The sequence below is a fragment of the Drosophila miranda genome, chromosome XR (assembly GCF_003369915.1).
Source record: "Drosophila miranda strain MSH22 chromosome XR, D.miranda_PacBio2.1, whole genome shotgun sequence".
Lineage (NCBI taxonomy): Eukaryota > Metazoa > Arthropoda > Insecta > Diptera > Drosophilidae > Drosophila > Drosophila miranda.
Genome location: NC_046674.1, coordinates 51,617,933 through 51,690,021, shown reverse-complemented (window position 1 = coordinate 51,690,021; position 72,089 = coordinate 51,617,933). Strand labels below are relative to the sequence as shown.

Genomic DNA, 72,089 nt, shown 5'->3' with positions numbered 1-72,089 from the left:
GTGACGATGGCGGAAGAGGATCCAGAGGGTGTAGCTTATGTCCAAGAGATGTACGATGACTGCTACGCGGCCTACGCGCAATGCCTGGCCGAACTGAACGATCACCTCGAGCCCCCGACTGTCCCTCACACGCCGCAACTGGCCGTTCAAGTGCCGACTTCCGGCGGTTGCCGCCTCCCTCCATGTGACACTGAAGTTTTCAGTGGGGACTACCAGCAGTGGCCCACGTTCCGAGACCTGTTCACCGCCATCTACATAGAAAACCCAAGGTTGGCTCCAGTGGAAAAACTGTTCCACCTCAACAAAAAGACCAGCGGTGAAGCCCACGACATAGTGGCACAGGCTCCACTTACGAACGAGGGTTTCGCGTCCGCATGGAACGCCCTCCGTGAGCGTTTCCAAAACAAGAGGCTGATACTCAAGGCCCAGCTGAAGATCCTTTTCAGTCTGCCCCAAATCCGTACCGAGTCAGCAGCAGCGCTAAAAGACCTCCAGAGGGCCGTCCACAAGTGCCTCACGACACTCACCCATTCCGAGGTCTCCACAGACAGCGTTTTCGCTGACGGAGTTTTAGTGTACCTCATTTCCGCTAAGCTGCCAAAGACGACCTTAGACAATTCGAGAAGCAATCCGTTTCGGTCTCAAGGAAGTCCTTATCCTAGGAGTGCCCACTCGTTCGAGACCACAGTGAATCAAACGAGGAGCACGTGTGATCTCTGCTCCAAAGAGTATCATCCAATCCGGTTATGCCCTTACTTCCTTCAAATGCCCGCTGGCGTTCGCTCCGACTACATTAAGCAAAAGCAGCTTTGTTTGAACTGCTTTGCAAGGGGCCACCAGATACGAGCATGCCAAACCGTAGCAATCCAGCAAACTCCAGCGAGGCGATTTCCACAACGGCACAAAATTCCTCAGCGTGGCCCGAGCTACATCTACGAGTACCAAGCGTACAAAATCCAAGTTCGTCCGAAGCCCAGCCAAACGTTCAGTCATATTTCGCCTCCGGCACGAGTGCTGTCCTCCTAGGCACGGCCATTGTTAATATTTGCCACCTGGGAAAAACTTTCTACGCCCGCGCTCTGATCGACTCTGGCTCAGAGGCGACGTTCATTACAGAACGTCTTGTGGACATGATCAAATTGCCATTCCAACGTATCCAGGCACAGGTCTCCGGCCTAAATAATGCCGTATCCGCTCAGTCAAAGAAGCTCTGCAGTTTTTCCATCCATTCTCCGACTAAGCCGGGCTTACAACTAAATGCCACAGCCTACGTTATTCCGGAATTGGCCGCGAATATTCCATCGCATTCGATCTCGCAAGGGTTCTTGAGAGACCTGCCGAACCTCTCATGGGCGGATCCGACCTTCTATGAGAGTTCACAAATAGATATCCTGATTGGAGCGGATATCCTTCCGTCCATTCAGTTAAGTGGCTCACTGACCAACATCTGTGGCTCTCTCCTCGGGCAGGAGACCATTTTCGGCTGGGTACTCACAGGTCCAGTGCCTCAGGTGATGAATCAAATCTCATCGTTCTCGAGTCAAATTTCCAGACGACCTATCACACTGGTAGAAGACTCGGGGTCTTTTTACGACAGCAATTTCCTTCCAGCTCCCTCCGCAGAAGTTCTCGAACGGTCTCCTGACCGACGGAAATATTTCCAAAATATGCACTGTATGAAAGCTCTACGCTCCGGTCCGAATTCAAGCCTGAACTCGAAGGTGAATCCGTCCTTAGATCAACATAGCCTCACCAGACTATGTAACCGGGCGGCAATTTCCAATGTCTTAAATGTGCCTCTCACCCGTTCCAAGATCGTTACTAATGTTTTTTCGACGCCTTTATTTCAATTTAGTTCTCCGCACCCAGATATGGCCCCACGTCCCCGCGCCAACCGCACCAGGGAGAACCGACGTGCTCGGGAAATTGGCTCCTACCGTTACCGAATCTGCCAAGGAGTCCATCCGCTACGGACCTACCACCAATTTCTTCTCCGGAGCCCCGAAGAGAAACTCCGAGCTGTCCTTATCAACCAGTATTGCGGGAACTGCCTGGCTCACCAACACTCCGGCAAAAACAACCACACGCTACTCCACGTACCCACGTCTCGTCGTCCGGCCCGCTCAGCCTCGGGAGCATCGTCGCCATCTAAATCGAACCATGCAAAACGCCGCCCTCGTCGTCCAGCCCACTCAGCCGCGACTGTACCGTCGCCATCTACATCGGCTCACGACGAACGACACACTCGTCTCCCCGCGAGCCGCCCCGTCGTAGGAACCACGGCGCCATCCACAGATTCCTCAAGAGCAACCACCGTTTTGCGCATCCTCACGCCTATCCGACCGTGGAGCGACACTGAGTCGACGTCCTTGTCAAGTCCAGAGCGCCTTTTTTGGGATGAATCGGGTCCGGGGCGTACGCCCAGCCATAGGCCACCCCATTATACTTTGCAATCCTGCAAGGGGGGGGGGGGGAGGATGTTCAGGCCAGCCGTAAACAATTTCCGCGCACTGTGCCAACTCCGTGCGCCCCGGTCCCAACTCGCTCTCGCGCGCTCGGAGGGGCGCTCGGATCCACAATCCACGATCCACACGGCGCTCACGGCAGAAAAAGCACCATAAGGCATAGAGTTAGGCAGTTACGATTTCACCCCCGCTTCAGACGGCCGATCTACCGCGCGACCGTCCAACCAAATACACACACATAATTATATATATACCACTAAACATAACGGTTTTCATTTCTTATGACGGCTACAGCAATTGCGTTGTGGGAGAGTTGAGCTTCGATCCGCCCCACTACAAGCATTGGTCCTTCGAGCCGGATCTTCGCCTTCCCCATAAGGAGAAGCTCACCCCAGCCAGCATCGGCGGATCGCTCCAAGGTTAAGATAAGTACTCTTCGATTGTGCCTAACAACAGTGCAGTGATTTTGTGCGAGTTTTCCATCCCAGTCCGAGTTCCCGTGGCATATGTACATGCATGTGTATGTATTTATTTCTCGCTCTAGCTCCAAATTAAACCATATTTCGTTCTGCCAACGGTTGTGGCTTCCTACTTCTCCAATGGTTTAATTTGATCCGAGCTAACTCCTGCGTTCAGCTTCCGATCCAGTGTAAATAATATTCTTACCTCTCCAGCTACCAGCTGAGCTTTCGTTGCTAACATACATACATACATACATGTATGTACACATCGCAACGCAATCCAAGCGGCTGGCAACAAACATAAAGGCATATTCTTGCAATTATTTTTGTGGTTTATTCCGTGCATGCTCAACGTTCCATAGTTTGTCGGTTTTATAAGGAAATAAAATAACAAATCACTGCGCCTCCTTATTTAACTAATTATACTACCAACAAAATAACGATCCATACATACTGCACATACATATGTATGTATTTATCTTACATATCTATACGTACGCACTTTAAATAAGCATATTCTTGCACATCTATATAATATACATATTGTATATAAAACGGTTATCCACCGTTTTACCCGTTGTTTGACATCTCTTCAACCCAAGCCCGGTACATAGCACTTACAGCCATACATACACACATACAAGCAGCAGCAGCGGTGCATTCTTTTCGTTTTTCTTTTCGCTTTCGCTTCTCCACCGTTTGCCTGCGTTGTAGTTGTTGGGAGAATATTTTTCGGTGCCGCGCTTGACTCTGCATTTCGAGAGTATATTGTTTTCAACCGTAGTTCAATCGTAGTATTTATATCTATATATTCCGGCCACGGTGTACTATTTCCATAATTTAAATACTCGCAATAAATTCCACCAAAACCACATATCCACGGTTCGTAGTTCTGAAATTCCACGTCGCCTTTTCCGCTCACCTACCTTTGCGACTCTACTACGCGTTATCGCAGATCCATCAGCAAAACATGCCCACTGTTGAGAAGAAATCTCGCAAGAAGTTTAAGCGGGTGAGTTCGCTGAGTTTGACCCATCCACCCAGCTCCAACGGCTCAGCCACTACGCCCACATCTTCCCGTCCGGCCCCAGCTGAGCGAGGTCCGACCACGTCCAGGGCTCACGCACCACATGCCTTCGAGGATTTGTTGCTCCCCTCGGGAGTCCCTCGCACGGCTCCTAGCACTATGGCCGCCAGTTCCGCACAGTCTAAGTTTGCCTTGGCCGCAAGCAGACTGACCCGCTTCGACAAGAAGCTCAGCGCTCCAGATGCTAGCACACCAACCCGCTCGCTCTCCCAAGTCCATCGAGAACAACTCCGAAGCCTGTGGGCAAAGGTGGACGCGGAGTTCGCGGCCTGTTCGGTGACGATGGCGGAAGAGGATCCAGAGGGTGTAGCTTATGTCCAAGAGATGTACGATGACTGCTACGCGGCCTACGCGCAATGCCTGGCCGAACTGAACGATCACCTCGAGCCCCCGACTGTCCCTCACACGCCGCAACTGGCCGTTCAAGTGCCGACTTCCGGCGGTTGCCGCCTCCCTCCATGTGACACTGAAGTTTTCAGTGGGGACTACCAGCAGTGGCCCACGTTCCGAGACCTGTTCACCGCCATCTACATAGAAAACCCAAGGTTGGCTCCAGTGGAAAAACTGTTCCACCTCAACAAAAAGACCAGCGGTGAAGCCCACGACATAGTGGCACAGGCTCCACTTACGAACGAGGGTTTCGCGTCCGCATGGAACGCCCTCCGTGAGCGTTTCCAAAACAAGAGGCTGATACTCAAGGCCCAGCTGAAGATCCTTTTCAGTCTGCCCCAAATCCGTACCGAGTCAGCAGCAGCGCTAAAAGACCTCCAGAGGGCCGCTAACAAGTGCCTCACGACACTCACCCATTCCGAGGTCTCCACAGACAGCGTTTTCGCTGACGGAGTTTTAGTGTACCTCATTTCCGCTAAGCTGCCAAAGACGACCTTAGACAATTCGAGAAGCAATCCGTTTCGGTCTCAAGGAAGTCCTTATCCTAGGAGTGCCCACTCGTTCGAGACCACAGTGAATCAAACGAGGAGCACGTGTGATCTCTGCTCCAAAGAGTATCATCCAATCCGGTTATGCCCTTACTTCCTTCAAATGCCCGCTGGCGTTCGCTCCGACTACATTAAGCAAAAGCAGCTTTGTTTGAACTGCTTTGCAAGGGGCCACCAGATACGAGCATGCCAAACCGTAGCAATCCAGCAAACTCCAGCGAGGCGATTTCCACAACGGCACAAAATTCCTCAGCGTGGCCCGAGCTACATCTACGAGTACCAAGCGTACAAAATCCAAGTTCGTCCGAAGCCCAGCCAAACGTTCAGTCATATTTCGCCTCCGGCACGAGTGCTGTCCTCCTAGGCACGGCCATTGTTAATATTTGCCACCTGGGAAAAACTTTCTACGCCCGCGCTCTGATCGACTCTGGCTCAGAGGCGACGTTCATTACAGAACGTCTTGTGGACATGATCAAATTGCCATTCCAACGTATCCAGGCACAGGTCTCCGGCCTAAATAATGCCGTATCCGCTCAGTCAAAGAAGCTCTGCAGTTTTTCCATCCATTCTCCGACTAAGCCGGGCTTACAACTAAATGCCACAGCCTACGTTATTCCGGAATTGGCCGCGAATATTCCATCGCATTCGATCTCGCAAGGGTTCTTGAGAGACCTGCCGAACCTCTCATGGGCGGATCCGACCTTCTATGAGAGTTCACAAATAGATATCCTGATTGGAGCGGATATCCTTCCGTCCATTCAGTTAAGTGGCTCACTGACCAACATCTGTGGCTCTCTCCTCGGGCAGGAGACCATTTTCGGCTGGGTACTCACAGGTCCAGTGCCTCAGGTGATGAATCAAATCTCATCGTTCTCGAGTCAAATTTCCAGACGACCTATCACACTGGTAGAAGACTCGGGGTCTTTTTACGACAGCAATTTCCTTCCAGCTCCCTCCGCAGAAGTTCTCGAACGGTCTCCTGACCGACGGAAATATTTCCAAAATATGCACTGTATGAAAGCTCTACGCTCCGGTCCGAATTCAAGCCTGAACTCGAAGGTGAATCCGTCCTTAGATCAACATAGCCTCACCAGACTATGTAACCGGGCGGCAATTTCCAATGTCTTAAATGTGCCTCTCACCCGTTCCAAGATCGTTACTAATGTGTCTTCGACGCCTTTATTTCAATTTAGTTCTCCGCACCCAGATATGGCCCCACGTCCCCGCGCCAACCGCACCAGGGAGAACCGACGTGCTCGGGAAATTGGCTCCTACCGTTGCCGAATCTGCCAAGGAGTCCATCCGCTACGGACCTACCACCAATTTCTTCTCCTGAGCCCCGAAGAGAAACTCCGAGCTGTCCTTATCAACCAGTATTGCGGGAACTGCCTGGCTCACCAACACTCCGGCAAAAACAACCACACGCTACTCCACGTACCCACGTCTCGTCGTCCGGCCCGCTCAGCCTCGGGAGCATCGTCGCCATCTAAATCGAACCATGCAAAACGCCGCCCTCGTCGTCCAGCCCACTCAGCCGCGACTGTACCGTCGCCATCTACATCGGCTCACGACGAACGACACACTCGTCTCCCCGCGAGCCGCCCCGTCGTAGGAACCACGGCGCCATCCACAGATTCCTCAAGAGCAACCACCGTTTTGCGCATCCTCACGCCTATCCGACCGTGGAGCGACACTGAGTCGACGTCCTTGTCAAGTCCAGAGCGCCTTTTTTGGGATGAATCGGGTCCGGGGCGTACGCCCAGCCATAGGCCACCCCATTATACTTTGCAATCCTGCAAGGGGGGGGGGGGGGGAGGATGTTCAGGCCAGCCGTAAACAATTTCCGCGCACTGTGCCAACTCCGTGCGCCCCGGTCCCAACTCGCTCTCGCGCGCTCGGAGGGGCGCTCGGATCCACAATCCACGATCCACACGGCGCTCACGGCAGAAAAAGCACCATAAGGCATAGAGTTAGGCAGTTACGATTTCACCCCCGCTTCAGACGGCCGATCTACCGCGCGACCGTCCAACCAAATACACACACATAATTATATATATACCACTAAACATAACGGTTTTCATTTCTTATGACGGCTACAGCAATTGCGTTGTGGGAGAGTTGAGCTTCGATCCGCCCCACTACAAGCATTGGTCCTTCGAGCCGGATCTTCGCCTTCCCCATAAGGAGAAGCTCACCCCAGCCAGCATCGGCGGATCGCTCCAAGGTTAAGATAAGTACTCTTCGATTGTGCCTAACAACAGTGCAGTGATTTTGTGCGAGTTTTCCATCCCAGTCCGAGTTCCCGTGGCATATGTAAGTTAACACAATCGATCGAAAAAATATATAAAAACAAGATCAGCCGTTATACAGGGGATGTTGCCCAGCGACACCAGAGTTTTGGGTACGCAACAATGTTGCAGAACGAGCAGTGAGCGTCGGGAGTGCTGGGAACTTACTTGTAAGCAGTAGAGGAGTTCGGGGGGAGAAATCAACCGCGTCGGCCGTCGCCACGCCTATCTCAAACCGAATAAAATAAAATAAAAATTGAAAGAAATAAAATTAAAATTGGCGCCCAACTAATTCGAACCCACGGCAAAACCTGAACCAGCGGCAAAAATTAAAAACCAATACACGCAATTGAACATAAAAAAAAAAAAACAGATCCAGCAGCATCTGGAAGACAAAGAAGACACCATACTGCCATACACCATAAATTGTACACCATACACCATAAACCGTACACCATACACCACCATACACCTACCAACAAGAAGACATCAAGAAGCAGCTATACTAACATAGTATAAATCCAGCAGCATCTGGAAGACAAAGAAGACACCATACTACCATACACCATAAATTGTACACTATACACCATAAACCGTACACCATACACCACCATACACCTACCAACAAGAAGACATCAAGAAGCAGCTATACTAACATAGTTTATGACAAAGAACATGTGAGTAGAGTGTTCATTAAAAAAAAAAAAAAAAAAAACCCCCACATAAAACACAATTTAGTCTTGCAAGTTGATTGATAGTGAAATAAATAAAAACAGGTGCATTTTTTGTTTAGGTTATGAGTGATAAGGAAGTACAAGATTTGGTAAAAGAATTTCAGAAACTAAAAGGAACAAATTATCAGGAAGACGTAATTGAGAACATAAATTTAGAAATGAATATATCAAACGAGCAGCTCAGACTCATGATAGAGGCCGCGGTTTCAAGCGCACTAGCCGTACAGGAACAGAGCTTCACTTCAAAACTACAGGGTATTCAGGAGAGCTTAAATAGTGTACAAATTAACGCTCCTCAAGTGGTGGCGTTCAAGGATGCAGAGATAAGAACAGACGTTGTGTGTAATGAGACTCTTGATATTATGAAATCCCTGCCCGACTTTGAGGGAAAGAATGAAACCTATGTCTCATGGAGGAAGGCTGCGCATACCGCATACAAAGTTTATGAGAAATTTGACGGTAGCTCAAAACATTATCAAGCTTTAGGAATACTGAGAAACAAAGTTAAAAACTCAGCTGATATGGTACTCTCTTCTTTCGACACTCCCCTTAATTTTAAAGCCATTATAGATCGACTAGACTTTACGTACGCAGACAAACGACCAATATACTTCATTGAACAAGAGATGTCAACGCTCCGGCAGGGAAATTTGACATTATTACAGTACTATGACGAAGTAGAAAAGAAACTGACCCTCCTTATAAACAAAACAATTATGACTAACGAAACCACTGTAGCTTCTTCATTGAATGAGAAATACAAAGCGGACGCTCTACGAGTGTTCATCTCAGGAACCAAGAAGACTTTAAGTGATGTTCTATTCTCGGCAAGACCAAAAGATCTACCCTCTGCTTTGGCATTGGCTCAAGAAGTTGAGGCTAATCATGATCGATATATGTTCGCTTCAAACTACGCCCGTAGCATAGAAGAAAAAGCTCAGAGAACTGAACAAAGACAGCATGGCAGAGAGAATTTAATGACGGACACAAGGCAAAGACAACTAGGGAAACTCCCACAGTATAGGAAACAAGAATTTTTACCAAAATCAGAACAGGTCCAACCAATGGACGTGGACACATCCTCCCGTTTTAGGCAGACTACTCAGTATAAACAAAATAGCGCGCCTCAGAGACAAAACCAGTGGCAAAGTCAGCAACAAAACAACCAATCGGACTACAACAACCAGGGACAAACAAACAAGCGACCGAACAATAGTAGCGCACGTTTTACGGGACCGAAACAACAAAGAATTAACCACGTAGAAGCAGAAGATACCCTACTCGATCAGGAAGAACAGGATTACCAAACTATAGCAAACGCCGAAGTTGATGGCATAGAAAACGACCTTTCAGATTATGACCAGATTAATTTTTTAGACATAACTCCTTGCTTCCGTTCATAGAAAGGACAGTAGCAGGGAGAACAATCAAATTACTCATAGATACAGGAGCTTCCAAAAACTACATAAAACCATTAAAAGAACTAAAACATATTACCCTAGTAAATAAACCCTTCCGAGTGAAGTCAATCCATGGCTATAGTGGCATAGACAAAAAATGTATAATGCACCTTTTCAATACCAACTCAACATTTTTTTTACTACCAAACCTCACGACATTTGACGGTATAATTGGACTTGACCTATTAAAACAGAGTGACGTTCTACTGGACTTAGAGAATAAGAAATTAATAACAAACTTCGGTTCCGAAACAATCCAATTTTTAAAATGTGCAAACATAAATTTCACAAATGTCGAGGAAATACAGGTCCCTGAGACTATATCCCAAAAGTTTCAGCTGATGTTAGGAAACCGAACAGGGGTTTTCGCAGACCCAAATGAAGCACTCCCATATAATACAAATATCATTGGCACTATCCGAACAGAAAATGAAGATCCCATATATTCAAAATTGTACCCATATCCAATGGGCGTTTCAGAATTCGTAAATGCAGAAACTCAAGACTTGTTGAAAGGTGGTATAATACGACCGTCTCGGTCACCATACAACAACCCCGTTTGGGTTGTAGACAAAAAAGCTACCGATGAACAGGGAAATAAAAAAAAACGTTTGGTCATAGATTTCAGGAAACTAAATTTAAAAACAACAGATGACAAATATCCCATTCCCAATATAGTTTCTATATTATCCAACTTGGGTACAGCTAAATACTTTACAACCCTAGATCTTAAATCTGGATTCCATCAGATTTTACTTGCAGAAAAAGATAGAGAAAAAACAGCTTTCTCCGTAGCAAATGGGAAGTATGAGTTCTGTAGACTCCCCTTTGGCTTGAAAAATGCACCTAGTATTTTTCAGAGGGCCATTGACGACGTGCTCAGAGAGCAAATTGGGAAAACTTGCTATGTTTATGTCGATGATGTAATCATTTTTTCCGAAAACATGGAAAGCCATGTCAAGCATATCGCATGGGTCTTAGACAAACTGTACGATGCCAATATGAGAGTTTCGCGCGAAAAATCGCACTTTTTCAAGGAGAATGTCGAATACTTAGGATTTGTCGTCTCAAGTAATGGTATAAAAACATGCCCCAATAAAGTGGAAGCGATTCGTAACTACGAACAACCAACCACTTTGTTCAACGTCAGATCATTCCTTGGACTTGCAAGTTACTATAGATGTTTTATTAAAGACTTTGCATCCATAGCTAAACCCATAAGTGACATCCTTAAGGGCGAAAATGGCAAGGTAAGCGCCGGACAGTCAAAGAAAATACCAGTCAAATTAGACGAAAGTCAGTGCGCGGCATTCAATAAACTAAAAGAGATTCTGGCATCCGAAAGCGTAATGTTACTCTATCCTGACTATAAGAAAGCATTTGACCTAACAACAGATGCTTCGTCCTTCGGTCTGGGAGCCGTCTTATCACAAGACGGGAAGCCAATTACCATGATATCAAGGACACTAAATGATAGGGAACTTAACTTGGCAACAAACGAAAGAGAGCTGCTCGCTATAGTTTGGGCTTTGAAAAACCTCAGAAACTATCTATACGGAGTAAAAAATTTAAATATTTTTCATCAGCTTCTAACGTTTGCAGTTTCTGAGCGCAACCCAAACGCAAAAATAAGACGCTGGAAAGCTTTCATAGACGAGTACAATGCAAATATCTTCTACAAGCCAGGAAAAGAAAACTTCGTCGCTGACGCACTATCACGACACAACATCCATACCTTAGAAGATGATGCACAGTCAGACAGGGCCACAATACACAGCGAAATATCACTTACATACACTATAGAATCAACAGACAAACCAATCAACTGTTTTCGAAACCAAATTATAATAGAGGAACATGAAGTAGCTTCAAATCGCACAACCATTTTGTTCGGTGAAAAGATCCGACATACAATATATTTCTCAAGTAGGGACTCGTTAATTAAAAAAATAAGTGACGCTGTCAAAAAAGATGTCGTAAATGCAATCCACTGCGAATTACCCATATTAGCATTCATTCAACATAAATTAATAGAAACATTTCCAACAACAATATTCCGATACACAAAACATATAGTAAATGACATTTTGGACAAGAACGAACAAAAAGAAATAGTTATTACAGAACACAATAGAGCCCATAGGGCGGCACAGGAGAATGTAAAACAAATTTTACAAGACTATTTTTTCCCGAAAATGACCAAATTAGCAGTCGAGGTTGTTGCAAATTGCAAAATTTGTCAAACGGCCAAGTACAACCGACACCCACAAAAACAAATACTTGGGGAAACACCCATACCCTCGTATGTGGGCGAAATGCTACATATCGACGTATATTCAACCGATAAAAAATATTTCCTCACATGCATAGACAAGCTTTCAAAATTTGCAGTTGTCCAACCCATCGCTTCAAGAACAATAGTTGACATACAATCAGCAATTTTACAACTTATCAATTTTTACCGGAACACCAAGACGATCTATTGCGATAACGAACCTTCCATAAAGTCCGAGACAATAAAATCATTATTAAGTAACCAATATAACATTCAAATTATAAATGCTCCACCACTTCATAGTACTTCCAATGGACAAGTCGAAAGATTCCATAGCACCCTTAATGACATTGCGAGATGTTTAACAGCCCAAAGGAAGCTTACAAATACTGTGGAAACGATACTTCAAGCAACTATTGAATACAATAACACAGTTCACTCCGTAACGAAGAAACGTCCGGTCGATGTAATTCACTTGCCTCCCCTGAACTTGAGGTGGAAATCAGGAATAGAGTTCATAAAGCACAACAACTCCAAATGAAAAAACTGAATGAAGTAAGACATGATAGACAGTTTCAAGTAGGTGACACAGTCTTTGTAAAAGCAAACAAACGATTAGGAAACAAACTGACACCTTTGTACACCGAAAATAAAATCGAGGCAGACTTGGGGACAACGGTCCTAATAGAAGGAAGGGTGGTCCACAAGGACAATTTAAGATAGACATCAGTTCATAATGAGTTCATATTCCTCTTCACTATTCAATATACAACAATAATAGAGGATACAGAAGAGTTAAGAAACCAATTCCTACAATCGCAAATGAGACATTACTTTCAAGAAACAGAATAATTATTTCAGAATTAAAAGCATTAATGTTATCAGTTACACTTGCAAAGATACGAATTGTTAACCCTTCCGTATTAGACTCTCACGATTTGAGAAGAATAATTAATGAACACTCTACGAATTTAACTATTACTGATTTAATAGAGGAAGCTAAAATCAAAGTTTTATTTAATAATGAATTTTTTCCTAAGCCTTACCTAGATTGCAAAAAAAAAAAAAAAAAATATTCTGTAAGATTAATCTGTAATCACCCTGTTGGGCACAACGGCATCACAATTAACTTCGCCGAAGACGAAAAATTGCCGACGGTGGTAACCATGTTACAGCTATCGGAAACTGCGCTACCACTCTTACAACAACATTCTGTAAAAAACTTCCCTACACAACTTGTGCGCAGCAACTACACTCCGGTGTCATCGCGCACTGTCCAACTCGGCCCAGCCATCTCGAACCTGTAACACGCATCGATGATGGAATAATCAGCATAAACGACATAGTGGATACAATCGATAAACAGAACTACGCGAGGAAGTCTCCAGGATCAACAGTATCCACATTCCTCGACATAACAAACCATGAAGACGTACCGAGCTTGCCGTACTTATAAAGGTTAAGTATGGAAACTTACGACACATCGACCAACTGGAATCAGGACTCGTAAGAAGACCGATAATATCTGGATTGGCTCCGAGAAACAGACGCCAACGTGACCTCCAAGTGCTAATTGACGGCTTAAAGGAATCCGAGGACGTCTTCCACTTAAGTGAAGGAGGAGTTAACACAATCGATCGAAAAAATATATAAAAACAAGATCAGCCGTTATACAGGGGATGTTGCCCAGCGACACCAGAGTTTTGGGTACGCAACAATTTTGCAAAACGAGCAGTGAGCGTCGGGAGTGCTGGGAACTTACTTGTAAGCAGTAGAGGAGTTCGGGGGGAGAAATCAACCGCGTCGGCCGTCGCCACGCCTATCTCAAACCGAATAAAATAAAATAAAAATTGAAAGAAATAAAATTAAAATTTGTACATGCATGTGTATGTATTTATTTCTCGCTCTAGCTCCAAATTAAACCATATTTCGTTCTGCCAACGGTTGTGGCTTCCTACTTCTCCAAAGGTTTAATTTGATCCGAGCTAACTCCTGCGTTCAGCTTCCGATCCAGTGTAAATAATATTCTTACCTCTCCAGCTACCAGCTGAGCTTTCGTTGCTAACATACATACATACATACATGTATGTACACATCGCAACGCAATCCAAGCGGCTGGCAACAAACATAAAGGCATATTCTTGCAATTATTTTTGTGGTTTATTCCGTGCATGCTCAACGTTCCATAGTTTGTCGGTTTTATAAGGAAATAAAATAACAAATCACTGCGCCTCCTTATTTAACTAATTATACTACCAACAAAATAACGATCCATACATACTGCACATACATATGTATGTATTTATCTTACATATCTATACGTACGCACTTTAAATTAGCATATTCTTGCACATCTATATAATATACATATTGTATATAAAACGGTTATCCACCGTTTTACCCGTTGTTTGACATCTCTTCAACCCAAGCCGCGGTACATAGCACTTACAGCCATACATACACACATACAAGCAGCAGCAGCGGTGCATTCTTTTCGTTTTTCTTTTCGCTTTCGCTTCTCCACCGTTTGCCTGCGTTGTAGTTGTTGGGAGAATATTTTTCGGTGCCGCGCTTGACTGTAACGGAACGCCAAGTGACGCGCTACCCTGAACTTCGAGAGTATATTGTTTTCAACCGTAGTTCAATCGTAGTATTTATATCTATATATTCCGGCCACGGTGTACTATTTCCATAATTTAAATACTCGCAATAAATTCGCCAAAACCACATATCCACGGTTCGTAGTTCTGAAATTCCACGTGGCCTTTTCCGCTCACCTACCTTTGCGACTCTACTACGCGTTATCGCAGATCCATCAGCAAAACATGCCCACTGTTGAGAAGAAATCTCGCAAGAAGTTTAAGCGGGTGAGTTCGCTGAGTTTGACCCATCCACCCAGCTCCAACGGCTCAGCCACTACGCCCACATCTTCCCGTCCGGCCCCAGCTGAGCGAGGTCCGACCACGTCCAGGGCTCACGCACCACATGCCTTCGAGGATTTGTTGCTCCCCTCGGGAGTCCCTCGCACGGCTCCTAGCACTATGGCCGCCAGTTCCGCACAGTCTAAGTTTGCCTTGGCCGCAAGCAGACTGACCCGCTTCGACCAGAAGCTCAGCGCTCCAGATGCTAGCACACCAACCCGCTCGCTCTCCCAAGTCAATCGAGAACAACTCCGAAGCCTGTGGGCAAAGGTGGACGCGGAGTTCGCGGCCTGTTCGGTGACGATGGCGGAAGAGGATCCAGAGGGTGTAGCTTATGTCCAAGAGATGTACGATGACTGCTACGCGGCCTACGCGCAATGCCTGGCCGAAGTGAACGATCACCTCGAGCCCCCGACTGTCCCTCACACGCCGCAACTGGCCGTTCAAGTGCCGACTTCCGGCGGTTGCCGCCTCCCTCCATGTGACACTGAAGTTTTCAGTGGGGACTACCAGCAGTGGCCCACGTTCCGAGACCTGTTCACCGCCATCTACATAGAAAACCCAAGGTTGGCTCCAGTGGAAAAACTGTTCCACCTCAACAAAAAGACCAGCGGTGAAGCCCACGACATAGTGGCACAGGCTCCACTTACGAACGAGGGTTTCGCGTCCGCATGGAACGCCCTCCGTGAGCGTTTCCAAAACAAGAGGCTGATACTCAAGGCCCAGCTGAAGATCCTTTTCAGTCTGCCCCAAATCCGTACCGAGTCAGCAGCAGTGCTAAAAGAGCTCCAGAGGGCCGTCCACAAGTGCCTCACGACACTCACCCATTCCGAGGTCTCCACAGACAGCGTTTTCGCTGACGGAGTTTTAGTGTACCTCATTTCCGCTAAGCTGCCAAAGACGACCTTAGACAATTCGAGAAGCAATCCGTTTCGGTCTCAAGGAAGTCCTTATCCTAGGAGTGCCCACTCGTTCGAGACCACAGTGAATCAAACGAGGAGCACGTGTGATCTCTGCTCCAAAGAGTATCATCCAATCCGGTTATGCCCTTACTTCCTTCAAATGCCCGCTGGCGCTCGCTCCGACTACATTAAGCAAAAGCAGCTTTGTTTGAACTGCTTTGCAAGGGGCCACCAGATACGAGCATGCCAAAGCGCCCACAATTGCATAATTTGTGGAGACCGGCACCATACGCTTCTGCACCGTAGCAATCCAGCAAACTCCAGCGAGGCGATTTCCACAACGGCACAAAATTCCTCAGCGTGGCCCGAGCTACATCTACGAGTACCAAGCGTACAAAATCCAAGTTCGTCCGAAGCCCAGCCAAACGTTCAGTCATATTTCGCCTCCGGCACGAGTGCTGTCCTCCTAGGCACGGCCATTGTTAGTATTTGCCACCTGGGAAAAACTTTCTACGCCCGCGCTCTGATCGACTCTGGCTCAGAGGCGACGTTCATTACAGAACGTCTTGTGGACATGATCAAATTGCCATTCCAGCGTATCCAGGCACAGGTCTCCGGCCTAAATAATGCCGTATCCGCTCAGTCAAAGAAGCTCTGCAGTTTTTCCATCCGTTCTCCGACTAAGCCGGGCTTACAACTAAATGCCACAGCCTACGTTATTCCGGAATTGGCCGCGAATATTCCATCGCATCCGATCTCGCAAGGGTTCTTGAGAGACCTGCCGAACCTCTCATGGGCGGATCCGACCTTCTATGAGAGTTCACAAATAGATATCCTGATTGGAGCGGATATCCTTCCGTCCATTCAGTTAAGTGGCTCTCTCCTCGGGCAGGAGACCATTTTCGGCTGGGTACTCACAGGTCCAGTGCCTCAGGTGATGAATCAAATCTCATCGTTCTCGAGTCAAATTTCCAGACGACCTATCACACTGGTAGAAGACTCGGGGTCTTTTTACGACAGCAATTTCCTTCCAGCTCCCTCCGCAGAAGTTCTCGAACGGTCTCCTGACCGACGGAAATATTTCCAAAATATGCACTGTATGAAAGCTCTACGCTCCGGTCCGAATTCAAGCCTGAACTCGAAGGTGAATCCGTCCTTAGATCAACATAGCCTCACCAGACTATGTAACCGGGCGGCAATTTCCAATGTCTTAAATGTGCCTCTCACCCGTTCCAAGATCGTTACTAATGTGTCTTCGACGCCTTTATTTCAATTTAGTTCTCCGCACCCAGATATGGCCCCACGTCCCCGCGCCAACCGCACCAGGGAGAACCGACGTGCTCGGGAAATTGGCTCCTACCGTTGCCGAATCTGCCAAGGAGTCCATCCGCTACGGACCTACCACCAATTTCTTCTCCTGAGCCCCGAAGAGAAACTCCGAGCTGTCCTTATCAACCAGTATTGCGGGAACTGCCTGGCTCACCAACACTCCGGCAAAAACAACCACACGCTACTCCACGTACCCACGTCTCGTCGTCCGGCCCGCTCAGCCTCGGGAGCATCGTCGCCATCTAAATCGAACCATGCAAAACGCCGCCCTCGTCGTCCAGCCCACTCAGCCGCGACTGTACCGTCGCCATCTACATCGGCTCACGACGAACGACACACTCGTCTCCCCGCGAGCCGCCCCGTCGTAGGAACCACGGCGCCATCCACAGATTCCTCAAGAGCAACCCCCGTTTTGCGCATCCTCTCGCCTATCCGACCGTGGAGCGACACTGAGTCGACGTCCTTGTCAAGTCCAGAGCGCCTTTTTTGGGATGAATCGGGTCCGGGGCGTACGCCCAGCCATAGGCCACCCCATTATACTTTGCAATCCTGCAAGGGGGGGGGGGGGGGGGAGGATGTTCAGGCCAGCCGTAAACAATTTCCGCGCACTGTGCCAACTCCGTGCGCCCCGGTCCCAACTCGCTCTCGCGCGCTCGGAGGGGCGCTCGGATCCACAATCCACGATCCACACGGCGCTCACGGCAGAAAAAGCACCATAAGGCATAGAGTTAGCCAGTTACGATTTCAACCCCGCTTCAGACGGCCGATCTACCGCGCGACCGTCCAACCAAATACACACACATAATTATATATATACCACTAAACATAACGGTTTTCATTTCTTATGACGGCTACAGCAATTGCGTTGTGGGAGAGTTGAGCTTCGATCCGCCCCACTACAAACACCGACAAAAAATATCTTTAATTCAAAAATTATACAAAATATCGCTAATGAAACTATTGAAGAATAACAACAAATTGCCCGTGAAGAGCGCCGCGTTTGTGCTTCTCAATCACAAGAGCAAAGCGAGGTAGCATGTTAAACGGCTCAGTTCGCACTGCGAAATCGTCGAGCGAACAACAGAAATCAACAAGTAGATAATTTTCGACGCTTAAGAGGAGATTTATCGAGAGCTGATTTGAATGGAGCAGCGTTTCGATACAATTGCAGTACTGATTTCTGCTTGCATCGGTGCAGCGTTTGGTCCGTTTCAATGTATTTTGCAAATATTGTGGCGCATTGAAGTTTTACGGAGATAAGGTCGGATTGTGCTGCCTTTGTGCAAAAGTACAAATTTCATTATTGACTCCGCCACCTGAGCCATTGCATTCATTGCTTCGTAGCGAAAAGCCCGAAACGCGTAACGTTGCAACCTCTCAAAGATGCACAACATAATTTTTTACAAATTTACTTAATGAGAAACATGGAAGAACAACTTGATCGACAGCTGAGCTAAGCTTTAGCACGTGCTGTGCAGCGCATCGCAGAAGAGCTTTCGCAGTAGCAGCAGTCCAAAAGCACAAGTTCGTTCTCTTTTGAATATTCAAATCGGTGCAGCATTTTATTGTCTCCGCCTTCGGTAACAAATATATATTTTTGAAAACGACCACGTGCAAGAAACGGTCCCACAAACGGGAAAAAAAACTTCGAGATATCCGAGCAGTGCATGCTTCTAGCAGTAATAGTGCGAAATTAATAGCCGTGCGGCGAGAAACTGGCAAATAAACTACCCTGGTTTAAATTGCATATCTGTCACGCCTCCCCACCAAGTGTCTGGAAAACCGTGCGTCAATCATCTCTTCCAGAAGAGAACAGCACTCTTGTCTTAGTGGTAAAGTCAGAATAAACGGTATGTTCAAGTGCCCTGTAGGAAAAAAATACGTTTTTCTTAGCCCTCGTGGTTTTGTTTCTGCGTAGGCCCCATGCACCTTGCAGTTGCTGTGCATAGAGGTTAATAGCCGATCACTACGGGTGCTCCGCTTACTCACGTTCTGCAACAGCCTAGAAGAAGCCGCTAGGGATCCGTACTAAAATTTTGTAGCATAGTTTAGTTTGAATTGTATTAATTTTATTTTTTTTTTGCTCCTTCTGAACCTTGCTATTTGTATGTAAATTCCTTTCACCTCCGCGTCACAGTCATGCCTCGATAGCACCGCTACCAGTAAAAGTTCCCAAAACTTAATTTATTTTGCATGTTGGAACAAAACAACAAAATAATTATAGTATAAAAAGAAAACCTTCCTAACATTCTCCCCTTGACCAATCACCCACCGGTATGGTCCCTCATTGACATTGTTTCCACAGCTTCACAGCGAGGTACTGCACTGATGCTGTGAGTGACCAATTTCCATTTTCTCCTTTTCGCCGGTATTCGCATAATTCTAAAAGGCATGCTTAACGGCGGGCGGCTGCTGCTAAGAGAGCGCAGCGCTTGCGTTCAAAACATTCGAAGCTTTTCGTTCTTGTAGTTGCCAATTCCGCTTTAAGCTTGTATTGCTCGCATTCCATGTATTTCGCTAATGCATTGGAGCTTAACTAACAAGAACACAGACTACCATTAAAAAAAAAAATAAAAATAAAATATATATATATAAATTTAATTTCGTTTTGGATCTTCATTGCGGATCGCTGGTCTGACGTTTTGATCATTTTTTTCTGATATTTATTTTTCTTTATATATATAATAATTTCATTTTTTCTTATATCCTATATCATATTTATATACCCCTTCTTTTATATACACATACATATATCTATCAATTTTCTCTATATTCTTTAGTGATTAAGCCACATTTTTTTCAATTCAATTAATATTTTTCTCTCATTGATTTGCCTACTAGTCGAAATTAAATACTTGTGTTATTTTCGGCAAGGAAACTTGTGTTTGCTAGTTTTTTCCTTATTATGTGAAAAAATACCTAGTTTAAAGTACCGAAAAATATAATGAAGTTATACTCGCAATGAATATGGAATAGACTCCTAATTTCTTAGTGACATGGTGACGTAATGAGGTTGGGTAAGAAATTTAGGGATTTCCAGAACCTTCTCACAACTGGAAATCATGGAAGGGTGGGTACAGAATCGTGTGGGTCGACTATCATCTCAAGACCTCACGCCGGCGATATTTTTGGAACTGACAGGCGAAAGCCCCTAGTACATTCGGGTACGCCCTAGGTATGAGTGTGCCGTTTAGTTTTCGTGTATGCTAGGGAGGAGTCTAGACGCGGTCAAACGAACCCCCCCAAGTTACCGAATAAGCACGGAACCAGAGAATCCCAACCGGCAGTGACCTCGACATGCCCTCCAATCCATCCCCTACTGACGTATATATATAACGTGATATTTACAAGACAGTTGTTAGTTGAAATAGAGTTACAATGAAAATACACTGAATATTGGTCGATATAAAATTGGAGTAGAGTAACTATAATGGGGTATTGGGAGGGGAAACATATAGGGGATGATGTCTATGAAAGTTGTCTAGTTTGTGGAACGCGTTACAGCAACTACCACACCAGAACACCAGGACCCGTTACAAAAGCGGCGTCGAACGTAGGGCACGATACAATAAGAAGCGTAACAAAACTTGTGTCTCACTTAGTCAGCATGTAGAAATTTGTTGCTTTTGTTTCCTGTCAGGCGAAAATCCTCTAGCTGAACCCTCCACGAGGGTGCCGGCTGGGCAATGGACACTGCATTACCCGGGACAAGGGTAATGCACTGTCGCTTGCTCTGTCCGGGGTAATGCAGTGTCTAGCTAAGGCTATGGTCCGGCGTCTTCCCGATTCAAAGTCGGGGGAACCGAACCAGGGCCATGGCTAGAGGTGCCTGGCGGTCAGGCCTAAAACGCTAGGGGGTGGTCCCCCCGAAAAATATTAACCAGTATGGACCCTCGGGCCAAATATGGAGGCGAAGAAGGAGAAAGCACGGGTTGGGATGTCAACCCAAACGTCGGTGGGAAGCGTGACTGCTACCACCGGCGGGCACGGGGAGGAGCAATCCTCTCTGCGTGTCGCCAGCGGTCACACCTCAGACTTGGCGGGAGCAGGCCAAGTCAGTTGTAAAGCTACTGCCACAACAACAATAACAAAAACAACTCACTCCGCAGCCTGCAAGTTGAGCCGCACAGATGCCGTAGTCGACACAGACACGGATCTGGAGAGCGTGCTCTCTATGAGCAGGACGGAGGAAGAGAGCCTTCTCCGCTCACCGGAACCAGGCACCAGCTCCCTGCGTAGGGAAGGGCCGAAGCGTTCCAAGGAGGGGATGAAGGCCAAAGCACAATACAAAGCGGCCCTCAATATCAAAAGCCGGCTGCAAGGTAAAGTAGACATCTCCCAGGAGGAGAAGGTCAAGCTAGCCTCGGCCGAGCAGCGAGTAGAGGAGGGCCGACTACATTACGCCCAGATGCCACAGATGAGGGCGTCGAATGGCGAATATGCCAATAAGGTGGAGGAGATGATGGCCACCAAGAGGCAACGCTCGACTGAGAGTGCCATTAAAGACACTCCGGCGAGCAAGCGGCAACGCGGGCCCAAGAGTGCAGCCCCTCCACTGAAAGTGGCCAAGAAGCCATCGAAATCGAACGCGAAGGTCAGCGATGTGACCAAACGACATTTGATCGTGGCACTCATCGACCGGAGCGAGGAAAACGGCAAGATGTCAGCGGCACAGTGGAAGCTTGTGCACGCGCGTCTCGTCGACGCACTGTTTGCACACATGGAAGAAGACCCCGCGGCCCCTATGCCCACGTTCGATGGTGCTGGGTGGCTAAATGGGGTTAAGATCCTAAAGTGCAACGACGATCCAACCCTAAGGTGGCTGACGCGTACGGTCTGCCAACTGGAGGCGATGTGGGAGGGGGCCAAGCTGGAGGTTGTGGACCGGGAGCTTATCCCGTCCAAGCCTAAGGCGAAGGTACTCTTCCCCATCACAATCCAGGGAGACCGAGCGCTGAAGCTCCTTCAGCGGCAAAACGCGGACGTGCCAACGACCGATTGGAGGATCCTACACATTGGTAGCCCACTACCCAACGAGGGGGGCCAATGTGTGATCCTCCAAATAAACAAGGAAGCAGAGGATCTGCTGTATCCCAAGTTCGGGAAGATGGCGTGGGGCATGGGTAGCGTCTACCTGCGCCTCAAAAAGCGCCACCCTGAGGACAAGGACGCGCATACCCTGCAGGTAGGCGAGGTGGAAAAGGACTTAGGTCTCGAGTCCACCGTGGAGGCCGCCCAGGGTCTTGCGCTTGAGGACGAAGACGAGGAAGACGGTGACCTGACGTTAGTAGTCAACCCGTCGGATGCAAGTGAGCCAGCCACCCATGCTGAGTGTGCTGCAGCTAAACTTGCATAAAAGCAAGGTAGCGTCGGCGGAGCTCCTCATCGCCATGGAGCAAGGGCTCGCCGACATAGCTCTAGTCCAAGAGCCCTGGATTGCGACAGGCAATTCAGTGGCCGGACTAAAGTCCTCAAATCACAAACTGTTCTACGCAACATCGGTAAGCAGGAACAGAACCGTCGTACTCGTACGAAAGGGAATCCATGCTTACCTTATGTCTCATTACAGCACGGATGACCTGACGGTTGTGATGCTGGAAAGCGAGGAAAAGCGCCTTCTGGTGGCTTCCTGCTACATGGCTCACGACAGACCCGCACCACCCGACGAACTCAGGAGCCTGGTGACAGAAGCCGGCACCAAAAACTATCAACTCGTCATCGGGACGGATGCCAATGCCCACCACAATGTGTGGGGAAGCACCGAAATCAATGATAGAGGTGAGTCACTCTTAGACTTTATACTTTATACTAATCTATATATAGCAAACGTCGGGGAGGAGCACACCTTCGTGGGTCCGACTTCATCCAACGTGCTAGACCTAACACTAGCAACGGGAAACAGTACTACGGTATCTAGCTGGAGGGTCCTTGAAAGACCCTCCTTCTCAGATCACAAGTACATTCAGTTTAAGTGCGACTTCAAACATTCTTCGAAGGTAATAGTCTATAGAAACCCCCGGAATACAAACTGGGAAAAGTTTAATAAGACAGTTACTTCGAAGCTCGCGAGTCCGGGCACAGTGAAATCCGCGGAGGACATAGAGAAGTCTCTAGAGACCCTATCCAACGCGTTGCTGGACGCCTACCACACATCGTGCAAACCCTCGAGGACGAAGAAGAGGTCCAAGCCACTCTGGTGGAGCCGGGATCTCTCTCTTCAAAGGGACAACCTCAAGGAATTCTTTAAGATCGCCAAACAAGCGAACGAAGGGATCGTCTATGAGGAATACAGACTCCTACTCAGGAGCTACAAGAAGGAAATACGTAAAGCACAACGGAACTCGTGGAGGACCTTCTGCTCCAACATCGAGAAAGTACCAGAAACCGCACGGCTACGGAAGCTGCTCTCTAAGCAGCCTACCATACAAAGCCAATTAAAGCTAGATGACGGACAGTGGACAGAGGGCAGTGACGAAGCCCTAACAGCACTAATGGAGGAACATTTCCCTGGTTGCACCGAGGTCGCTGATGCCAAAGAGCACCAGGACCTAGCAACCGAGGAACAACACCCCCAACAGATTTGTTAACCACCAAGCGAATCCACTGGGCAATAGACTCCTTTGCGGGCACAAAAGCACCAGGACTTGACGGGATATTCCCAGCCATGATGCAGGTGACCAAAGAGGCGATTACCCCATGGCTCTCCGCAATATTCACAGCTTGTATAAGTACTGGCTATATCCCTATCCAATGGAGAACCTCGAGAGTTGTCTTCCTCCCAAAGGCAGGAAAGTGCAGCCATGCGAGTCCCAAGGACTATAGACCGATAAGCCTTACCTCCTTTATATTAAAAACGCTAGAAAAGCTGCTGGACTTACACATCAGAAATGAGGTAGGGGGACTGATGTCAACCAACCAGCATGCCTATACTAAAGGGAAATCGGTGGAGACTGCACTACATTCGGTAGTAGCTACCATTGAGAAAGCCCTTCACAATAAAAAGTATGCACTGGGAGTATTCGTGGACATCTCCGGAGCATTCAACAACGTGGCTACGGAAGCAATAACAAATTGCCTGGTAGCAACTAATACACACCCAGCAATCAACCTGTGGATAAGGAACCTCCTAGGTTGCAGACGGGTGCAATCGGAGTGGGGCACCGCTTCCATGGTGAAAGAGGCACACAGAGGCACACCCTAGGGTGGAGTCCTGTCGCCCCTCCTGTGGAATCTGGTGGTCGACGACCTCATCAAGAGATACGAAAGGAAGGCCCCAATAATAACAGCTTATGCGGACGACATAAGCATACTTATTACGGGTGTTTGCCCATCGACCCTCAGCTCACTAATGCAACGAACACTCAGGGAGATACGCGAGTGGGCGGAAGAAGTAGGACTCAGTATCAACGCGGACAAGACGGACCTCATCCTCTTTACCAAGAGGTACAAGGTACCGATATGGACCCCCCGAAGATCAATCAAACTAGGCTAACCCCAAAAACACAAGTCAAATACCTGGGCACAGTACTGGATAGTAAACTGGCATGGAAACCCAATGTATTGGAAAGGGTGAAGAAGGCCACCATTGCGCTTTATGCATCCAAGAAGATGCTCAGCAGCACATGGGGCCTATCTCCGGCTCTGATGCATTGGATTTACATCTCGGTGGTGCGACCAACTCTGCTGTATGGAGTCTTAGTGTGGTGGCAAGCTACTGGAAAGAAAACGTATCATAAGCTTATGGAAAGGACTCAGCGACAGGCTTTGCTCTGTATTACAGGGGCGCTGAGGTCAACCCCAACAAAAGCACTCGAAACCCTACTTGGAATCGAACCCCTAGACATCCACGCCCGTCTGACTGCAGGAAAGGCAGCACAACGCCTCATCGCTTCAGGAAATATGTCGCCACAAGAATACGGGCATAGTTCAATTGGAAGGGAAATGACAGATCAACTGATTACATGACCCCCCAAACATGCCTCGACGTAAAAACAACTGCATCCTTGGGACCTGAAGACTGGAAAATCGGAAGAGACCAAACGGAGCACCTCAATATATATACGGACGGCTCCAAGATGGACGGAGGAGTAGGAGCGGGCCTATACTGTACAGACCCTGAGATAAGGCTGTCATATAAGCTACCGGACCATTGTAGCATATTCCAGGCAGAGGTTTTTGCCATCAGGAAAGCAGCGGAAGTCGCTCTTCTCACTGAAAGAGCACACGATGCGGTCAACCTATTCGTCGACAGCCAAGCGGCGATAAGATCCATGCAGTCGTCCGCAGTCAGTTCCAGAAATGTCTTGGCGAGCAGGGAGGCACTAGATACCCTAAGCACGACAAAGTCAGTGCGGATCTACTGGATTCCCAGCCACCAGGGCATCGAAGGGAACGAGACGGCGGACGTACTAGCTAAGGAAGGCGTCGGGCTGGCGAATACGAGAACCGAGAACGTGCCTGTCTCCCTCAGAACGCTGCAAAGCGATCTAGAACAGCAGGCCGGATCACAAACCGAATGTAGGTGGAGGAGTACCACCGCCTGCAGAACCTCGAAAATCATGTGCAAGGAACGCAATGACAAACTCAGCCACTACCTGCTGCACCTACCACGGAAGGACTGCAGATTATTAGTGGGAATATTAACGGGCCATTGCCTGGCTGCGGCGCATGCAACAAAGCTAGGCATCACAAACAGAGACAGTTGTAGGAAATGTGACGAACCTGGGGCAACCGAAACCCTGGAACATCTCATCTGCAACTGTCCTGCTCTCTTAAGGGCAAGGAGGAAGTACCTGGGCGCCCCAGTGCTGGCATCACTGGAAGATGCCTCCAAGAGGACGCCACAGCAACTACTGGCCTATGCGAAAAATACCTCGATACTCGAGGACTTCAAAACCCACTAAACACTGCCGCGACGGTTCATACCCCCCCCCCCCCCCCCCCCCCTATCCGGACAACTAAGGGCCATACTGGCCTATGTGGGGCCCCCTCTGAGGGCCGTCCGGGTCAACCTAACCTAACCTAACCTGTCAGGAAAATTGCAAAGGTTGTTGTAAATTTCTGGGTAAATCTTTAAGATTTTGAATGCTTACTGCCCGGAACAATTCGTATATTTCTTCTGAAGCTTCAGCTCCTATCAAAGACAATATTTTTTTTAATAGTATATTTTCGAAACAAGTTATAGTGTGATATGTATTGCCGTAATCCTTTTTATGTTTCAAATCTCAATACCCTTATTCCGTATAGATTATTTTTGGAGTGAATTTGATATTTTCGAGCATTTATTCGTTAAAATTCTTAAAGATTTACTAGTGTGTGCGCCATGGCCGCAAGACGTAACTTGGATATATGACCACATCAACAAATAATGAACAGGTTTGCAGAGTCTGTTGAAACCCAATGAAAAACCCTCGAAAATGTTGCCGACCACAATCTGAATATGGAAACAAATATTTTGGAGAGGATTCTGTTGACGGGTAGTAAAAAGAAGAAGAAAAAAACAGTCGCAGGAATCAAATGAGGTGGTAGATCTCGAGGATAACAGTAACGTATTGTCTAATTCTGCTTCTGCGGGTAACCCAAACCAAGATGTAGGTTTCTTAGAGCAGAGAATATTATCGCAGGTAGATCATCGAATAACTTCGCAAATTAGTCAAATGAAGTCCATGATCTCGAAACTTTCTCGTCAAATTTCTAAGTTATCAACAAAAATAAATTGAAGTACTGACGCAATACCTCATTTCCATACCAATACAGATGAGAATGGAAATAACAACGAACCTTATTGGGGAAGAAGAACTACTAGAGCTTTCGTCACTTAATCTAGAAAGAGATGTACCTACCTTCATACCCAATGAATATAGAAATAATAACAATTTACCGGAGAGAAATAGTAGTTTCAATCTATGTCGCTATGTTGAAAAGTAGCAAATTTAATTACCAGCTGGAAAGTGCAGTATGATGGCTCACCCAATGGCATGCCAGTAGGGAAGTTCATATACATGATTTGACTAATGATAGCTTACCAGGAAACTTTAGTGGCCAAGCATGGTTCTGGAGATACAGACGCTGTAAATCGCTGAATTTATATTTTCTTGAACCGCTATCTGACGATGACGTGAGAGAGTTGATAAGAGATCGCAAGCAGGAAATCAACTAAAGCATTGTCGAATTTCATAACTGAGTTATGCATTTAGTAGATCCCTTACAATACCTTATTAGCGAGAGTCAACTAACGTCAATTCTAAAACGAAATCTAAAACCGTTTGTGAAAAAAGAGTTGTTCTATATAAAAATCAATTCGGTTAGCAAGTTAAAAAAAAGTGTAGACATTTGCGAGTTGAGTTATAAATTTAAACTAAATTTTGTTTTTAAGATCAGAGCCTTATATGTGATTTGACAATAAGGTAGAAGGTACAATTTTGTATTTTATAATTATCATTAGACCTACGCAAAGGATACATTTTTCTGCGGGTGTCTATTTGAGTGCATGCTTTGTAAGGTAGCGTTCCTGGCTGGTACATATCTCAATCTACTTCAGGGTCGAAATTACAGCAATTGGGCAATTGCCGGATAGCACTTTCAGGATCCTATCGGACTATGAGTTACTATGGAGCTTTTTGCTACGCAGGTATACCGACAAGTATCACCGAGAGGGCTTAGGCAATCGCCGGACGGCACCTTCGGGACCCTGGGGGAACTACTGGAATCATGCGGGACAAAACAGGCTTCACCGGTAGCGCTTAGGCAATTGCCGGATAGCAGCTTCGTGATCCTGTTGGACTACGAGCTACTGCGGGAATCATACGAGAGCGCCGATAGGCATCACCGAGAGCGCTTAGGCAATCGCCGGATAGCGGCCTCGGGATCCTATCCAGGATACAAATCACAATGGGGACGGGGGACGAGGGGTACTCAGGCAAGTAGGTTAAGAATGGGGAGAAGCGACGGATCCCCTGATACCCGGATTCCCCAGTAAATGGATACGGACCTGTTGCTGCGGCAGAGGCCTGGCGCTCTCGTTCTTACGCTCTTTCGGCGTCTGCTGCTGCGCCGGTAGCTTTCGTCTCTCTTTTCTGCCGCTGACGCGTAGTTGCTGTTGGCTTGCCTTATCGCTTAAGTTTCTCGGTTTTTCGTCGTCTCTCTTCTGCTGCTGTGTTCTGCTCTTTCTTACTTCGCTGCTGGCGTGTCGTTGCTGTTGGCTTGCCTTATCGCTTACGGTTCTCGATGCTTCGTTGTGCCTGGGCTTCATCTTCCTCTCTTTCGCTGATTCGTTGTTGTTGCTGGGTTGGCTGCTTTTTCTGGGATAACCAATCCCGAAAATTCAGTGGCGTCTGCCGTGTTCACGGCTTCTCCGCAGGCCCCTCAGGCCGTATAATACGGAAATTAAAGAAGTTGGGCCTTCGTGACTGTGGGTGGAGCGTACGCTCCCTCGCAGCTTACATTACTGTTATTTTAGGACTGCATTGATTAGGTGTGTTTTCCACTTGTGTTTTGTTGTAGTATCTTTTAATGGGTTACAGATCTTTTTTTACACACGAACAGTCATTACTTGTCTACTTTATGTGATTTCTTAAGAGATCAGTTTCAGATCAATAATATGTTTATGTTTGAACATTCTGCAAGGGGCCGAAAGTGGCATGGTTTTGACGATAATATGTTCAAGTTTGAGCATTCTGCAAAGGGCCAAAAGTGGCATGGTTTTGTATTTTGATTCTTGTGAACCTTCTTGAGTACATTTTCTTTGTAGCTATACTTACAAGTACAGATAACCATTTACAGTCAATTACAGTGGTGGCAGTCTTCGTGCTATTTTAATTCTTCTTATGGCATAGATTATTAATATTATTATTATTATGATTCCGATAATCAAGGCCGCATGTCCATACATAATGGAACTTAAGTCGTTTTAAATAATGATAACCTTCTTTTAAAAATTTTAATTCGTTTCTTAACTTATCCATTTCTTCTGTATGGTTAATTAATGGTACTGTTAATGGATTTAAAAAAATGGATTTAATATATAAAATTCTCGTTCACTAATTTTGTAGCTTAACTCCTCCGAAATGGCTTGACCGATTTTCGTGAAATTTGTTGTGCTTGTCGGTGAGGTCTGCGCATCGACCAACATTTTTCATCACGATCAGACCACTCCTTCGGGTACGTCCCAAACATTTTTGTCCTTTTATTTTTGGGACGTACCCGAAGGAGTGGTCTGATCTATTCAAGATTTTGTACGCATAATTTTTTTACACGCCCTTATGTTTTGAAAAATTTTGATTCAGTTTGATTAGTTTTAAGGTATAGCATCGTTGTGAAAGTGAAGGAAGTGATATGGCTGTATTTAGAATTGAAAATACTAATGTAAATCTGGATCTGCAGAAAATTGTTACTACGATTACCAAGGTAATATCGCCAATCTGAGCCAATAGCAAATATTGTAAATGTGGCCTCATGAAATACAAAGAAAATGTTATACAAATTTTAAATTGAAAAAAACTTTTTCGTTCTCATATGAAATCCCAGTAGGCAAAAAAAAAAATTCGATCCTGTGGTTTGAATATTGTGTATGAAATTATTATTCGTTTCATCTCGAAACCGAAAACATCTAAAAAAATAACTTATATTCGAAAGCACATAAAATTTCATGAAATTCGGGGAAGTTCAATAACAAACATTGCAATCCGAGAATTTAATATATTTGAGCAATGCCAATAAGAAGCAGAGGGGCCAATTTGAGTCGTCAAATGATCAAGTCTAGAACCATACGAGATATAAGAGTACTGAAATTCGTACTCGTGAAATTCGTGAACAAATTCAAAAAACAATGCAGATGAGCGTGGCGCGGTTACGTGAATCACAATTGCAAGAGGCCCGAGATTAACGAAATCAACAAAGGCAACTAGAACTGAGAGTAACGCGCAGATACATAGTCAACAGACGTAGAGGAATTGAACAACAACGCAACAAACTTAGAGGATTTTGTCAGCGAAAAATTGGGACGTCAATGGCTTAAATTTAAAGGTACAACAGTTGTTGCCTGGGCACTTGGTGTCGTACAAATCTATCGATGCAGTTTGCGTGAATTATCCAATTGAGTTTTTAAATTCATTGGATTTGCCAGGCATGCCACCACACCATTTTCTATTGAAGGTTAGATCTCCGATGATTCTGCTTCGTAACTTGAGCCCACCACGGCTGTGTAATGGCACATTTTTATACCCGATACTCAAAATGAGTATTAGGGTATATTAGATTTGTGGTAAAAGTGAATGTGTGTAACGTCCAGAAGGAATCGTTTCCGACCCCATAAAGTATATATATTCCTGATCAGCATCAATAGCCGAATGAGCCCAGTCTGTCTGTCCGTCTGTCCGTCAGTCCGTCTGTCCGTCTGTCCGTCTGTCTGTCCGTCTTTCAGTCCCTATCATCGCCTAGTGCTCAAAGGCTATAAGAGTTAGAGCAACGACATTTTATATCCGGACTTCTGTGATATGTCACTGTTACAAGAATGTTTCAAAACTACGCCCCGCCCACTTTCGCAAAGGGCGAAAATCGGTGGCATTCACAATTTCAAAGATACGAGAAAACTGAAATGCAGAATCGTAGAGAATGACTATATCTTCTAGAGTGCAAAACCTGAACCAGATCGTATAATTATTATAGCCAGAATCAAGAAAACAATTTCATTCTTTCTCGCTCTGTCTCTCTCAAACACACAGGTTTCATGGTCGGTTTTGCCAATTGCAAAATGTGAGTTCAAGGATCTCAGAACCTATAAGAGCCAGAGCAACCAAATTTGGTATCCACACTCCTGTGATATCGGACCTTGACCGTTTCGTATCAAAATTTCGCCACACCCCTGTTAGATCTCACTATAAAACGTATATCTCAAAATTTCGCCCCACCCCTTTCCGACCCCACAAAGGACGAAAATCTATTGCATCCACAACATTGCAGATTCGAAAAAACTAAAAACGCACAATCATAGAGAATGTGCATATCTATCCGGTTGCTGAATCTGGATTAAATCGGATCATTTTTATAGCCAAAAGGAAAAAATCAATTTGCAGTGGCTACGCAGCGCCCAGCGTCTCTTTCGCACGCACTCTTTGTCGTGTCGTTCAATATTAGCGGCGTCTGCCGGAGGAGAGCCATACCGAATAAGTATCGGGTATAAATGTAGAGTTGCGGTCTCCGAAGCAACTCACAACGTTCCTCCTCGTTTTTTTTTTATACGGAGATTGACATGCAATGACTGCATCTTAAAAGAGGCGATGCTATTACTGCACCGTCAAGTGGCCCGTGTGACACCAGAAGAAGGCTGTTACGCGCGTATCTGGACGTTGACATGCAAAGACTGCATCTTGCAAGAGGCGATGCAATTACTGCGCCGTCACCGTATCCCAGGCAAAACGCAGCCCTCCTCCCGCCCAACCGACCAAGGGGCTGCCGCATGACGCGCGGTGCGTAGCCGAACCAAACGCGTACATGCAGGAAAGATAGTTGTAGGACTAATATTCGAGGAAAATTAGCACTACACTAACTAAGAAACTAAGCATGCATTCAAAGTACAAATACAAATACCACTACCATTACTAATTACTAGAAAGGTGTGTGAGGATTAGTAATTTAATAAGAGGAAGAGAATTAGTGGTGGATATAATATGGTAGAGGGAATTATAATCCGAGCATAAGACCCTAAACGGTTTATGCAAGGAATAATTCGATCTACAAAGTGGAAGAACCAACGGTATAAAATTTCTAGTGAGTCTGCTAGCCAATGTTTATGACAACAATTTTCCGACCTTCCCCAGCCTGAGGGGACATACATCGTGGCTAAGGTAGATAATACTATTCTCTTGTTATTTTTCTTAATTGGTTCATAATGGAAATTGAACCTAAACTCGTTCTAACCGGTTCCCATTGGAGTCCTAATGTTTTGACGGATTCATTCTCCTCAATGGTTAATACTTTATTTTCTTGGTCATCCCTAACGCCTTTTTTAATTTCTGGGATATTTTTTATCCAATTTCTTAAGTTAAACCCAACCACATTAAGCTCCCTGGTAACTGCCCTTACATGCTTCACGAGGTCGTCCATGTAAAAATCATAATTTATGATTTCCCTAATTGCTTGATTTTTGCAATTATGTGCTATTGCAACAAGCACCCTGGTTGCTAAGTAGGGTGCTGAAGCTGTACCGTACGTAACGGTTGTAAGTTTGGATTATCTGTCCAAATTATATGCAAATATTGTTGATCGTCTTTATCAACATTAATTTGCCGGTACATTTTTTCAATGTCCGCAGTTATTAAAAATGGCCATCTATGCCATTTCACCATAAAATCGACTCTTAAATAAATTAGACTCTTGTTCCAACCCACATGATATCATTTAAACTTTTATTGTTTGTGGTTTTTGCTTATGCATCGAAAACCGCCCTCACCTTTGTTGTTAGTATGGAATCTCTTATGACTCCTTGATGGGGCAAATTATATTTCCCATCTTCTTTGAACTCTACCATATGCCCTAAGTTTTAATATTCATGCATAAAGTTTAGGTAATGTAAACTTTAGATAGCACGTTTTTATTATTTGTTCTTTCTACTTGATCGTCGTCTTCGAATGTGTATTGGCAAATCGATCCTTGTCGAGGACAAGTATCGATATATCTATGTTTATGCGCATACATCTTCTCATTTCTTATCTGCGACAACCGTATGTTCTCATTTGCTGCTTTTCTTATTGTTTCCAACTCTATAAGGTCTGACGCTAACTTCTCCTCTAGGTATTCGGTTAATTCATCTACAACAGGTCCTTTCTGGGTTATTCCAAATAACAAAATATGCTAGGTGTCTTTTTCTAACTGGTGTTAACGGAGTTATTAATGGCATGCTCTACCTTGCTCATCAGCCTATACCAATCGGCTTGCTCAAGGGGCTCTGGCAATTTTTTTACAATGGAAGAAGAACACGATTCACCCGCTCTACTTGGTCATTCGCCTGCGGTGCACCTGTAGCCACCTTAATGGGCTCTATCCCTCTCTCCTGCAAAAAACTAAAGAACTTTAACGAGGTGAAACAGGTCCCACGATCTGATATTATCGACTATAGAAATCAAAATATCTACTTAAGGCATCCTTTGCTTTCCGCGTGCTGGTACTATTAACCGGGAACAATTTGACAATCTTAGTGAATGCATCTATTACCGCAAGGAGGTGTTTTTTTGCTTAGATCTAATACTCGGCAACGGACCCAAATGATCAATATGTAGGGCATGAAAAGGAAGACACGACTCTGGTATACTATGGAGCGTTCTACTATGGATTGTTTTAGGCATCGAGTGTAATATACACGGTAGACAGTTTTTGATGAACGCTGTCAATTTACTTCTCATTGACGGAAACCAGTAGGTCCTCAAAAGGTCACTCCCGCACGTCTCTACGGCCAGATGTCCTAGTTTTTCGTGTTACCACCTTATCAAATGCTCGTCCATACATATTGCTACATAGAAACATAGTTTGTTTTCACAACTCCTCTTGTAAACAATACCATCTACCACTTCAAAATCTACTTTAATTCCATCCTCTGGCATTTTCCGAATCCTAACTACTTCCTTCCTTCCTTCTGGCGTTGCACCTACTACCCCAACTATCAATGATTTTAGTAATCTTTCTTCCTGAAACTCTAACTTGTCCCTCTCTATCCTTAACACATTTATTCTCTTTATCTGATTTTATACTACTAATGTACTTTACTCCCCCCACCACATCGTTAACGCTTCCTCTACCTTGGCTCAAAACTCTAAATTCAATCTTCGATCCACCCTCTGCCTTATTTATTAATTTTAATTTTTATTTCTTTCTTTCGGTTTGAGATTAGCGTGGCGACGGCCGACGCGATTGATTTCTCCAAAAGAACTGCCCTTCTTCTTACAAGTATGTTAGCCCTCAGCACACCAGACGCTCACTGCTCGTTCTGCAACATTGTTGCGCACCCAAAACTCTGGCATCGCTGGGCAACATCCCCTGCATGACGGCCGATCCTGCGCTCTCTATGCTTCTTCGATCGATTGTGTTAACTCCTCCTTCACTTAAGTGGAAGACGTCCTCGGATTTCTTTAAGCCGTCAATTAGCACTTGGAGGTCTGTTTGCGTTGGCGTCTGTTTCTCGGAGCCGTTTGGTAGAGTTTCGATGAGGCATAACAGAGAAGCATAAAACGATTGCTGACAATCAAGATATCGGTCTTCTTACGAGTCCTGTTTCCAATTGGTCGATGTGTCGTAAGTTTTCCATACTTAACCTTTGTAAGTACGGCAAGCTCGGATCGTCTTCATGGCTTGTTATGTCGAGGAGTGTGGATACTGCTGATCCTGGAGACTTCCTCACGTAGTTCTTGAGATTTGTATTATTGTTTACCTTTATCTCGTCGTCAAAGGTAAGGAGGTCACCACCTGTTTATCGATTGTAGCCATTATGTCGTTAATGATGATTATGCCATCATTGATGCGTGTTACAGGTTCGAGATGGCTGGGCCGAGTTGAACAGTGCGCGATGACACCGGAGTGTAGTTGCTGCGCACAAGTTGTGCAGGTAGGTTTTTTACAGAATGTTTTTGTAAGAGTGGTAGCGCAGTTTCCGATAGCTATAACATGGTTACCACCGTCGGCTATTTTTCCGTCTTCGGCGAAGTTAATTATGATGCCTTTGTGCTGAACAGGGTGATTACAGATTAATCTTACAGAATATTTTTTTTTACAAACTAAGTAAGGCTTAGGAAAGAATTCATTATTTAATAAAACTTTGATTTAAGCTACGTCTATTAAATCAGTAATAGTTAGATTCGTAGAGTGTTCATTAATTATTCTTCTCAAATCGTGAGAGTCTAATATGGAAGGGTTAACAATTCCTATCTTTTCAAGTGTAACTGATAACATTAATGCTTTTAATTCTGAAATAATTATTCTGTTTCTTGAAAGTAATGTCTCATTTGCGATTGTGGGAATTGGTTTCTTAACTCTTCTGTATCCTTTACTATTGTTGTATATTGAAAAGTGAAGAGTAATATGAACTCATTATGAACTGATGTCTATTTTAAATTGTCCTTAAAGACCACCCTTCCTTTTATTAGGACCGGTGTCCCCAAGTCTGCCTCGATTTTATTTTCGGTGTACAAAGGTGTCAGTTTGTTTCCTAATCGTTTGTTTGCTTTTACAAGGACTGTGTCACCTACTTGAAACTGTCTATCATGTCTTATGAACTGTTTGCTTTATGAACTCTATTCCTGATTTCTACCTCAAGTTCAGGGGAGGTCGAGTGAATCGACCGGACGTTTCTTCGGTACGGAGTGAACTGTGTTATTGTATTCAATAGTTGCTTGAAGTATTCCACAGTATTTGTAAGTTTCCTTTGTGCTGTTAAACATTTCGCAATGTCATTAAGGGTGCTATGGAATCTTTCGACTTGTCCATTGGAATTACTATGAAGTGGTGGAGCATTTATAATTTGAATGTTATATTGGTTACTTAATAATGATTTTATTGTCTCGGACTTTATGGAAGGTTCGTTATCGCAATAGATCGTCTTGGTGTTCCGGTAAAAATTGATAAGTTGTAAAATTGCTGATTGTATGTAAACTATTGTTCTTGAAGCGATGGGTTGGACAACTGCAAATTTTGAAAGCTTGTCTATGCATGTGAGGAAGTATTTTTTATCGTTTGAATATACGTCGATATGTAGCATTCCGCCCACATACGAGGGTATGGGTGTTTCCCCAAGTATTTGTTTTTGCGGGTGTCGGTTGTACTTGGCCGTTTGACAAATTTTGCAATTTGCAACAACCTCGACGGCTAATTTGGTAATTTTCGGGAAAAAATAGTCTTGTAAAATTTATTTTACATTCTCCTGTGCCGCCCTATGGGCTCTATTGTGTTCTGTAATAACTATTTCTTTTTGTTCGTTCTTGTCCAAAATGTAATTTACTATGTGTTTTGTGTATCGGAACATTGTTGTTGGAAATGTTTCTATTAATTTGTGTTGTATGAATGCTAATATGGGTAATTCGCAGTGGATTGCATTTACGACATCTTTTTTGACAGCGTCACTTATTTTTTCAATTTACGAGTCCCTACTTGAGAAATATATTGAATGTCGGATCTTTTCACCGAACAAAATGGTTGTGCGATTTGAAGCTACTTCATGTTCCTCTATTATAATTTGGTTTCGAAAGCAGTTGATTGGTTTGTCTGTTGATTCTATAGTGTATGTAAGTGATACTTCTCTGTGTATTGTGGCCCTGTCTGACTGTACATCATCTTCTAGGGTATGGATGTTGTGTCGTGATAGTGCGTCAGCGACGAAGTTTTCTTTTCCTGGCTTGTAGAAGATATTTGCATTGTACTCGTCTATGAAAGCTTTCCAGCGTCTTATTTTTGCGTTTGGGTTGCGCTCAGAAACTGCAAACGTTATGTAGCAAGGTAATAATTAGTGAGGCATTCAACTAGTATTTAAAATAGCATACAGCGCGCATTGGTATTTACCGCACCATCGATACACTCGGAGGGAAATACCAATAGTGAGATATCGGATAAGAAACATCGAGAAGAGAGTGAGTGCACTTTGTAAATGGCGATTGTGAGAGACGGACGCGCAGCTAATAAAAAAGAGTTACATTAAATCACCGGGTTTGTGTTTTTATACCTATGCAGTTCACTCACGCACCGATATTGGTCACTACGATTCCCGGGTTAGACGGCCTACAATTTCAGAAGTGGGATACGATCAATCGCCGCCAGTGAAAAATAGCGAAAATTTTTATTATCTCGTCCGTCGAAGACGCCATCGCTGAAAAAAAACATGTCGGACTTGGTCGGCACGGAGGAGTTCTCGGCCGCCCAGCTGCGCGAATGGCTGGAGTCCCTCAATCTACCAAAAGGTGGAAGCAAAGCTGCCATGGCAGCGAGACTTAACGAAATACCAGTAGAGCTGCGGGGACAGGGACCACCGGCAGCCGAAACATGCGAGAACGAGAGGGAAGATGAGGCGGCCGCAGATCAAGACTCGACGAAGAGCGAACGCAAAGAGAAGAACGAAAAAGCACCGCAAGCGCCTGGGCACAACAACAACCATGGCGAATATCGAGCAGAGGTTGAAATGTTAAAACTGCAAATCGAGCTGCTGAAGCTGCAGAGCGAGAGGGAGAAGGAAGGGAGAGGAGAGAACACAACACCAGCCGCCAGCAATGACGCTGGCGTCATGTTGCTAAATGCCGCCAAAGACATGTTGCCAACATATCATGGCAACATTTCTGGAAACAACGATGACGTCACAACTTGGATCGCGCAGTTTAAGGCCGTCGCAAAAGTGAACAAACTGAAGGATGAGAAGCTACTAATGCTGCTAATGTCGAAGCTTAAGGACAAAGCATTGGTGTGGCTGCATTCGAGTCCGGAGCACATGTCGCTGCCAATCGATCAATTGTTGAACGTCATGGAAGACACTTTCCATCCCAAGGAAAGCAAACTGTTGCTCCGTCGCAAGTTCGAGTCCCGTTCATGGGCACGTGGCGAGGAGTTCTCGATGTACTTCAACGCCAAAGTGTCGCTGGCATCCCGCATAGTCATTGACGACGAGGAGTTTATTGACGGAGTCATCGAAGGTATCCCAGATGTAGGCCTGCGTAGGCAAGCCCACATGCAGTGCTTTGGCGCTCCATATCAACTACTCAAGGCGTTCGAGAAGATCATGCTGCCAAAGAAGTACGGTTCAACTGAAGGGGCAAACACTGGAGCCTCGCCAACACCCATTCGCTGCTACAACTGCAACTCTTTGGGCCACGTGGCAGGGGAGTGCCGCAAGCCCAAGCGCGAAAGAGGAGCGTGCTACGGATGCGGCAGCATGAGTCACCAGGTGTCACACTGTGACGAAAAGAAGTACAAGGTACATAACGATTATATATACAAATTTAATATATACATTAGCAATTACAATAACAAATGCTTGTCCTTAGAGTGCCTCATCGACTCAGGGAGCCCAATAAGTTTTATGAAGTTATCGTGTCTAGAGCACCAGTCGGAAAATAACCTAAATAAAGTGGAAGAGCGCTCACGATTAAGTTCGAACGAAATCAAAGAAGATGATTTAAGTTTATATAAGTTTAACAAAGACAAGAAAAACAGAGAAATTGAATTTATTTTGAATAAAAATGCGGATTACGCTTATGTTGGACTAAATAATAGCAAACTTAACATCTTTGGTAAAATACCCAGTTTTGTAATTATTAACAAAAATCGAATCAACTTTGAATTACTAGTAGTGGCAGACGAGTCGATGGGCTATGAGGCTGTGTTAGGTAGGGATTTTATGAATTTATGCAAATTTAAAATTGTAAGTGACATTTGCAAGGAGAAGGAGAGTGAGACAAAAAACGAGTGTGAAATAAAAAATGAGTGTTTAGAAAAAAATGAGTGTTTAGAAGAAAATGAGTGTTTAGGAGAAAATGAGTGTTTAGAAGAAAATGAGTGTTTAGGAGAAAATGAGTGTTTAGAAGAAAATGAGTGTTTAGGAGAAAATGAGTGTTTAGAAAAAAATGAGTGGAAAATAGAGAATGAGTGTTTAGGAGAATACGAATGTGAAGTTAAAGATGAGGGTGATAAAGAGAATAAGCATGAAGTAGAAAGTGGAGGCAAGGTAGAAAATGAGTGTTCTGCAATGGTTGAGTGTCTGGAAGACAGCGATACCTGCGAGAGCGTAAAAACCAATTTCAACGAACTACCAAGCCAGTATCCAGACAAAGAAAACGACTGGGAGTTGAAAGTAGGGACAGATTGTAGCCAAGAACTCGCAGGACGACTTAAATACATGTTTAGGACAGCGTATGTAAACGCAGAAAGACCAAACTTACCACAAACCAAGTGGGAAATGAAGTTGAATTTCGAACACGAAAAACCGTTTCATTGCCCACCTAGAAGACTGTCGTATAGCGAAAAAGCCCAAGTACAGAAAATGATAGACGAATACACAGAAAAAGGTTACATCAGAACCAGTGAGTCAGAATACGTTTCGCCTATAGTACTGGTAAAAAAGAATTCGGGAGAGTTGAGACTGTGCGTCGATTATCGCACACTTAATAAAGGTATGATAAAGGACAATTACCCAACACCTCTGATAGACGACCTACTAGATAAACTGTCAGGGAAAAGACTTTTCACCAAGTTAGACCTGAAGAATGGATACTTCCACGTATTTATGCATAAAGATTCAGTTAAATACACATCGTTCACGACCCCCATGGGACAATACGAATGGTTGAGGATGCCGTTCGGGTTACGAAATGCATCGGCGGTGTTTCAAAGATTCACAAACAACATTTTTGCAGATATGGTAAAGGAAGACAAAGTTATAATATACATGGACGATATTATGGTAGCAACAAAAGATAGTGATAGTCACATGGAAATTTTACAAGAAGTGATGAGACGATTGGTAGAGAATAAACTTGAATTAAGGATTGATAAATGCGAATTCTTACAGTCAGAAGTTAAGTACCTGGGCTATTCCATATCGGGTAACGGAATTAAACCAGATACGAAGGGATTACAGGCAGTAAAAGGGTTCCCAGTCCCCACGAAAACGAACGAAGTGCAGAGTTTCTTAGGGTTATGTTCTTACTTTAGACGGTTCGTAAAAGATTTTTCTACGAAAGCTAAGCCCCTTTATGATTTGGTCAAAAAAGACAGGAAGTTTGAATTCGGTATCGTAGAACTAGAATGTTTCGAACAACTCAAAAGTAATTTGTTGGAAGCACCGATCTTGGCACTTTACAATCCCAGAGATCCGACAGAATTACATTGCGATGCAAGTTCGTTAGGTTTCGGGTCAATTCTAATGCAGAAGAAGGGTGATGGCAGAATGCACCCGGTGTTTTATTTCTCCAAGCGGACAACAATTACCGAAGCAAAATACCACAGCTTTGAACTGGAGACACTAGCGATAATTTATGCACTACAACGGTTTAGAGTATACGTGCAAGGCATACCCTTCAAAATAGTGACAGACTGCAACGCGCTAACTATGACTCTAAACAAAAAAGAACTCAATCCACGCATTGCCCGCTGGGCGTTAGAGTTACAAAATTATGACTACAAGTTAGAACACAGGTCAGGAAGTAGAATGCAACACGTAGATGCGCTAAGCAGAGCCGTTCAGATACTCACGGTAGACACAAACACCTTTGAAGAAAATTTAATTATATGCCAAAACAGAGATAACAAACTGATGGAGCTGAGAGAAACGTTACAGAAATCAGAACACAAACATTATGAGATGAGAAACGGAATAATATACAGGAAAAAAGATAACAATACTATCCTATTCTGCGTACCCGAGGAAATGGAAGGCCACGTACTCTATAAGTACCACGATGAACTAGGGCACGTCGGTATAGACAAGATGACCGACGCTATATCGAAAAGCTACTGGATCTCAAACGTAAGGTATAAAGCCAAGCGACACATTGAAAACTGTCTAAAATGCATAGCGTACTCAGCAAAACACGGAAAAGAGGAAGGGTTTTTACACAACATACCAAAAGGGTCAGGACCATTCGAGGTAGTACATATCGACCATTTCGGGCCAGTCGACAAAGGCAGGGCCAACAAACATGTTTTAGTAGTAATAGACGCGTTCACCAAATTCGTAAGACTTTATACGACCAAAACCACTAGCACAAAGGAAGCAGTAATTGCAATGAAAGATTATTTCCGAGCTTACAGTAGACCCAGATGCATTGTGTCAGACAGAGGAAGCTGTTTCACGTCAAAAGAGTTTGAAGAATTCTTAGAACAGAGCAATGTTAAACACGTAAAGATAGCAACAGGGTCGCCACAGGCCAACGGGCAGGTAGAAAGGGTGAACAGAAGTTTGGGACCCATGATTGCAAAGCTTGTTGACCCGGAAAAAGGATTACATTGGGATATGGTAGTGGAAACAGTAGAACACGCGATGAACAACACAATTCAAAGAACAATTAATGAACACCCGAGCAGAATGTTGTTTGGGGTCGTACAAAAAGGAAAGGTTTCAGATTTACTAAAAGATCATCTAGACGAACTAACCGAACAGCGGGCAACAAGGGATATAGAAAAGATTAGAGCAGTAGCAGGCACTCATCAGGAAAAAATACAGTCTTATAACAAACAAGCAACAAATTCAAAGCGAAGGGAGCCACACGTGTACGTAGATAATGATCTAGTTATGGTGAGAAATTTCGACACTCATACAGGGGTGTCTAAAAAGCTTATCCCGAAGTTCAAAGGACCTTATAAGATATCAAAGGTGTTAAAAAATGATAGGTATTTGCTAGAAGATGTAGAGGGGTTTCAACAATCAAGGATCCCGTATAAAGGAGTTTGGGCGGTGGCAAATATGAAGCCGTGGATTGAAAATGGTAATAATGCAAATGTCACAGGGAATCAAAATGAAGAAAATGATTGTAACACGTAAACTTAGAATATTAAGAGTAAACCACACCCAACTGTAATAAATCAACCTATCTAGAAACTAAATTAAATGTAAGGAGTTCAGGAGCACTCCGGTCAGGATGGCCGAATTGTAGCAAGGTAATAATTAGTGAGGCATTCAACTAGTATTTAAAATAGCATACAGCGCGCATTGGTATTTACCGCACCATCGATACACTCGGTGGGAAATACCAATAGTGAGATATCGGATAAGAAACATCGAGAAGAGAGTGAGTGCACTTTGTAAATGGCGATTGTGAGAGACGGACGCGCAGCTAATAAAAAAGAGTTACATTAAATCACCGGGTTTGTGTTTTTATACCTATGCAGTTCACTCACGCACCGATATTGGTCACTACGATTCCCGGGTTAGACGGCCTACAGTTAGAAGCTGATGAAAAATATTTAAATTTTTTACTCCGTATAGATAGTTTCTGAGGTTTTTCAAAGCCCAAACTATAGCGAGTAGCTCTCTTTCGTTTGTTGCAAAGTTAAGTTCCCTATCTGGTGAGAAATGAGCCTCGTAGTTTTTACATGTATATTGCGATTGACCTATTTACACGCTCAAGATTGTAGTACACCGCCTAAGTAACTATTTTTACGCGCATAGCTGTGTTGTTGTTTACTCGGGTCCAGAACATAGCTGTAATGTTCTCACACGCATGGCCAGACCCGCAGCTGCACACGCACACAGCGATGCGTTCCGTTGTTTTGCATTGAAACCGTCGCGTCGAGTCTTATCGCGTGATCTTTCAATTCCCTTTTGCTCGACTTCTTTTCGCGGAGTTGATGCAGTAGAAACTTCGAGACGAAGCCGCCCGCACACATAGTTTGTACCGCCGCAGAATCGAACCCCCCGCTATTCTTGTAATATAATTGTACTATAACCACCAATATTAAATAATCAATAAATAATAAATAAGCTCAAGATATAAACGATTATACAGTCCACTAATTCATAACCAAATATATATATTAATAAAAAAAAAAAAAAAAAATATTGGTCCTTCGAGCCGGATCTCCGCGTTTGAGTTTATTTATACATATACATATTGAGTGATACCGTTACCCGCTGTTTGCCATGAAGGCCCTAGTGCATCGTCTAATTCAGCAACGTGGGGCCTGCAAATCCCAATTAACTCGCGTGGCTGCGGAGGCTCAAGAGTTTGTACAGTCATGTACTTCTGTGCAAACATTAGAGCACAAGTTGGACCGACTTGTTGCAACTTTCAACCGCTTTATGGAGCTGTCTGAAGAGCTGGTCCAATATAATGATGAAGAGGAATACGTGGATCCGGATTTGGACATCCCCGAATATGAGAAAAGGTTCTTTAGTGCGCATAGTATCTTCACTGAAGCCATACGTGACCGGAGCAGTCACGAGACTGAGCACGACAACTCAAATCTACTGCTATCGACCACTGTGGAACGCTTATTTGAGGGACAAACTCAACTTCTGGAGAGGATTCGGGACTCATCGGGAACCACAGAGCTGCAGTTCGAGAAAATACGCATTCCGACGTTTTCGGGCAGATACGAGGATTGGTGTCAGTTTAGTGACTTGTTCTTAGGCTCAGTCGACAAGAAGAGTAGTCTGTCCAAGTGCCAAAAGTTTCATTATTTGAAATCCTATCTGGATGGTGAAGCGTTGTCTCTGATAAAACATATTCCCGTATCGGATGCCAATTACCAGGACGCATGAGAGAGGCTCGAAAATCGCTACAACAAGAAGTCACTGATTGCTCGTTCGTTCATTCAAAACTTTCTTTCGTTGCCAACCGCAAAGGGTTCAAACATCGCCGAGTTGCGTAAGATAGTCGACACCGCTGACGAAAGTATACGTGGTCTACATGCGCTGAGCTGCGACAGCCGCGATGTGTGGCTAATCCATATCTTGCTCTCAAAGTTAGACCCGGAATGCAAGGAAGCGTGGGCCACCTCCAGTGAATCGTGCAAGGAAAATGTGACCATAAATGACCTGTTCGGCTTTGTCTTCGCCCGTTGCGATGCACTTGAGTCTTGTCAAGATCCAAAGCTAATCCAGGATACACACACGGTGCTGAATAAACGTCGTGCAATTTCTCATCATGTGGACGTGCCAAATACGTCTGCTCGTGATTGTGTATATTGTCACGAGCAACACAGCCTTTATGCGTGCACTCAATTCAAGGCTCTGGATGTTGTGGACCGCCGCAAGTTCGCAAGGGATGGTCATTTGTGCTTCAATTGTCTAAGCCGATCTCATCAAGTCAAGGAGTGTAATTCCACAAACACGTGCCGTCTGTGTAAGCTGAGGCACCACACTCTTGTTCATCCAGAGGACATACGCTCTGTCACGGCTTCCGCTGATGTCAATAACTCCGCTGACTCACCCGTCCGCTCGTCCAGTTTCCCTGATGACGCTGATCCTGCCGTGGTCAGCCATCATACATTGGAGAGGAAATTCGTGGCCAAGAGTCAGGCCATATTGCCAACGATTTTGGCCACTATAGTCGACTCCTGGGGCAACGAGACCACCTGCAGGATACTGTTGGATACTGGTTCGACTATAACGATGGTCGCCGAATCATTTATTCAACGAATTGGTTTGCCGCGCACCCACGCTCGTATACCAGTGGTTGGTCTAGGCGCAAATCCTGCTGGGGTTACTAGAGGTCGCGCCACATTCACGCTGCTCTCCCGCACAAGCTCGGCCTCAGTGGTGGTAACAGGTCTGATTATGAACACTTTAACATCCTCGATTCCAGCCCAGAGGATCGAGTCTAACACACCGATGTGGAAAAGGATTCGTGATCTACCCTTAGCGGACCCTACATTTGGTAAACCAGGCGAAATCGACGTGATCTTAGGAGCTGATCAGCTTTGGAACCTGTACACTGGACAACGCAAAGAGCAGCTACCATCTCAGTAGTGATGCTCACAACCACGCACTAGCACATCACGCGCACGAGGATCTGGACACTTTGGTTCGATCGTTCATGGACATGGAACGAGTTCAACCAAGTGACGCTACCATTGATGCTAGTGATCCCGCTGAGCAACACTTCGTTCATACGCACGCCCGCAGAAACGATGGCGTGTACATCGCCGCAAAAACCCGGGTGGCACCCATCAAACCTATCTCCATCCCACGGCTCGAGTTGAATGCCGCCCATCTTCTGTCGAAATTGATGTCTCTGGTTAAGCAAACTCTAACTATTCCTATTTCAAGTACTTCGTGTTGGTCAGACTCCGAAATTGTACTACATTGGCTCTCATCACCCCCACGGACTTGGAACACTTATGTTTGTAATCGCACGGCTGAGATTCTAGAAGCTTGCCCACGTAGCTGCTGGCAACACATTCGCACTGAGGACAATCCCGCGGACTGTGCAACACGCGGACTTTTACCAAAGGATCTGGTAGAACATCAACTGTGGTGGAATGGACCACCGTGGCTTTCCCAATCACATCGCACTTGGCCACCTGTTAAGGCCAAGTTCGCACTGTCGACTGAGGACGCTGAGCGGATGGAAGTAAAGGTCAAGCCCCAAGTTAGTCTACACATTTCCAATGAAGGAAATGATCTTAACTGTATGATCAACAAAGCTTCCTCCTGGTCACATCTCTTGCGGACACTTAGCTATTGCTTTCGGTTCGTACATCGTCTTCGTTGCAAGGACCGCCTGTCATCATTTTTATCGTCATGGGAGCTTCAATATGCCCGCTCTAGGGTAATCAAACATGTCCAGATGGAGTTCTTCCAAGTGGAGTACAGACAGCTGAGCACTGGACAAGCCCTTTCTCAAAAGTCCAAGTTGATTCACTACACTCCATTTGTTGACGACCAAGGAATTCTGCGCGTAGGAGGACGCATTGGAAACTCGATGACAACCTATGACGCAAAACATCCCATACTTCTTCCAAAGGAATCACCAGTCGCTGTTTTAATAGCTAGACACCAGCACGTCACATCGTTACACGCTGGAGTCGAATTTATGTTTCACACGTTGAGACAGAAGTATTGGATCCTGGGAGCCCGTAACATAGTCCGCAAAATTGTATTCAACTGCAAGATATGCTTCCTCCAGCGCAAAGGAACGAGTACACAACTCATGGCTGATCTTCCCGCCTTTCGCGTTCAGCCCACCCGCTGCTTTCTACATTCTGGATTGGATTACGCTGGACCAGTTACCATCAAGACATCAGCAGGTCGGACACCGAAGTTTGGCAAAGCTTGGTTTGCCATCTTTGTTTGTCTGTCCACCAAAGCAATTCATATCGAGCTCGTCAGTGATTTGACGACTCCTGCATTTATCGCCGCTTTCAAACGTTTTTGGTCTCGACGTGGCCCTATATCCGACTTGTACTCGGACAATGGCACAACATTCCATGGAGCCAGAAAGGAACTAACGGAGATGCAACGGATAGCTGTATCTCAAAGTCAAGACGAGGAAATTGCTAATTTTCTGACGAGTCAGGACATCAACTGGCACTTCATTCCGCCATCTGCCCCGCACTTTGGAGGTCTTTGGGAAACAGGCGTACGATCTATCAAACTCCACCTTCGCCGAGTAATTGGTAGCAGTGCGTTAACCTTCGAGGAATATTCAACAATTTTAACTCAGATTGAAGGGTTACTCAACTCTCGCCCACTGTGCGCGCCCAGCGATCACAGCTTGGATCCCCTTACCCCCGCTCATTTTCTTACAGGTCAACCTCACATGTCGGTGCCGGAGCCGTCCATTCTGGAAACGTTGGAATCTGGAATACCTTACTTCCTTGCAACCTCGCACGAAATGGCAGCAGGAGTCCAACGACATAACCGTGGACACTCTTGTGGTACTGAAGGAGCCAAATCAACCGCCTAGCAAGTGGCTGCTTGGGCGAATCACCGAAGTTCATCCTGGCCAAGACGAGAGGGTTCGAGTGGTCACCGTCAAAACCGCCCGAGGAGTGTACAAGAGGCCTGTTACCAAACTTGCTGTGCTTCCCTTGTTCTGAACAGTCGTTCAGGGGGGCCGGTATGGTGAGAAATGAGCCTCGTAGTTTTTACATGTATATTGCGATTGACCTATTTACACGCTCATGATTGTAGTACACCGCCTAAGTAACTATTTTTACGCGCATAGCTGTGTTGTTGTTTACTCGGGTCCAGAACATAGCTGTAATGTTCTCACACGCATGGCCAGACCCGCAGCTGCACACGCACACAGCGATGCGTTCCGTTGTTTTGCATTGAAACCGTCGCGTCGAGTCTTATCGCGTGATCTTTCAATTCCCTTTTGCTCGACTTCTTTTCGCGGAGTTGATGCAGTAGAAACTTCGAGACGAAGCCGCCCGCAAACATAGTTTGTTCCGCCGCAGAATCGAACCCCCCGCTATTCTTGTAATATAATTGTACTATAACCACCAATATTAAATAATCAAGATATAAACGATTATACAGTCCACTAATTCATAACCACTATCATTTAGTGTCCTTGATATCATGGTAATTGGCTTCCCGTTTTGTGATAACACTGCTCCCAGACCGAAGGACGAAGCATCTGTTGTTAGGTCAAACGCTTTCTTATAGTCAGAATAGAGTAACATTACGTTTTCGGATGCCAGAATCTCTTTTAGTTTATTGAATGCAGCGCACTGACTTTCGTCGAATTTGAATGGTATTTTCTTTGACTGTCCGGCGCTTACCTTGCCATTTTCGCCCTTAAGGATGTCACTTATGGGTTTAGCTATGGATGCAAAGTCTTTAATAAAACATCTATAGTAACTTGCAAGTCCAAGGAATGATCTGACGTTGAACAAAGTGGTTGGTTGTTCGTAGTTACGAATCGCTTGCACTTTATTGGAGCATGTTTTTATACCATTACTTGAGACGACAAATCCTAAGTAATCTACATTCTCCTTGAAAAAGTGCGATTTTTCACGCGAAACTCTCATATTGGCATCGTACAGTTTGTCTAAGACCCATGCGATATGCTTGACATGGCTTTCCATGTTCTCGGAAAAAATGATTACATCATCGACATAAACATAGCAAGTTTTCCCGATTTGCTCTCTGAGCACAATGTCAATGGCCCTCTGAAAAATACTAGGAGCATTTTTCAAACCAAAGGGGAGTCTACAGAGCTCATACTTCCCATTTGCTACGGAAAAAGCTTTTTCTCTATCTTTTTCTGCAAGTAAAATCTGATGGAATTCAGATTTAAGATCTAGGGTTGTAAAGTATTTAGCTGTACCCAAGTTGGATAATATAGAAACTATATTGGGAATGGGATATTTGTCATCTGTTGTTTTTAAATTTAGTTTTCTGAAATCTATGACCAAAATTTTTTTTTATTTCCCTGTTCATCGGTACCTTCTTTGTCTACAACCCAAACGGGGTTGTTGTATGGTGACCGAGACGGTCGTATTATACCACCTTTCAACAAGTCTTGAGTTTCTGCATTTACGAATTCTGAAACGCCCATTGGATATGGGTACAATTTTGAATATATTGGATCTTCATTTTCTGTTCGGATAGTGCCAATGATATTTGTATTATATGGGAGTGCTTCATTTGGTTCTGCGAAAACTCCTGTTCGGTTTCCTAGCATCAGCTGAAACTTTTGGGATATAGTCTCAGGGGCCTTTATTTCCTCGACATTTGTGAAATTTATGTTTGCACATTTTAAAAATTGCATTGTTTCGGAACCGAAGTTTGTTATTAATTGCTTAAAGTCCAGTAGAACGTCACTCTGTTTTAGTAGGTCAAGTCCAATTATACCGTCAAATGTCGTAAGGTTTGGTAGTAAAAAAAATGTTGAGTTGATATTGAAAAGGTGCATTATACATTTTTTGTCTATGCCATTATAGCCATGGATTGACTTCACTCGGAAGGGTTTATTTACTGGGGTTATATGTTTTAGTTCTTTTAATGGTTTTATGTAGTTTTTGGAAGCTCCTGTATCTATGAGTAATTTGACTGTTCTCCCTGCTACTGTCCTTTCTATGAACGGAAGCAAGGAGTTATGTCTAAAAAATTAATCTGGTCATAATCTGAAAGGTCGTTTTCTATGCCATCAACTTCGACGTTTGCTTTAGTTTGGTAATCCTGTTCTTCCTGATCGAGTGGGGTATCTTCTGCTTCTACGTGGTTAATTTTTTGTTGTTTCGGTCCCGTAAAACGTGCGCTACTATTGTTCGGTCGCTTGTTTGTTTGTCTCTGGTTGTTGTAGTCCGATTGGTTGTTTTGTTGCTGAATTTGCCACTGGTTTTGTCTCTGAGGCACGGTATTTTGTTGATACTGGGTAGTCTGCCTAAAACGTGAGGATGTGTCCACATCCATTGGTTGGACCTGTTCTGATTTTGGTAAAAATTCTTGTTTCCTATATTGTGGGAGTTTCCCTAGTTGTCTTTGCCTTGGGTCCGTACTAAATTCTCTCTCCCATGGTGTCTTTGTTCAGTTTTCTGAGTTTTTTCTTCCATGCTACGGGCGTAGTTTGAAGCGAACATATATCGATCATGATTAGCCTCAACTTCTTGAGCCAATGCCAAAGCAGAGGGTAGATCTTTTGGTCTTGCCGAGAATAGAACATCACTTAAAGTCTTCTTGGTTCCTGAGATGAACACTCGTAGAGCGTCCGCTTTGTATTTCTCATTCAATGAAGAAGCTACAGTGGTTTCGTTAGTCATAATTGTTTTGTTTATAAGGAGGGTCAGTTTCTTTTCTACTTCGTCATAGTACTGTAATAATGTCAAATTTCCCTGCCGGAGCGTTGACATCTCTTGTTCAATGAAGTATATTGGTCGTTTTTCTGCGTACGTAAAGTCTAGTCGATCTATAATGGCTTTGAAATTAAGGGGAGGGTCGAAAGAAGAGAGTACCATATCAGCTGAGTTTTTAACTTTGTTTCTCAGTATTCCTAAAGCTTGATAATGTTTTGAGCTACCGTAAAATTTCTCATAAACTTTGTATGCGGTATGCGCAGCTTTCCTCCATGAGACATAGGTTTCATTCTTTCCCTCAAAGTCGGGCAGGGATTTCATAATATCAAGGGTCTCATTACAGACAACGTCTGTTCTTATCTCTGCATCCTTGTACGCCACCACTTGAGGAGCGTTAATTTGTACACTATTTAAGCTCTCCTAAATGCCCTGTAGTTTTGAAGTGAAGCTCTGTTCCTGTACGGCTAGTGCGCTTGAAACCGCGGCCTCTAACATGAGTCTGAGCTGCTCGTTTGATATATTCATTTCTAAATTTGTGTTCTCTATTACGCCTTCCTGATAATTTGTTCCTTTTAGTTTCTGAAATTCTTTTACCAAATCTTGTACTTCCTTATCACTCAAAACCTAAAAAAAAATTGCACCTGTTTTTATTTATTTCACTATCAATCAACTTGCAAGACTAAATTGTGTTTTAGGTGGGGTTTGAATTTTTTTTTTTGAATGAACACTCTACTCACATGTTCTTTGTACTTATACAATGTTAGTATAGCTGCTTCTTGATGTCTTCTTGTTGGTAGGTGTATGGTGTACGGTTTATGGTGTATGGTGTACGATTTACGGTGTATGGTGTTATGGTGTCTTCTTTATCTTCCAGATGCTGCTGGATCTGTTTTTTTTCTTGATGTTCAATTGCGTGTATTGGTTTGGTTTTTTTTATTTTTGCCGCTGGTTCTCTAATTTCAATCTTCGGTCCACCCTCTGCCTTATATTCACTATTCTCTAGGTTATCTATACAATCATTTCCAAGGTTCTCCCTATCATCAGATTTCTACCTATTTCCCAATCTACTTCCTACTGTACTTGATTCTCCACACTCAATGGCAGAGTTCTGTACGGTTCTACTACGCTCTTTACTGATATTTAATTCTCTACACTCAATCACAGGGTTCTCTACGGTACTACTATGCTCGCTACTGATATTTAATTTTCTATACTCAATCACAGGGTTCTCTATGGTACTACTATGCTCGCAACTGATATCTGATTCTCTACACTGATTGATTACCATCTAACTTATCATATAGTCTTATGTTACTATTATTTTTACGTTCGGTGAATAAAGACGCGCACGTTAAACTAATGGCTTTCTGCTTCAATGAACTTAACGGTGTGTGCTGCTTCGCATTGATATTTTTCTTATGGACAAATTTTACTTCAATAACTTTAAGGGCATAGCGTCCCAACAATACCGGCAAAGGCATAATAAAATGATATACTTCTTTGTGCAAATTTCAATATGGCAATTTTTTTTTTTTTAATTTTCCATATATGAGAATTGGTTGTCTATAGTATTTCCTGACTTCATTATAAGGTTCAACTGAAGCCGACTTCGGTATCAAAGACTTATGAATAAAACTTACAGGGCTACCTGTACAAACAGATTAAAAATACTGACGACTCTTTGTTCACCAAACGGAAGTCATTAAGTGATTAACTGGACAGCCGCTAAGTCGTCATTGTTTTTCTCTCCCGGTCGCTCCTCATCTTGAACTGCAGCTACTCTAGTGGCCATCTTTCTTATTGGGCACTGCAAATATGGGTGGCCGTTGCTCCAACAGTTGAAACATGCCCCCTTTGGCTGACTGCATTCCTTCATAATGTGCCCGAATTGCCGAAAGTTGTAGCAACGCATTGCGCCACCACCATGCTGCTGCCCTGCTGCCATACTCACATTTACTTTTCCCTCTTTCATACCTTCGCTACGATTTGCTAAGACTCCAGGAGCTCTTCTGACCTTATCATAGGTGACCATCTTACCACGCAACTCGTAAAGTGTGCTGCAATATAGCATGGATGCTGCCATGTTCGTCTTGTCCTGCAGTCCCTCTACGATAAATTTGACCACATTGCTCGTGGCCATGTCTGCTTGCGACGCTATGCTGCACATTGCGACGAAATATTGCAATGCGCTTTCATTGTTTGCGATTTTTCGCGCCTGCAGTCGCTTTCCAATGTCCGACGCCGTTGCGTTCTGCTCAAGGACGTTGGGCAATTCTGCTCGCATCAATTGCCAAATCAGTCGCGCTACATGGTCGATGTACGCCTTCGCCGATCCGCCTAACAACCGCTTTGCCAATATCCAGCATTTGGACTTATATACACCATGGAAATTCATAATGTCCTCAAAGTTACGTATCCAACTGGTTACAGCCTGGTCGTAATCTCCAGAAAATGGACGCATCAACGCCTAAATATGTGTCAAGTCGATGCAGTCTCTCGGCGTTTCCAACTCCATAGCCTAATCTAAGATCAGCTAAGCGCTTGCGAGAAACGTACAATTGTTCCAACTGCTGCAAACGGCGCGACTCCATTTCGTATTCGTCTGATCGCATGGTAAGTTTCGGCAAGCGTTGTCTTGTCGCGGCATGAATGCTTCTCGAGCCTTCTCCACATTTGCATAATATACTTCCGGCGCCGCTCTTATGTCTGCCTATTTCATCGCAGAGTTTTTTTTTTGGGCAAACCCCACACCTGATTTATAAAATTTAAAAAGCACGTTATTATTATTTGTTCTTTCTACTTGATCGTCGTCTTCGAATGTGTGTTGGCATATCGATCCTTGTCGAGGATAAGTATCGAAATATCGAGTACATTGGTGTTTATTATAATACTATCGATAATTAAATCTTAAACTAATATTCATATCTTACAGTTATTTTCTGTTAACTTTTTATTATTGATGAGCTTTCTATCTAAACTGTAAAATCTCGCTATAGCTTGTGGTTTTGAATCTCTTAGATCCTCTTCTTCTTTAAATGGTATTTTGACCTGCCATTCTCATCTCTTCATGTTGTTTCCAAGAAATGCTTCTTGCAAACATGTTATTCTACGTCATTCTTTTCACTTTCCAATTCCCAGAACCGATCTAAGTCCCCAACTTAAATTTTTGTCGCCACAATCAATTTATCACCTTTTGAATTGGTGCAACTGGATATAATCCATCTGAATTCTGTTTTTTGACCAAGTAGTCTGTCTATTTTTACTACTCCGTCTTTTAAAATATGGGTATACAAATCTATCCCAAATTTTACGCAAGAGATCGCAAGGTAGGTAGCGATCCTGGCTGGGGTACATATCTCAATCTACTTCAGGGTCGAATTACAGCAATATTTAATATTTGCCTGGACTCGGAGTCTTGGGGGTCGCCGCCACATTGGGAACCGACAAGTATCACCGAGAGTAATTAGGCAATCGCCGGATGGCACTTTCGGGATCCTATCGCACGGATGAGTAACTACGGAGATCGTTGCTACGCAGGGATACCGACAGGCATCACCGCGAGCGCTTGGGCAATCGCCGGATAGCACTTTCAGGATTCTATCGGACTATGAGTTACTATGGAGCTCTTTGCTACGCAGGTATACCGATAAGTATCTCCGAGAGGGCTTAGGCAATCGCCGGACGGCACCTTCGGGACCCTGGGGGAACTACTGGAATCATGCGGGACAAAACAGGCTTCACCGGTAGCGCTTAGGCAATTGCCGGATAGCAGCTTCGTGATCCTGTTGGACTACGAGCTACTGCGGGAATCATACGAGAGCGCCGATAGGCATCACCGAGAGCGCTTAGGCAATCGCCGGATAGCGGCCTCGGGATCCTATCCAGGATACAAATCACAATGGGGACGGGGGACGAGGGGTACTCAGGCAAGTAGGTTAAGAATGGGGAGGAGAGACGGATCCCCTGATACCCGGATTCCCCAGTAAATGGATACGGACCTGTTGCTGCGGCAGAGGCACCGAAAGAGCGTAACTCTTTCGGTGTCTGCTGCTGCGCCGTTAGCTTTCGTCTCTCTTTTCCGCTGCTGGCGCGTAGTTGCTGTTGGCTTGCCTTATCGCTTACGGTTCTCGGTGTTTCGTCGTCTCTCTTTTGCTGCAAAAGAGAACGTAGTGCTCTTTCTTGCTTCGCTGCTGGCGCGTCGTTGCTGTTGGCTTGCCTTATCGCTTACGGTTCTCGATGCTTCGTTGTGCCTGGGCTTCATCTTCCTCTCTTTCGATTGTCGCTGATTCGTTGTTGCTGGGTTGGCTGCTTTTTCTGGGATAACCAATCCCGAAAATTCAGTGGCGTCTGCCGTGTAAACGGCTTCCCCGCAGGCCCCTCAGGCCGTATAATACGGAAATTAAAGAAGTTTGGCCTTCGTGGCTCTCCCTCCCCCTCCCCTTAACCTACAGCTGAAAGGTCAACGCTCAAATCTAGAAAATACGAAAGGTCAGGACCTAATCCTAGGTAATCGTGACTAATTCCAATTGGTAACTGAACCAAATGGCAAAATTAGGGTCCCTCCAGTGGGAAAGAAAACGAAAGAGAATGGTGGGTGGAAAAAATGTGGGTGGAGCGTACGCTCCCTCGCAGCTTACATTACTGTTATTTTAGGACTGCATTGATTAGGTGTGTTTTCCACTTGTGTTTTGTTGTAGTGTTTATGTTTATGTTTGAACATTCTGCAAGGGGCCGAAAGTGGCATGGTTTTGACGATAATATGTTCAAGTTTGAGCATTCTGCAAAAGGCCAAAAGTGGCATGGTTTTGTATTTTGATTCTTGTGAACCTTTTTGAGTACATTTTCTTTATAGCTTTACTTACAAGTACAGATAACCATTTACAGTCAATTACAGTGGTGGCAGTCTTCGTGCTATTTTAATTCTCCTTTGGAATAGATTATTAATATTTTTATTATTATGATTCCGATAATCAAGGCCGCATGTCCATACATAATGGAACTTAAGTCGTTTTAAATAATGATAACCTTCTTTTAAAAATTTTAATTCGTTTCTTAACTTATCCATTTCTTCTGTATGGTTAATTAATGGTACTGTTAATAGATTTACAACATTTTTTGGGTATTTTACTTAGGTTAGGTTAGGTTAGGTTGAGGCGGCTGCCGGGCTCGCTCGGAGCCCATCACACTTAGGCCGGTTTCGGCCCTTTGCGATACCGCATAGGATCATTCCTTCCTGCGTTGTGAGACTTCCTGTCAGCAATTATCCCATCCAGATGCTCTCACAAAGTTCGCTATCTTCCTGGGACATAGTTTGGACATCTCTAAAATGTCGTGTAGAAAAGCTAAGCCCAAGTGCTGTAACCTTCTTCTGCTGAGAGCTGGGCAAGAGCAGAACAGGTGTTCCACTGTCTCCTCCTCTTCCTCGTCTCTACAGCTGCGACAAAAATCATTATGTGGGGCCCCCAGCCTGTTAGGGTGGGTGCCTATTAGCCAGTGTCTCGTGAGGGAACGTATGACTACGCTGCACCTTTTCCTGCTTAGCTTGCAGAGCTCGGAGGTGCGCTTCTTGTCCATGGTCGGCCATGTTTGCAGAGCTATGCGACATCGTGGCACTATTTTCCACATATCGTTTGTTAGTCGCTTGTATTGCTCTGTTATAATAAGCTTACAGGTGGCCATTGCCATACAGATATCCTCCTTGTCTTGGAGAAGGGGCATTGTAGTGCCAGATCTGGCCAGCTCGTCCGTTATACAGTTGCCCTCGATGTCCCGGTGGCCCGGGACCCAAATCAGGCTAATAGCAAATTGCTGAGCCATCTCGTGCAGAGATTTGCGGCAGTCTGCCATGGTGGCCGAGTTCGAGTAATTCGCACTTAGCTATTGGATCGCAGCCTGGCTATCGCTATACATTTTTTGCTTGGTTGCCGTAACGGCAACCGCTTGTAGGCAGTCTAGAGCCTTCCTGATTGGTATGACTTCCGCTTGAAAGACGCTGCAGTGATCTGGGAGCCTGAAGGAATGCCTTATGTTTAGCTCTTCATAGTAGATTCCCCCTCCGACTCTGTCGTCCAGCTTTGATCCATCTGTGAAGATGTTTATGGCCCCATCTGGGCCTGGGAGTCCCTCGAGCTATTCGTCTATGTGAGGGATGATTGTGTTGCAGGGAGTAACTGTGTACTCTCTTGGAACTTGGTAGTCTGTTTTTGAGGGGACGGTATTGCTATTATTTAGTATGGCTGAGTGAACTATGCACTGTGTCATCCATTGATTTGATGCATAGGGCGGCAGTTCGCTCGACTTTGCCCAGTTGCTTGGTGATCGCCCTTTTTGGTAGGGCCGGCCACCACACCGTAACTCCGTAGAGTAGTATTGGTCTAACTATAGCTTGATATATCCATTGGACTATGCTTGGGATCACACCCTATCTTAGCCCAATAGCTTTTTATACCCGATACTCAAAATGAGTATTGGGGTATATTAGATTTGTGGTAAAAGTGGATGTGTGTAACGTCCAGAAGGAATCGTTTCCGACCCCATAAAGTATATATATTCTTGATCAGCATCAATAGCCGAGTCGATTGAGCCATGTCTGTCTGTCCGTCTGTCCGTCCGTCCGTCTGTCCGTCCCCTTCAGCGCCTAGTGCTCAAAGACTATAAGAGCTAAAGCAACGATGTTTTGTATCCAGACTTCTGTGATATGTCACTGCTACAAAAATATTTCAAAACTTCGCCCCGCCCCCACAAAGGACGAAAATCTGTGGCATCCACATTTTTAAAGATACGATAAAACCAAAAACGCAGAATCGTAGAGGATGACTATATGTTTTAGAATGTAAGATCTCAACCAGATCGTATAATTATTATAGCCAGAATCAAGAAAACAATTTCATTCTTTCTCGCTCTGTCTCTCTCTAACACACAGGTTTCATGGTCGGTTTTGCCAATTGCAAAATATGAGTTCAAGGATCTCAGAACCTATAAGAGCCAGAGCAACCAAATTTGGTATCCACACTCCTGTGATATCGGACCTTGACCGTTTCGTGTCCAAATTTCGCCACACCCCCTTCCGCCCCCGCAAAGGACGAAAATCTGGGGCATCCACAAATCTCAGAGACTATTAAGGCTAGAGTAACCAAATTTGGTATCCGCACTTCTGTTAGATCTCACTATAAAACGTATTGTTGTGAAATCCTCGATACGAGATTTCAATGTTGAGCAGAAATGCTCTGGGGAATCTTTGCGTTTAATAATGTACTACACGATATAGACAATTCGAGATTTATTCATTTGGACTTCAATCAACTTAAACTTTAATCTTAATCGCGTATAGAGTACAATGTAATGGGTAATACGGGTTTAAGCGCGGCCGGCTGCAACTGCTAATTGTCGTTGTGATTTCGTCGAAACGCAAACGAAGACTCTTCATGGTGATCGGAAACGAGGTTACGCCGCCCTAGCATGAAACGACGCCGTTCTCCGAGTGGGCAATCGCAGTTAGAGCGCTCTCACTCTCTTTGTAGTTTAACCCTTAGAAAACCGTCCATGCCGCCCCCAATACTGGGACCAGTATTAGAAACCAAAGGATGTCACATGTGAATGCTCTGTGAATAAATTAAGTGTTCGTTATGGTACATGTATGGTCGAATAGAGCTAGCAACGGTGGTAGGATTATTCTGAGGTCTGTGGCAACGGTAGCCGACATAGTTTAGAGACCGATCGTTTGTATACGCCTGATGCTGTTTTAACAGTTGCGACTCTGACTAAACTGTCAGCTCCAGGGTGAACTTCTATTATCCTTCCCAGTTTCCACTCGTTGGGTGGCAGTCGGTCATCCTTCACAATTACTAGATCGCTGACTTGTAGATTGTCGGTTTCATGTCGCCACTTTGGACGGGCTTGAAGATGTGATAGCCAATCCGAACTCCAACGTTTCCAAAATTGCCGGATCATTTTCTGTCCTTCCAGAAATTGGACGGTGAGTGGAACATCCCTTGTCGTTACATCCGGCGGTGCTAATAATGAATCTCCAATAAGAAAATGTGCCGGGGTGAGGACAGCTAGGTCCTCCGGCTCTGCGCTTAGTGGACATAATGGCCTGGAATTTAAACAGGCTTCAATTTGTGTTAGCACGGTAGCAAGTTGTTCGTAGGTCATTTTATATCCTGAAAAGGCTCGATAGAGATGTGTTTTGACAGACTTTACATTTGCCTCCCAAAGGCCTCCGAAATTAGGACTATGCGGTGGATTTAAATGCCATTGGACGTTTCGGGCCGCTAAAGCAGGTATTACAGTTGTGGGTAGCTCTCGTTTCAAATGTATTTGCCAGGTTTGAAGAGCCCGGTCGGCACCAAGGAAGTTTGTGCCGCAGTCGCTATACATGTGTTGACAGTAGCCCCGACGCGCGATGAAACGTTGTAGGGCCATGAGAAAGTGTTCGGTGGTTAAGCCCGTGACCGCTTCAAGATGAATTGCCTTTGTAGCCAAACAGATGAAAACTGCGATATACGCCTTGTAGTTTGTGTGTCCACGGAATCTGGATGCTTGAATTTCGAACGCGCCTGTATAGTCCACTCCGGTGGCGATGAATGCACGAGTTGGCGGATTGACTCTATGTAGGGGAAGATCGGCCATCAATTGTGCTGCTGGTTTCGGTCGGTGACGAAAACATCGGACGCATTGTCGAAGAATGCGTTTGACAGTTTGTTTTCCGTTGACTATCCAGAATTTGTGTCGAGTAGTGGCCAGCGTTAATTCGGTGCCGCCGTGGAGTGCGAGACGGTGGGCATTACGCACGACGAGATCGGTAAAATGATGATGATTGGGAATGATCATTGGTTGTCGCTGGCTTATCGGAAGGTGCATTGCATTTCGCAGTCGACCTCTGACTCGTAGAATTTGTTGGTCATCTAGAAATGGGGATAATTGACACAGCTTGTGTGTGCCCGATAGTGCCTTGTTTCCCTTCAACCTCAATATCTCTGTCGCGTAGACCTCCTGTTGAATGCTGCGAACGAGATGAATTAAAGCGTTGTCGAGCTCCTGCACACTCAGTGGTCCAGACAGTTTGTCCCCTTTGGCTTGAATGTTATGTATAAACCGTAGAACATATGCCATGACTGATATTAACCTGTCGTATGAGGACGAGTTTTGGATGAAGGCTTCTGGAGCCTCCGAGACTTGCACAGCATTTTGGAACAAAACTGATGGTTTCTCCTCGATTATAGTCCTGTCGATGTCCTGACTGGGAACTCCGTTTGCCGGCCATAGGCTTTCCGGCTGCTGTAGCCACGATGGTCCAGACCACCATAATGGATGTACTGCTAACTCTTGTGGTGTTAAGCCACGAGTTGCGCAGTCTGCTGGGTTTACCGCAGTAGGTACATGTCTCCACTGAGTTGATGTACTATGCTCCAAAATCTGTCCAACGCGATTTGACACAAAGGTTTGCCATCGGTGGGGATCTCCATTTATCCAAAACAAAACGATAGTAGCATCTGACCAATAGAAGGTTGACATAGGTGGTCCTGCAGTGCGAAGTTGGTCCCGGATCCATTTTGCCAGTTTAACTGTGGAATTGTGATCGGTTTCGTGGGTGTGACTCGACTGCGTGCAGCTAGCAAATGAGTTTGAATCATTCCGTTTGGTAGCTCTGCACGAATATATGCACATGCTGCATACGCCAGTGATGATCCATCGCAGAAAACATGTAGCTGTAATGACGCAAGCTCGTGGATGTTGAAGCGCAGCCATCGTGGTACTTGAATTTGCTCGACATATGGCAAGTTCTGTATGAATCCCTGCCATCTATCAAGCAGTTCGGTTGGCAGCGGTTCATCCCAGTCCAGTTGTGCTAGGCTGCCATCGTTGCGTTTGATGCGGGCCATCCATGAGTCCTTGAGTATCGCCTTCGCGGTCATGACACAGGGCGTGATGAAACCTAATGGGTCGTACAGTCGGGCGACTGTGGAAAGTAAAGAACGTTTAGTATGTGCGTGACTGATTTCAAAATTTATCTTGAACCCAAAATAGTCTTGATGTGGATGCCAATAGAGGCCTAAGGTTTTAACGGGATCTTGGTACTCAAACTCTAATAATGTCTTATGAGATAAATGGTCTGGAGGTATGTCTTGTAGCAAAGAAGCGTCATTCGCAGACCACTTTCGAAGCTCCATTCCTGCTGACCGTAAGGCTCCGATCAATTGATTTTGAATTTCTAATGCTCCTTCGCGAGTGGAAGCTCCGCTTTGTACGTCGTCCACGTATATTTCGTGTCGAAGGACCCTTTCCGCGAGTGGGTATCGGTCTCGTTCATCCTGCGCCAGTTGATGTATGACGCGAATGGCTGTGTAAGGAGCTGAAGCGGTTCCAAACGTAACTGTGTTGAGATAATACTCAGCTACTTGGTTGTGTTCGTCATGCCAAAAGATGCGTTGATATTGCGAATCCTCTGCATTCATGTCAATGCATCTATACATCTTCTGAATGTCGGCAGCAAAAACAAAACGATGGAAACGCCAATTCAGGACCACGCCGGCTAGATCGTTTTGGAGCGCTGGTCCGGTGCATAGGACGTCATTGAGCGATTTTCCGTTTGACGTTTTACAGGAGGCGTCATATACTACTCTAACCTTAGTAGTGACACTTTCCTCTTTGAATACTGCGTGATGAGGCAAGGTGCAACATGTGGACTCGATTCCATTCTCCTTGCTAATGATGCAATGCTGCTGCTCCTTGGTTGTTACTTTGGTCACCTGGCCTAGTTGAAAGTACTCCTTCATGACTTCCGAATATTTGGCTTGCAGCTCCGGCTGCCTTTGGAATCTTCGTTGAAGCATTTGGAATCGATTAATCGGGATTTGACGTGATTTGCCTAGCACCTGCGAAGGGTCAAACAAACGCTTAAGTGGTAACCGTACCAAATACTTGCCGTTTCGTTGACGGATGTGAGTTCGTTTAAAATGCTCCTCGCACCATCGCTCTTCCGGTGTGAGCTGTTTTGCAGAACCGAGATGCTCCATTTCGAAGAATTTCTGGACGAGATTCTCTAGCCTGTTGTGGTGACATCTAATGGTGACAGCGTGTGAGCGTGTGGAAGTGGCTCGACCAAAGACTATCCAGCCAAGCTGGGTGTGCTGTGCAATTGGTTGGTTCTCCTTTCCTCTGCGGATATCTGAAAGCAGGATCTGTGGGATTACGTCCGCTCCCAGCAGAAGATCAATCCGTTGTGATTTGTAGAACCTGGGATCGGCGAGTTCTATTCCGTTCAAATGAGGACATTGCTGCAATTTGATGGATTTTGAAGGTAATTGCGATTTTAAGTATAAACGCAGTATCAATGGTAGTACAAAACTGCGAAGTACAAGAACTTAATGCCAATTCTGTAGTGTAGGTACACCTGTTCTTGGAGGTGGTCCCAACTCCAGCAATTTCTGCCGAAATTGGATGCCGCTTGAGGTTGAGAGCCTGCACTGTGTGCTCTGTAATGAGGGTTCCTTCCGAGCCTGAATCCACTAACGCACGTACCACAGCTGATTGGCCAGTGTGGGGGTTGTGGATTGTGACCAGGGCAGTGGCCAGAAGGACAGTGCTGGGTCCGTGATGCGTTGCCGTAGCGGAGACTAGTTGCGCAGAGTGTGTTCTCACAGACGAGTCGGTCGCTGCAGACTGTGGATGACCACCGGAACTCGTGTTGGGAACAACTGGGAGAGGCTGTGCAGTGCTCTGAGTAGGAAGTGGGGTCCTAGCGTAGAGTTGCGTAGGTGTAGCCCTGCCAGATGAGTCGCTCGTTGTATACTGCCAGGAGTTACCGGAACGAGCGCTATGGGAGGCTGCGTGAGGCTGTGTTGCCACCTGAGCAGGAGTTGGGAAGTGCAGCAGTGTATGGTGTCTTTGACCACACTGCGTGCAGTTCCTTTTACTTGTACATTTTGAAAGTGCATGGGAATGGCTCAGACAGTTGAGGCATGCCTTTGCATGATCGACGATGGCTTTCCTTGCAAAGCAGTCCTTGGACAAAAGGTCCGGGCAATGCCGAAGATTGTGACTGTCGCTACAGTGAGGGCAGCGAGTGTATTCGGCAACCGCAGTCTTGGCGTGGAAACTGTTGCCCTTGTATGTTACGTTGCCAACTGACTTCTTCGGGTGCCTTTGATTGACAGGCTGCGGCACAGGTGTCCGCGTCGTGGAGTGGCCTCGGTTTCCGAACACATCGATGCTGACGAGACGGTCGTTGAGAAATGATTGTAGCTGAGAAAATGTGGCAAGTTCGGCAGAGCTACCGAGATGGAGCTCCCAAGCTTGCAGTGTCGTGCTTGGCAGTCTGGAAGTGAGATGATGAGCCATCTAATGCTGAACATCTAGATTCTTGAAAGCATTGAGACAAACCGTCGCAACATTAAGCATATGTTTTATATCAGCAGACTGCTCCTTTGTCAACTGTGGCAAGTCATACAAACCGTTCATATGGTACATAAACTGCAGCCGTTTGTTGTCGTATCGCTTGAGGACGAGACTCCAAGCTGTTGCATAGTTATTTCCCGCAAGCGCCATCTGCTGAATATCCTCGTCGCGATCCGAGGGAAGAGCTTGCTTTAGGAAATGAAACCTTTGGACGTCGGACAGTTTCTGGTTGTTATGGATGAGTTGAACAAATGCATCGTGAAATGCCGGCCAATCCACAAACTTGCCTGTAAATGTCGGTACAGGTAGCTTGGGCAATTGCACTGATGACACAGATGGATTTGCTGGCTCCGGATTCTGCTGTACCGGTGGTGCTCTTGAACATACATTTTCGTTGGCCTCTGATATGATGCTGAATGCGGTTGTATAGTCTTCATCAAAGCGAAAGGCCACTTCGCTGGACACATAACTATGCGTACTTGGACATCGAAGTATTAGTAAACGTTGATGATTTTGCTCAAATTCACCTAAGAACCGTTGCAAAGTTTGTAAGCGCGTTTGAAAATAAGCTTTTGTTTTCCGATCTGCGCCATCCTTTCTGAAATTACGCACCGTTTGATTAACCCTCGCAATGAGATTTGTCTGAATAACACTGAGATTGTCGATCTCCACCTGAGGATCGGCTTCGAGGTCGTGGGACTCGGCTGTTGACATGTTGATGTTATATGTGTATGTACCTTTCTCACCCTTAGTTGCACTCTCTTTGACCTTGTACAAAATACCCACAACGAAACACTTACTCTGGTACTCGGGAGTGCTTCTCTTTGCTTAAAGCGTAGCTTAAGAGAACTTGCGAGTCGTTGTTGTTGGTGTTGTCCGAGCGGAGAGCAGAAACTGTGCTACCGTGAGCGTTGAGTTGAGGCCTTGTGTCTAGAGATGATGTGCAGCAACAGAACGCTCGTTGGTCTCTTGGTCTCTGCTTTGCACGAGAGAGAGGCTGCTGTCTAACCGTCGGCTTGTGTTGTTGTTGTGTGCTACTGTCCAGGCGCAGAGCTATCGTCTGGTCTTCTTTGTCCCTGCTTCGTGCGAGAGATAGCGGCTGTTGGATAAACCGTTGGTTTGCGTTGTGTTTGCCGTTTACAGTTGCAGCCGGTAAAATATGATTTTATTTGTACATTTAACTGAACGCGGAACGAGGTAGAATCATATGCGTATAGTACGAATTAAACGCGGTTCCCCTCATGGGCCACCAAAAATGTTGTGAAATCCTCGATACGATATTTCAATGTTGAGCAGAAATGCTCTGGGGAATCTTTGCGTTTAATAATGTACTACACGATATAGACAATTCGAGATTTATTCATTTGGACTTCAATCAACTTAAACTTTAATCTTAATCGCGTATAGAGTACAATGTAATGGGTAATACGGGTTTAAGCGCGGCCGGCTGCAACTGCTAATTGTCGTTGTGATTTCGTCGAAACGCAAACGAAGACTCTTCATGGTGATCGGAAACGAGGTTACGCCGCCCTAGCATGAAACGACGCCGTTCTCCGAGTGGGCAATCGCAGTTAGAGCGCTCTCACTCTCTTTGTAGTTTAACCCTTAGAAAACCGTCCACGTATATCTCAGAATTTCACCCCACCCCCTTCCGCCCCCACAAAGGACGAAAATCTGTTGCATCCACAATATTGCACATTAGAGAAAACTAAAAACGCAGAATCATAGATAACGACCATATCTATCAGATTGCTGAATCTGGACCAGATCAGATAATTTTTATAGCCAAAAGGAACAAATCAATTTGCACCGGCTACGCAGCGCCCGACGTCACGCTCAGACTGATTTTCTGTCTCTCTCGCACGCACTCTTTGTCGTGTCGTTTAATATTAGCGGCGTCTGCCGGAGGAGAGCCATACTGACTAAGTATCGGGTATAACTGTAGAGTTGCGGTGTCCGCAGCAACTCACAACGTTCCCCCTCGTTTGCATGTGTAGAGTGCAATCGTTGCCTTCTTCACTCTGTCTTTGACATTCAGGTTCCAGCTAAGCTTCTTGTCAATTACCAACCCTAAGTAACTGGCACTGTCGCTAAAGGAGAGCCTGCATCCATGTAGTATTGGTGGGTTGAGGGGCGGGACCTTGTATTTATTTGTGAATAATACGAGTTCCGTTTTTGAGGGATTTACTCCCAGATCGCGCGATTCTGTCCATTCCGACAGTTGCGCTAGCTTTGCGGTCATTAAGTAGCACAGTGTTTGGGGGTATTTCCGCGAGAAGATACTAGCAACGTCGTCCGCATAGGCCACGACTTTGCAGCCCCCCCCTTCCAGGTCACATAGAATCTTGTTGAATGCTATGTTCCACAGAAGAGGAGACAGGACACTACCTTGCGGGGTGCCTCTGTTGACATACCTTGACTGGGCGGACGATCCCATCGATGATGTCACCGTCCTGCATGTGAGCAATTGATCAATGAGCATCACAAAGTGACGGTCCACCCCCAGGTCAGTCAAGGCTTCTGTAATGGCGCCCGGTACAACGTTGTTGAAAGCTCCCTCAATATCGAGAAAGGCTATAAGTGAGTACTCTTGGAGATGCAGAGATTTCTCTACCGCTGAGATCACTTCATGAAGAGCCGTTTCCGTGGATTTTCTTTTCCGGTAGGCATGCTGTGCGCCTGACAGCAACTGAGGTTGTATAGTTGTCCTCAGTTGCAGCCCGACGAGTCTCTCAAAGGTTTTGAGGAGGAAGGACGATAGGCTGATTGGTCTAAAGTCCTTTGCAGAATAAAGACTTAAGCCATGCTCGCGGGATTGTACCCACAGCCAGTATCTTCCTGAATATACCTTGTAGCCAGTTGATGGCCGTATCCCCGGCCTTCTGAAGTTGGGCCGGGATTACCTGGTGTGGGCCTGGCGATTTGAACGGGTTGAAGCTGTTTATTGCCCAGCTTATGTTACGTTTTGTGAGGATGTGATCCATCGAGGTTACCGGTCCCTCTCCTGGGAGATGTACCTTCTCGATGGTTGTGCACCTTGGGAAATGCGTGTCTAGTAGAATGTGCAGGGACTCCTCACTGGAGTTGGTCCACGTGCCGTCATTCCTTTTAAGATACCCTACCGAGGGGTTAATTTTTGAGAGAATCTTGCAAAGCCTTGCGGCCTCTGACGTTTCCTCAATTTCCGAGCAAAATTGTTGCCAAGAGGCCCTTTTTGCTTTCCTTGTTTCCTTTTTATATAGTGACAGACTGATTTTGTAGTCTGCCCAGTGGTTCTCTTCGTTCGCGCTTTTGGCCCTGCTGAAGAGGGTCCTGCAGCTTTTACGTAGGATGTCTTTTTTTTTTTACCACCAGGGGGGTTTCTTTTTCCCCCTAGGTTTGCTAGAGGGGCATTCTGCCGCGAAGGCTTTGTGGCATGCTGCTGTGAACCTGTTCACTAGACTATCTAGGTCGTCTTTTGTGTCCGGGCATGTTGGTGCTTTGGATGGGAGTAAGTCCTCCAGGGCTGAGCTATATTTTTCCCAGTTGGCTTTCCTGGGATTAATATAGTCCTTAGGTTTCGGACACTCGAGGGATAGTGTGGTCTGGATGTATCTGTGGTCAGAGAGAGAGTGGTCATCAAGGACTTGCCAACTCTTGACTATGTCTAACAGTTTGTGAGACACTAAGGTCAATAACCTCCTGTCGATTTTTAATTATAAAAGTGGGGTCGTTGCCCCGATTACAAATAAATAGATTAGAGTTAAGGATGAAGCTGAAAAGTGACTCACCCCTTACATTTGTGTTCGTGCTCCCCCATTGAGTGTGGTGAGCGTTGGCATCGCAACCTATTAGTAGGTCTATGTCCGACCTCTCGCTGTCGCTGGCTAGTTTGCGAACAAGGTCGTTGGGAGGATCGTTTTCCTCATGGGCCATGTAGGACGACATCAGCCTTAGATGTGTCCCTTTCAGCACTAGGCTTGCCGCCGTGTTGTCGCTATCGCTAAAATTATGGAGCAGAAAGATATTAAGGTGCTTTCTGGCGAGAATGCAGGTGCGAGATTTACCTTCATGTTGAGCTACAATTATCTTGTACTCTTTCGACCCTAGTCCACAAACCTTGTCTCCCACTATCCAAGGTTCCTGGATTAGGGCTACGTCTGCTCCGCTCTCTTCGAGGCAGAGTATAAGAGCAGCGGATGCTGATTTATAGTGGTGGAGATTGATCTGAAGGAGCCTCAAGGACATCCTTAGTATTCTCCACCACTGTAATATCGGCATCTGGATCGTCCTCGACTTCCTCGTGGCAACACATCGCCTCGAAGTCGCATCTCAGCGTGCCATCGGTGGAGTAGCCCTCTGGGTCTGTCTCCGTGTGATCGTCGGGTGCTTCGATTTCCGAGGCAGCGTCCTGCTCGACTGGCTTGTCGACAGGACGCGCCCCGGCCGCTGCATCCGACTTGTAGACCTTTACGGTCCCCGAGCTGAACCCAAAATTGAGCTCGCCTTTGGCAGCCTCAATCGGGGCCAGCGACTCTTTGTTGAGGACGACCACCGCCTGGTTTGTGGGGCCCTGTGTCTCAACTTTGACCACCTTCCAGTCCGATGTTGGGAGGTGGGGGTTGCATCTTTGCAGCATTTTAAGAATGCGTTCCGGCTCCTTCATGGAGGCGGGCACCCAGACTCTCGCCCTTGGTCTACTGGGCACTTCGCTCCAGTCTACAGTGACGAGATTCGCCCCTGGGTAGGCCCAGAAGTCTCTTGCAAGCGCGTCCTCTTTGGCTGAGGGGCTTCCTTCTTCGGTGCTTCCTTGCCAAAGTTCGGCAGCACCTTCGAGGCCCACTCAACCTTCTTTAACCATTTGTCCGTTGGGCTGGACATCTGGCTTGCGTTCTGCCGACGGAGTATATTGCTAGCACTCCTTCTATCGGCATATGTAAATGGCTTGGCTTGGACACTAGTAGATGGTAACTCATCACCCGCCACTTTACCAGCAGGCAGAGCAGCCGCAGGATTGCATAACCACTCTGCCAAGGTATCGGTTTTGGGAGCCAATTCACCACCCACCCCGAATGCGGGATGGGACCCCTTTGGGCTCTCCCTAGCGTCTTCCTCCGCGCAGGTTTTCACTGCTGGTTTGCGGGTTGGGCCATGCCTTTGGGCCGCTGCCCTCCCCTGCTTGGGATTGCTCCCTGTTGGCATTTGGGGAGTGCCAGACTCATTTTGTTTTGTTTTTGATTCTTCCATTCTTTTCCTACGAGCTGCAGAGATCCGTCCGAGCAGAGGTCCACGTTGCCCGTGCAACCGGGCCCCCAGCCAGGCTGACTCTCGGCACGGGTCGAATAACACTCTTAGTCCGGCCCGGTGTGAGTTGAATGTGTGGGTTGGGATGTGGGTAGGTAGTCTGTAGGGATAGAGGAGTGTGTGAGCTACTTATACGATGCGGCACCACAAGCGCATCGTCAGTGTTGCTACTTCGCGAGCACCCGCTGGCTGTCCGGGGCTGCTTATTTTCGGTACTCTCCCAAGGGATGTCCGCTTATTCGCTATCCGAAACCTGCGACCCGTCCGGTGGCCTCAGCTAGGCCCCCTTTGAGCCACCTCACGAGCTCATCAGACCAGGTATTTTACTTATACTCTAATATATGCAATTCTCGTGTCAAAAATTTTGTAGCATAACTCCTCCGAAATGGCTTGACCGATTTTCGTGAAATTTTGTGTGCTTATCGGTGAGGTCTGCGCATCGACCAACATCTATTTTTCATCACGATCCGACCACTCTTTCGGGTACGTCCCAAACATCTTTGTCCTTTTACTTTTGGGATGTACCCGAAGGAGTGGTCTGATCTAGTCAAGATTTTGTACGCATAATTTTTTTACACGCCCTTATGTTTTGAAAAATTTTGATTCAGATTGATCAGTTTTAAGGCATAGCACCGTTGTGAAAGTGAAGGAAGTGATATGGCTGTATTTAGAATTGAAAATACTAATGTAAATCTGGAGCTGCAGAAAATTGTTACTACGATTACCAAGGTAATATCGCCAATCTGAGCCAATAGCATTTATTGAAAATGTGGCCTCATGAAATACAAAGAAAATGTTATACAAATTTTAAATTAAAAAAAAACTTTTTCGTTCTCATATGAAATCCCAGTAGGCCGAAAAATTCGGTCCTGTGGTTTGAATATTGTGTATGAAATCATTATTCGTTTCATCTCGAAACCGAAAACATCTAAAAAAATAACTTATAATCGAAAGCACATCAAATTTCATGAAATTCGGAGAAGTTCAATAACAAACATTGCAATCCGAGAATTTCATATATTTGAGAAATGCCAATAAGAAGCAGAGGGGCCAATTTGAGTCGTCAAATGATCATGTCTAGAACCATACCAGATATGAGAGTACGAATTTCAGGTGAAAAAATCCAAAAAACAATGCAGATGAGCATGGCGCGGTTACGTGAATCACAATTGCAAGAGGCCCGAGATGAACGAAATCAACAAAGGCAACTAGAACTGAGAGTAACGCGCAGATACATAGTCGACAGACGTAGAGGAATTGAACAACAACGCAACAAACGTAGAGGATTTTGTCAGCGAAAAATTGGGACGTCAATGGCTTAAATTTAAAGGTACAACAGTTGTTGCCTGGGCACTTGGTGTCGTACAAATCTATCGATGCAGTTTGCGAGACCAACTGTGAATTATACAATTGAGTTTTTACATTTTATATTCAAGGTTAGATCTCCGATCATTCTGCTTCGTAACTTGAACCCACCACGGCTGTGTAACGGCACATTTTTTTTTTTATACGGAGGTTGACATGCAATGACTGCACCTTAAAAGTGGCGATGCCATTACTGCACCGTCAAGTGGCCCGTGTGACACCAGAAGAAGGCTGTTACGCGCGTATCTGGACGTTGACATGCAATGACTGCATCTTGCAAGAGGCGATGCAATTACTGCGCCGTCACCGTATCCCAGGCAAAACGCAGCCCTCCTTCCGCCCAACCGACCAAGGGGGGCTGCCGCATGATGCGCGGTGCGTAGCCGAACCAAACGCGTACATGCAGGAAAGATAGTTGTAAGACTAATATTCGAGGAAAATTAGCACTACACTTACTAAGAAACTAAGCATGCATTTAAAGTACAAATACAAATACCACTACCATTACTAATTACTAGAAAGGTGTGTGAGGATTAGTAATTTAATAAGAGGAAGAGAATTATTGGTGGATATAATATGGTAGAGGGAATTATAATCCGAGCATAAGACCCTAAGCGGTTTATGCAAGGAAGAATTCGATCTACAAAGTGGAAGGAACAACGGTAAAAAATTTTTTATGAGTCTAATAGGAATCGTGAATTTTATGCGGGCCAACAGATCAGGGGTGATATAGACAGTTGTGCACAAAAATTACACCAAGCATTTTCCTACGGTTAACTAAGGATGGGAGGTTTACTAATAGCAGTCTACTAGAGTCATTAAAAAAACTAATGAGAAACATTATTGAATTCAAACGCAATGAATTCCCAATTATATTGGAATTCGCTATGACGATCAATAAGTCACAAGGCCAGACATTGTCTGTATGTAGCTTTGATTTGAAAACACCATCCTGTTCCCACGGACAACTATATGCGGCATGTTCTCGCGTGGGACAACCATCCAGTTTGTTTGTGTTGGCGTACTAATCAAGTATATTTTACACTCTATTCCGCTAAGAGATTAATCTTTATTGTTAAGTAATATTATAATTAATAAGTAAGTCCCCGCATACTTATAGTAGATAGTTATTTTATTGAACTGAACAAATTTTTCCTAGAAATAATATACATGGCAGGCTGGCAAAAACCCTCTAGCTGAACCCTCCACGAGGGTGCCGGCTGGGCAATGGACACTGCATTATCCTGGGCGAGGATAATGCACTGTCGCTTGCCTTGCCCGGGGTAATGCAGTGTCTAGCTAAGGCTATGGTCCATCGTCTTCCCGATCTAAAGTCGGGGGAACTGAAACAAGGCCATGGCTAGAAGTGCCTGGCGGCCAGGCATAAAACGCTAGGGGGTGGTCCCCCCGAAAAACATTAACCGGTATGGACCTTCGGGCCAAATATGGAGGCTGATAACGAGCAAGCACGGGTTGGGATGTCAACCCAAACGTCGGTGGAAAGCGAGACTGCTACCACCGGCGGGCACGGGGAGGAGCAATCCTCTCTGCGTGTCGCCAGCGGTCACACCTCGGGCATGGCGGGAGCAGGTCATGTCAGTTGTAATACTACTGCCACAAAAACGACGCGTTGCAGGGTGAGCCGCGCGGGTGCCGTTGTCGACGCAGACTCGGACCCGGAGAGCGTGCTATCCATTAGCAAGACCGAAGAGGAAAGCCTTCTCCGCTCGCCAGACCCAGGTACCAGCTCCCTGCGTAGGGAAGGACCGAAGCGTTCCAGGGAGGGGATAAAGGCAAAAGCTCAGTATAAGGCGGCCCTCAAGTTACTGAGCCGGCTCCAGGGCAAGGCGGATATCTCTCAAGAGGAGAAGTCCAAGCTAGCCTGGGCTGAGCATCGGGTACAGGAGGGCCGCGAACACTACGCGCAGTTGCCCCAGATGAAGGCAACAAACGGTGGATTTGCCAACAAGGCGGAGGAGATGTTGGCCACCAAGAGGCAACGCTCGATCGAGAGTGCTGCCAAAGACACTCCGGCGAGCAAGCGGCAACGCGGGCCCAAGGTGGCCACCCCCCAGCCGAAGACGAGGAAGCCGAGACAGAAGGCCATGGGCGAGGTGTCCAAGAGACATCTCATTGTGGCCTTGATCGACCGCAGCGACGAGAACGGGAAGATGACGGCGGCGCAGTGGAAGTTAGTCCACGCGCAGCTCGTCGAGGCACTATTCTCGCGAATGGAGGAGGACCCTAGCGCTCCCATGCCCACGTTCGATGGAGCGGGATGGCTGAACGGGGTCAAAATCCTCAAGTGTAATGACGACCCAACGCGGCAGTGGCTGGTGCAGAAGGTGCCCCTACCGGAAGCTCTGTGGGAGGGGGCCAAGCTGGAGGTGGTAGACAGGGAGCTGATCCCGTCCATACCAAAGGCGAAGGTGCTCTTCCCCATTGCTGTCCAGGGGGAGCGAGCAGTGAAGCTGCTGCAGAGGCAAAATCCGGACGTGCCAACGGCTGACTGGAAGGTTCTGCACGCCGGTAGCCCACTACCCAACGAGGGGGGCCAGCAAGTGATCCTCCAGATCAGCAAGGACGCAGAGGACATCTTGTATCCCAAGTTCGGGAAGATGGCGTGGGGCGTAGGTAGCGTATACTTACGGCTAAAAAAAGCGCCCCCCCGAGGACAAAGATGCGCACACCCTCCAGGCAGGCGAGGTCGAGAAGGACCTAGGTCTGGAGACCATAGTGGAGGCCGCCCAGGGTCTTGCGCTGGACGACTCGGAAGAGGAGGAGGACGGTGACCTGACAATCATAGTCAACCCGTCGTGCGAGGTTGAGTTAGCCACCCATGACACTAAGGGTGCTGCAACTCAATCTTCATAAAAGCAAGGTAGCGTCGGCGGAGCTCCCCATTGCCATGGAGCAAGGGCCTGCCGACAAAGCTTTAGTCCAGGAGCCGTGGATTGCATCAGGCAACTCTGTGGCCGGACTAAATTCCTCAAATTACAGCCTTCTCTACTCAACATCGGTAAGCAGGAACAGAACCGTCGTACTCGTACGAAAGGGAATCCATGCTTACCTTATGTCTCATTACAGCACGGATGACCTGACGGTTGTGATGCTGGAAAGTGAGGAAAAGCGCCTTCTGGTGGCTTCCTGCTACATGGCTCACGACAGACCCGCCCCACCGGAAGAACTTAGGAGTCTGGTGACAGAAGCCGGCTCCAAAAATCTCCAACTCCTCATCGGTGCAGACGCCAATGCCCATCACAATGTGTGGGGAAGCCCTGACATCAACGATAGAGGTGAGTCACTCCTAGACTTTATCTTATCCACTATCTTAGACGTAGCAAACGTGGGGGAGGAACACACATTCGTGGGTCCCACCTCGTCAAACGTGCTAGACCTAACTCTTGTCACGGGAAAGAGTACCTTGGTATCTGACTGGAGAGTCCTCGAAAGACCATAAGTACATTCAGTTCAAGTGCGAATTCAAACACTCTTCGAAGATAACAGTCTATAGAAACCCCCGGAACACAAACTGGGTAAAGTTTAAAAAGACAGTTACTTCGAAGCTCGCGAATCCGGGCTCAGTGAAATCCGCGGAGGATATAGAGAAGTCCCTAAAGACCCTATCCAACGAGTTACTGAACGCCTACCATGTATCGTGCAAACCCTCGAGAACGAAGAGGAGGTCCAAGCCACTCTGGTGGAACCGAGATCTCTCTCTCCAAAGGAACAACCTCAAGGAATTCTTCAAGATCGCCAAACAAGCGAACGAAGAGATTGTCAATGAGGAATATAAAATCCTACTTAGGAGCTACAAGAAGGAAATACGTAAGGCACAAAGGAACTCGTGGAGAAACTTCTGCTCCAACATCGAGAAAGTGCCCGAAACCGCTAGGCTTCGGAAGCTGCTTTCAAAGCAGCCCACAGTACAGAGCCAACTAAAACTAGACAACGGACAGTGGACAGAGGGCAGT

The 72,089-nt window shown here is 45.6% G+C and overlaps 2 protein-coding genes across 3 annotated transcripts; both read left to right on the top strand.

Annotated features, from left to right (window-relative positions):
* Positions 1–36,548: 36,548 nt before the first annotated feature.
* On the top strand, positions 36,549–38,101 carry LOC117186621. Of its 2 annotated transcripts, none has more exons than XM_033387628.1 (2): positions 36,549–37,798; positions 37,869–38,101. In XM_033387628.1, exons 1-2 carry the CDS (start codon positions 36,716–36,718, stop codon positions 37,896–37,898), a joined length of 1,113 nt encoding a protein of 370 aa, XP_033243519.1. In that variant the 5' UTR covers positions 36,549–36,715; the 3' UTR covers positions 37,899–38,101. The 2 variants fall into 2 exon arrangements, with proteins under 2 accessions (XP_033243519.1, XP_033243520.1); XM_033387629.1 differs by having other exon boundaries at positions 36,550–37,798; positions 37,887–38,101.
* Positions 38,102–42,427: 4,326 nt separating this feature from the next.
* LOC117186602 lies at positions 42,428–46,780 on the top strand. The gene is made up of 2 exons (XM_033387586.1): positions 42,428–44,518; positions 44,591–46,780. The coding sequence occupies exons 1-2, from the start codon at positions 44,358–44,360 to the stop codon at positions 46,227–46,229; spliced, it is 1,800 nt and encodes a 599-aa protein (XP_033243477.1). The 5' UTR covers positions 42,428–44,357; the 3' UTR covers positions 46,230–46,780.
* Positions 46,781–72,089: the final 25,309 nt, after the last annotated feature.

Bases quoted from the DNA above. Each gene is read 5' to 3' on its own strand.
- LOC117186621 (XM_033387628.1), top strand. From the start codon at position 36,716: ATGTCGGACTTGGTCGGCACGGAGGAGTTCTCGGCCGCCCAGCTGCGC. The intron at 37,799-37,868 runs GTACATAACGAT...GCTTGTCCTTAG, and splicing joins GTGACGAAAAGAAGTACAAG to AGTGCCTCATCGACTCAGGG.
- LOC117186602 (XM_033387586.1), top strand. From the start codon at position 44,358: ATGGACATGGAACGAGTTCAACCAAGTGACGCTACCATTGATGCTAGT. The intron at 44,519-44,590 runs GTTGAATGCCGC...TCCTATTTCAAG, and splicing joins ATCTCCATCCCACGGCTCGA to TACTTCGTGTTGGTCAGACT.